The sequence below is a fragment of the Microcebus murinus genome, chromosome 23 (assembly GCF_040939455.1).
Source record: "Microcebus murinus isolate Inina chromosome 23, M.murinus_Inina_mat1.0, whole genome shotgun sequence".
In the NCBI taxonomy this organism is placed as follows: Eukaryota; Metazoa; Chordata; class Mammalia; order Primates; family Cheirogaleidae; genus Microcebus; species Microcebus murinus.
The window spans coordinates 32010734-32078998 of record NC_134126.1 but is presented as its reverse complement, the minus strand read 5'-3'; the positions used below and the strand labels follow the sequence as shown (position 1 = coordinate 32078998).

General features: G+C 62.1%; 1 protein-coding gene and 1 long non-coding RNA gene across 5 annotated transcripts in view; one reads left to right on the top strand and one right to left on the bottom strand.

Moving 5' to 3' along the window:
* Window positions 1–11255: 11255 nt before the first annotated feature.
* On the bottom strand, window positions 11256–61161 carry KIF21B (kinesin family member 21B). 4 transcript variants are annotated; one of them, XM_075996974.1, is made up of 35 exons: window positions 60842–61161; window positions 45719–45941; window positions 45298–45480; window positions 42997–43146; window positions 42734–42868; window positions 41547–41711; window positions 41129–41244; window positions 40362–40557; window positions 39282–39471; window positions 38487–38550; window positions 38166–38384; window positions 37724–37805; window positions 37225–37342; window positions 36308–36499; window positions 34227–34426; window positions 30790–30897; window positions 30196–30264; window positions 29153–29385; window positions 28824–28971; window positions 28437–28631; window positions 28244–28345; window positions 27104–27269; window positions 26867–26918; window positions 26607–26664; window positions 25240–25445; window positions 25088–25162; window positions 22571–22684; window positions 20875–20913; window positions 18836–18972; window positions 17781–17961; window positions 15884–16048; window positions 15282–15399; window positions 14335–14505; window positions 13617–13816; window positions 11256–12645 (listed from the first exon to the last, which is right to left on the bottom strand). In XM_075996974.1, the coding sequence occupies exons 1-35, from the start codon at window positions 60880–60882 to the stop codon at window positions 12588–12590; spliced, it is 4869 nt and encodes a 1622-aa protein (XP_075853089.1). In that variant the 5' UTR covers window positions 60883–61161; the 3' UTR covers window positions 11256–12587. The 4 variants fall into 4 exon arrangements, with proteins under 4 accessions (XP_075853089.1, XP_075853090.1, XP_075853087.1 ...); XM_075996972.1 differs by lacking the exon at window positions 11256–12645 and adding an exon at window positions 12658–13196; XM_075996975.1 differs by lacking the exon at window positions 20875–20913.
* A 4241-nt stretch (window positions 61162–65402) lies between these two features.
* LOC142863886 (uncharacterized) overlaps window positions 65403–68265 on the top strand; it is a 5093-nt gene continuing 2230 nt past the window's right edge. The window contains exons 1-2 of the long non-coding RNA XR_012914536.1: window positions 65403–65571; window positions 65988–66079. This is a non-coding gene — a long non-coding RNA (uncharacterized LOC142863886). The remainder of the gene's footprint in view (window positions 65572–65987; window positions 66080–68265) is intronic.

The window sequence follows — 68265 nt, the reverse complement described above, 5'->3', positions numbered from 1 at the left end:
CCGTCTCTGATCTTGGAGGGTGCTGGTTAAGACGGGCGCCAGTCCCTCCCCACTGTGGCCCTGGCCTCCCCTCCATGCCGCTTTCTGCACACTCCCGCCCGGGCGAGACAGGCTCCTGGGCAGGGAAGCCCCGGCCGGGCGTGTGGGCGGCCTGTGTTCCGGAACGATCGCGCTCCGCTCTGAGCCCCGGCGGAGAATCGGGGGGACTCGAACGCTGAACACTGGCTGCCTGGGTTTGCAGCGGGACACCCCGTCCCCAGGCCAGGCTGCTTTGCCGCCACTGCGGTCTCAGGCACGGCTGGGGGTGCAGCTAGTGGAGATGTCCTTGGTGGGGGGGCGTCCTGCCCGGCGGAGTCCACGGTGACATTCCTGGCACAGCCAGCCCTGCCTCGGCGTGGTGACTGCGACTCCAAATCGGTCGGTGGATTAAGACTTGGAGGAGGCCGGGCGCGGTGACTCACACCTGTCATCCCAGCACTCTGGGAGACCGAGGCAGGAGGATCACTCGAGGTCAGGAGTTTGAAACCTGCCTGAGCAAGAGCGAGACCCCGTCTCTACTAAAAATAGAAAGAAATTAATTGGCCAACTAGAAATATATAGAAAAAATTAGGCATGGCGGGCGTGGTGGCGCATACCTGTAGTCCCAGCTACTCGGGAGGCTGAGGCAGGAGGATTGCTTGAGCCCAGGAGTTTGAGGTTGCTGTGAGCTAGGCTGACACCACGGCACTCACTCTAGCCCCGGCAACAGAGTGAGACACTATCTCAAAAAAAAAAAAAAAAGACTTGGGGGAAATTTATTTTCAGAGGGACTGTTTTCGGGGGGATGGGGAGCTCTGGGGCGGTGAAGGAGGCCAGGAGGTGGGTAGTCTCGCTGCTCTGGGGCTCAGGGCAGGCCCCAGCAACTGGAAAAATCCTTAGAGCAGTCATCTTTAACCTTCTCGTTCACGGGACACAGGGGTTGTACGTGGAGCCACGCTGCCCCTCAAGCCCTGCCTTCCTCCTGACCCCGGCTCCCCGTCCGCCCCGGGGGTCCAGGCCCACCGAGGCCGAGCGCACCCGCCTCTTGACTCCCATCCTCGGGGCCCCCAACGTCCCTGCAGGCCCCCGCCCGCCCGAGCCCCTCACACGCAGCCTCCTTGCCCCCCAGATCTGCCGGAGGGCCCTGCTGCAGATAGCCGCCCTGCTGGGCTGGTCCAAGCTCAGAGCCGTGTTCGCGGAGAAAGACGTGTGGAGCATCCTCGGAGCCCTGGTGAGCCCCAGCTCGCCCGCCCCTCGCCCCGGGCAGGGGAGGCAGCGCCCCAGCAGCCCGGCCCTTTCCCGCAGCTCTGGGCTTGCAGCGACAGCTCAACAGCGGGACACTCGCTGAGCATCCCGCCCTCCGCTGGCCGCCTGTCTGCACCAGGGAGCCGGGCTCAGCCGCGCCATCTCAGGGCGCTCTGGCGGCCCCGAAGGGAGGGATGTGCTTCGCGGTTCCCTCCCCAGTCGGGATCCAGCCCACTGGTTCTGCGAGGGAAAGAGGGCTAGGGGCGGCTCACTCTGCCAAGTTGTTAGGAGAAGCAGGAAATCCTGACTCTAGGTGACAGTTCCCACGTGTGTGCTGGCAGATAATTTATAACGTAAGACATCTCTCGGATCAAACAAAACGCGCTCTGCAGGCTGTGTGGGCTCCTGGGCGGCCAGCCCGCCGTCTTGGCAGGAGAGCAGAGCAGGGGGCGGGGGCCGGGCCACACGGAGCCCTGGGGGCCGCGGCACAGGGAGGCGCTGTGGGCAGCCGGAGCCTCTGCCGGGCTTCAAAGCGGTGCGTAGCTGTGCATCTTAGGAGTCTGCAACTCAGAGGGGAGTTCATGACGGCAGAGCAACTGGAGCCTTGCTGGAGGGGTCAGGGGGAGGCGACAAAGTCGCGGGGACAGAGGCAGGGAGGGCAAAGGCCGGCTCCTGGGTGTCTGACGCGGGTGAACGGTGGTGGCTGCACCGGGGTCAGGAGGGAGCCATGGGTGAGGACGCAGGATGGTGGCAGCTCGATTTTGTGCACGTGGAGTTCGTGGAGCCGGTGGGGCTCTGAGCACATCCCGCCCGCTGGAAGTGAGCCGTGCAGTGCGGCGGTCTGGGGGACGGGCCGTGCTGGAGAGGGGGGCCTGCTAACGCGGAGCGTGCCACTGGGCGTGCGTGGGAGCCGCAGCCCGGCCCAGATGCGCTCCCTGAGCAAAGTGGACGGCAGGACTCGCTTAGGGGGCGACTCCGGCTCCAAGGAGCCCGCACGGGGGACTAGGAAGGGACATCAGGAGAAAAGGCAATGAGGAGAATGAGAAGGAAGGAGGGTCACGGTCGCTGAGGAAGGACGGACGGCTTCGGGACGCACGCAGGGCTCAGCGCGTGGCTGCGGCACAGGTCTAGGCAGCGCCCGGGAGACTGGGGCGCAGGACCCCATGGGCCTCCCGGGACCCTCGTAACTGGGGGCGAGCAGGTGGGCTGGGCTCAGCCTCGCCACCCCCTGCGGCCGGAACAGCCTCCTCTTCCATTGCTCTGGGATATGGGGTTCCAGTTACGATTTTTATTTATTTTTTTGAGACAGAGTCTCGCTCTGTTGCCCAGGCTAGAGTGAGTGCCACGGTGTCAGCCTGGCTCACAGCAACCTCACACTCCTGGGCTCAAGAGATCCTCCTGCCTCCGCCTCCCGAGTAGCTGGGACTACAGGCATGCGCCACCATGCCCGGCTCATTTTTTCTATATATAATTTTAGTTGGTCAATTTGTTTCTTTCTATTTATAGTAGAGACGGGGTCTCGCTCTTGCTCAGGCTGGTCTTGAACTCCTGAGCTCAAGCGATCCTCCCGCCTCTGCCTCCCAGAGTGCTAGGATTACAGGCGTGAGCCACCGCGCCCGGCCTGAGCAATTTTTATTTGAAGAAAAGATCCTGCTGCCGAAGGAAGCTGGAGAAAGGCGTGGATGCAGCCTGCAGAACTGAGACTGCAGAGTGGGAGAGGGGAGAGAGAATCCGGCAGGAAACGCAGGAGGCGGGGCAGGGTTGGTGGTGGTGGCACAGGAAGAACACGGTACCCCCTGAGCCTTCAAGGAAAGAGGTGTGGATGGGAGCAGGGGAGGACACATCCCTAGGCCGGGGAAGGACGGCGTGAGGACAGCTCGTTACACGCAGCACCGCTGGGCCCTGTTCGGGCAGAATGGTGTAGACATGACTGCATCTTTTGCAGCGTAAAGCACACGACCGTGAGGTTGAAGAGTCCAAGCCACGGTGCAAATAAACAATACGTAAACAATGGAGTCCATTCCCCTACTGTTGGGAGTAGGAGAGAGAAATGTGTGGGCCAGACATTGGGGTCGATCTCTCTCTGCGAGTGTCACGGTCCGACTGGGTCAAGGCCAGGGAAAGTGATCCCTGTGGCTTGGTCAGTCCAGGAAGGCTTCATGGAAGAAGTACGATTCCAGGCGCTGGGCCAGGAGGATGCAGACGTAGAATGTTTTGGCGGGTTTTTGCACTCCGGGGAGGACTGCAATTTAGCCTGAAGACTGTCTGCAAGGGAGGGCGGGGGCACTGGCCGTGGGCCCCGTGCGGGATCTGCCACCCCCCTCTCCCCACAGCTGGAGCAGGAGGCGAGCAAAGCCCTCTGGTTCCTGAGGCAGACTGTGGCTCTCTTCAAGAACCCGCAGACCCCCATCCGCCAGGCCGCCGTGTGGTTTGCAGGTACGGCCCTGTCTTCTCGGCGCCACCGTGTCCTTACTGTAGGGTCCTCCAAACAGACGGGGGCTGGGCGTGAGGACGTTCCATCCCAGAGGGATGCGGGGAGCTCCTGGCTGGGCCGGGGTGACCTTCCTCCAGCAGGACGGGCCGAGGCCCGGGAGGCCAGGCCGGCAGGGCTCCGGAAGTGGGGGCAGGGGGGTCAGGGGCATGAGAGCTGCTCTGTAGGGGAAGCTCAGAGACAGCTGGGGCCTGGCTCGTGTCACCCCAGGGAAGAGTGTCCCCTCCTCCACCCAGCCCAATTGGCTTAGAGCCCTTTAGAGAAGGAGTGGACGCAGTTTTAGCTTTCTGGGAAAAGTCCAGACCTGAGGCTGGTGGCCGCGGGAGGGAAAGACAACAGAAAAAGGGAGGGAACGGTGAGTGTTTGGGGACGGGCACGAGAGCTCACAGCCGGGGCCCCACTGCCGCCTCTGTGTGCCCGCGCAGGCCAGATCATCCAAACCCTAAACATGGAAGAGATGGAGGAAATCGAGGATGCGTATGCAGGTGAGCGGCAACCGGCCGCGACTCCGGCATCTTTCGGGGGTGCTGGCGTCGCTGCGGAAGGCTCGGAATGAGGAAAGGTGGGTGGGTGGGCTCTCGGAAGTTACCCAGAAGGAGTGGAGAGGTGGGCTCGTGCCGGAGCACTTAGGCTTGGTGCTGGTCAGAGCCCTCCTGCCCACGTCCACTGTCACCCACACCGCCGTCCACCAGCCAGGACGGGCCCGAGACCTCCCGCTAGGACAGGTGCGGCCGGGCCCCGCGTGTGGCTGAACCTCCGGCCGAAGCTCTCCGGGAACTCGGCCCACACTCGGCTGTTCCACGGCGCAGAGGGGGGCAGAGCTAGGGAGGTGCGAGTGTTGGTACCGGGCGGGGGGAGGCGCAGCCTGGCAGGTCGTGTGCTTGCTTGAAGCTGAGCAGCGTGGACTGCGGGAAGAAACCGCTGTCGGATTTCTCAGACCTGCCCGTCCATGTCCCGCTGCCCTGCGCCTTCCCCGCGGCAGGGCCCTTGCCCGCCCCGCCCGGTGGCCGTCTCTGTCCCGGGCACTGCAGCAGCGTGTTTCCAGCCCTCAGGTACATGCAGAGAGACCCCGACCCCATGGTCAGCTGCCTCACCACCCAGACCTTCTACGTCCTGGAAGCCAAGAAGAAGGTGCTGCGGGCCACCCCTCCCACCTCCTGCCTCTGCAGCAGGAAGTCCTCAAGGAGCCGCTTCTGAGCCTGCATCCTTGGGTCCCAGGTGTGGGCCTGGCCTGAGACTGGGGCGGCAGGGCCTGAGCCCTGCGCTAGAAGCGGAGGAATGCAGGCGTGCTCCTGCAGAGCCTTTACAATAAAAGGAGAAAGCGTGCACTTTTTTTTTTTTTTAGAGTCTCTTTGTTGCCCTAGCTAGAGTGCAGTGGTGTCATCATAGCTCACAGCAACCTCCAACTCCTGGGCTCAAGTGATTCTGCAGCCTCAGCCTCCCGAGTAGCTGGCACTACAGGTGTGCACCACCATGCCCGGCTACTTTTTTAATTTTTTGTAGAAGCGGGGTCTCACTTTGTTGCTCAGGCTGGTCTCGAACTCCTGGCCTCAAGTGATCCTCCCACCTTGGCCCCACAAAGTCCTAGGATGATAGGCGTGAGCCACCGCGCCCGGCCAACGTGCACGTTTGGGGAAGTAGCTGCTACGTCACCTTTCCAGGAGAGCCACTTCTTGGCTGCACGGGGTAGCTCATTTGCTGTGAGCCGCCTTCCCTGCAACAAACCTCTGGGCCAGGCTGGCCTCTCCCAGCCCTGCTCCTCTGTGCCCTTGTCATTCGACCAAGTGACCTGAGGCCAGGGCAAGCAGTTTCTTTTGAACCAATTTGAATTCTAGGTATTCTAGAATCCAGTTGCACTGGGCAGTATTTTTTTTTTGAGACAGAGTCTCACTCTGTTGCCTGGGCTAGAGTGCTGTGGTGTCAGCCTAGCTCACAGCAACCTCAAACTCCTGGGCTCAAGCAATCCTCCTGCCTCAGCCTCCCGAGTAGTTGGGACTGCAGGCACCCGCTACCATGCCCGGCTAATTTTTTCTATGTATTTTTTTAGTTGACTAATTAATTTCTTTCTATTTTTAGTAGAGACGGGGTCTCGCTCTTGCTCAGGCTGGTTTTGAACTCCTGACCTCGAGCCATCCTCCCGCCTCGGCCTCCCAGAGTGCTGGGATTACAGGCGTGAGCCACCGTGCCCGGCCTGGGCAGTGTTCTTGCTGGTGAGCAACAGCGCCTGCCCCAGCTGGTGTGGGCAGGAAAGCGATTGACGAAAGGGTTGTTGCTGGGCTCACACGCTATCCCGGAAGCTTAACCGGTGGGTCCCGCATGTTCACGAGCACGGCTGCTCTCGGTGCAGCCCAAACCACAGCCCAGGTGACCACGCTCAGGCCTCAATACTGGGAGTTTGGCCTCTGTTCCTCTGAAGAGCCAGAGGTTTCCTCCTGGATGCTGAGAGTGAGCTGGGTCAGTACCGACCGCCTGCAGCTGCTCCTGCGGGAAGGGGTCTCGCCAGGCCCGCCTGCCAGAGAGCTCCTGGGGCCATGGGGCGGGTCTCTGCAGGGTCATTTGCTGCTCCCACAACCCCCGACTCCCTGAGCCCCCAGCCAGGGTGTCACCACCCAGCCCCGGCCTCCCGTCAGCCAGGCCCTAGGCAAAGCTTGTAGGACAATAACCCGATACCCTAAAAAGTAGGCTTCCCCACGGGCGGGCAAACATGCAGTGACTTGGATGGAGCTTGGCCACAGAGAGGCAGACGCGTGTCTCGCACGGGCTCTTGCCCGGCAGTGCCGGCCTCTGCCACCTGCACCCAATCCCTTGGGGGCACGCGCACAGAGCTCCCTGCTTGTGCTCTGCACCCCATGTGCCTCCTGCTCACAGGGTTATGGCAGCCTGGGCCCGGCAGCTGGAGTCCCCTGGTCACGCTCGCAAGCAACTTCAAAAGTGGCATGAAAGGCTGCACTAATCTCTGTGTCGGCCGGAAAGCTCTCCTCACCCGCTCTCCCCTCGGCCTGTTCTCTGGCTCCCACATCAGCTGCCACCAGCTGTCACTAGGGGCCTGATCGGCTGACCCTTTTATAGATGGGGTGCCTGGGAAATGTCACGAGACTCAGCGGCACGCTCACATCTCCTTCCTGGCACCCCAAAGGGCGATCTCGCTTTGCTACGAGCGATGATAAAAGGTGGATCTTATTAAAAACCCAGGAACAGGTCAGGTGCGTTGGGATAGCACACTTCAAAGACTACTCTGACACCCCTTCAAATCGCCCCGTCACCTTGGTCCAGCCATGGAGACAAGCACATGGGAAGTGATGGCTTCCAGGGCCATCTTTGTCCCAGTGTGATCTTGGCCAACTCTATAGGCCTCCCTGGGCCTCAATCCCCTTCATTTGTAAATCGAGAGGGTTGGGGGAAAATGACCTTTTAAGATGCCACCCAGCTCTGACGAGGAATGGCTCCTATCAAGTTCTGAGAAGTGCCATTTCCTCCAATCTTGGAAGTCGGCCCAAAAGCTTGTATCCCAAATGGGATTTTTCTTGACGGCTCTTGTTTTCTAAATTTTCTAAAGCAAGCAGCTGTTCTGCTCAGAATGTGGGAAAGGACAACACCCCACATTAAAAGAGTAAAAAACAAGAGTCTCTTACCCCAGTGTACGCGCCCACCCCCCAGTGCCTTGGTGCCAAGCCGCAGGTGACCTGCCCTTTGCTGCACCCTCTGCAGGGCGGGGGAGGGGCGCGACCACGAGGAAGGGGGGAGGGGCTGGAGTCCCCTCCAGGGTCAGCGCTGACAAGGTCCCCAGCACCTGTCCTGCAGCTGGCCATGCCCGATTGTCACCTCCTGCAGCTCACCTCGGTGGGGGCCCTAACTAAAATGCAGGCCTGTGGGAGTGAGGGTGGGTGGGGAGAGTGGCCCGGGGCGGGGCCGGGTCAGCCAGCCAGAAACCACCATCCTGGGGAGCCGCCCCGCTTCCCAAGGCAGGAGGCTCTGTGCCCGCCACGGTGGCTGGCAGGTGGGCAGCTCTGCCCACTGTCTCTCTCGTGGCTCAGGGTCCCCCTCTGGCTCCCCAAGGCCCTTCTGTTTGAGGACCTGAAGCCTCCCGGGAGGAAACCCCCCTCGGGGAGCCGTCCCCCTCCCTCCCGAGGTGCCCTGCACCCCACCCAGACTCGGGGAACTCCCGGGACTGCAGGTCTGCACAGCAGCAGGGACCTGGGCAAGCTGAGGAATCAACTTAGTTTTGTATTTGGGGAACAAAGCAAAGAGAGACCCTATTGTCTTCCTGATGCAAAAACCAGAAAGTAAACTTCCAAAAGCATCTTGCGGATTCTCCCCCGGGGGCTGACCGGGTTTCTGGTTGTCAGAAGGGAATCTGGGTTTCCAGAGACTGAACAGCACTGATGTAGACAAAAGTCACAACCACCGTAGCCGTGGCTGTTGCTGTTTTCTTGTGTGAACTCTACATGTCTCCTCTCCGTGAGTGGCAAGGGATGGAAAGGCGTCTGGCAGGTGGCATATTCCGGGCCCTAGGCAGGTGCGTAATACGTTAGTGAAAAGCAATGGATGGGAGCTTCGGCCGGGCAGGTCTGGGTCCAAATCCCGGCTCCGTCCTTACTAGCTGTGATCCTGGATGAGTCTCTCCCATCCCGAGACTGCTCTCATTTCATACAATGAGACTATCACCTGTCACGCAGGTAGTGGAGATCCAGTGAAAAAAACGCCCCCAACGGAGCCTGGAATATACAGCAGGTGCTCAGACAATGCCAGTGCCCACTCTTCAACCACTCCGCCCACCCCGGGAGGCAAAGCACGGAGTCTGGAGGAGAATGCGCCATGCCCAGGGCTCTGCTTCCTAACCGGCTGAGCCCCAGACTCACGAGCTCTCATGGGGCCGGGCCCAGCCCCAGGGGCCTCCCCCACAGACCCACCTCCGCCAAACTGCCCCCCAAAGAAGGGTCCCCAGCGGCCACAGCTCCACAGACAATGGTCATTCGGGTTTTATTTATGACAACTTTTTAGAACACACACACCCGACCTAGGAACAGAAATGTACAGCGTGAGGCTTAAATAACTTTCATACATATGTACAGCTGCCACAGAGGTACAAAACATATTTACACCTGGTGCTACCACGGCGCCGAGGACAGCACGAGCCAATGGAACCCTGTGGTCGCAGGGTTCCAGGATCGCAGGGGCAGGGGATCGCTAGAAAAGAGCTGGTGGGCGGGGCGGCCCCGTGCACAGCAGGGTCTTCTCTGACCCTCAGCTGTTTGTGGCGCAGTCTCTACTTCCTACTTCCCTGCAAGGCCCTCAGGACAGGGGCTCAAAGGACTAACCGAGGGTGTGGTGGAGGCGGTGGGGCCATGGGGTGCTGGGGACCGGCAGGGGGTGGGGGTCGGAACAAAGATGCCAAAGAAGAAACAGAACTTTCCTTTTAGATTCTGCCCTTGCACACAGGGGGCAGGGAGGGATCTGGGGGCCAGGGGAGGAGGGCCAGGCCCAGGGAGGCCTGTCGGGGGCAGTGGCCATCGGCCAGGAAGCCGTGCCAGGCAAACAGAGCAGCAGCAGTCCCTGTTTGGGATGGCAAAGGGACAGACACCACAGGTGCGGGCCACACAGCAGGAAGGAGCTTGCCGCTCCTGCCGGGCAGGCTCTGCCCACACAAACGCAGCCGGGCACAGGCAGGGCTGGGCGGGCTAAGCCTCCAAGGGAGTGTGCCTGCTCCCAGCCCAGATGGCTTCAGGGATGTCCCCCAAGAGCTGGGAGAGAGCAGAGCAAAAAGCATCATGTTCTCTGACATCACAGTAGCCACCTGCCCACCTGCGTCTTCGCCATATCCCAGTGACCTGGCGTCCGCCCCACGGTGGTTTTGTGCTTTAAACTTCTGTCTGCCCGAGCCACACGGCCCTAGGCAGGCAGAAGGGCTGGGCGGCCGAGGGTGGGGGGTTTCCTAGGCTGGAGTTGGGTGGGGCCCCTTCCCGGGCGGGGGGGGGGCTGAAGGTGGCACCCTGACCACCTCGAAGGCTTGGGTGCGCCCGCCTCCACCCCACAGCCTGTCCTCCTTCCTTGGCAACCTGCACGGCAACGCCAGGTGCCGCCTTCCACAATGCCGGCCGCCGCGGAGGAGTCAGTCACACACAAGCAAACACGGAACCGGTTAATACTGACAGCGGGGTCCCGTGCTGAGAAGGTGCAAGCGCAGTGGAGAGGGGAGATGCCTTCCATTGGGGACTCGTCGATCCGTTTCCAAAGCACCAGTGGGGCTCAGCCCGGGAGACAGGGGAGCTGAGTCCAGGCGCTGCAGGCTCAACAGGGCTGGGGTGCAGCCTGAGCTCAGGCGTTTATAGATTCGGGGTGCGGGGTCTAGAGAGGGCTCTGCCCCTGGGCTCATGACACTCAGACGTGGCTTTGCTGCCACTTCTCAGCCTCCAGTCTCAGGGCGCGCACAGAGGGGTCAGAAGTAACAAGTCCCAGATTGAGGACAAGCCCCGAGCCAAGCCCCGGTCTGAGCAAGGGCAGCCCCTCCCCCAACACGGGTGACCCTAACCTAACTTTGGACACAGGGTCTCTTGGGAGGACCTTCCTGGGCCCAGGTCTGCCAAGACGGCCTGCAGGAGCCCGGCCATTGTGCTCGAATCACAACCACTTTGTGCTTCCCACACCGAGGATGCTTGTGCAGCGGGAGGAGCTGGGGGCCTGCCCCTAACTGCGTACCCTGGACGTCCCTGAAACAGTCAGTGGGCAGAGACTCCAACGTCCGTCCGTGGAGCACTACCGGGGTGGCTCAGGGGTGACGGGCTCAGGGTTCCCGAAGGACTTCAAGTTTAGAGTCGATGGCACTCGCCGGACAGCAGAGCCGGCCCGCCGTGAGGTAGCTGACCCACTGGAAACAGCAGAGAATGGGCAACGCCGGTGAGCACCTTGCGGGGGTCGCAGCTCCCACCTCCTGCAAGACCAGGCCTTGCAGCCAAGGTACAGTCGCCCGGCGGGCGTCCCGGGCCCTGGGGGGAGCAGGGCCCAGGCCGACGTGTGGACAGATCCTTTCTTGCAGGCTGCAAGGTCGAAAGTTTCCGTTCAGGTAGGAAGGGACGGAAGAGGAGTGAGTAGACTGTGGTCACTCCTGAGTGCTACTCGGGTGGCCCAGCACCCCGGGGTGGCCAAGGAAGAAGGGCTTCCAGTCACCGAGAGACTGTCAGGTTCCAGGAGACCAGCGCCGAGGGCGTGTCCTGACCTAGGCCTCGGGGCGGCTCCGGCTCCGAGGAGGGTGTGTGGGGGGGAAGGAGGACAGGCCCCGCCCACTGGGGCCTGACCCCGCCCACTGGGGCCTGGCCCCGCCCACACCAGGGGCCCCAGGGAGCAGGCTCCAGCTGCCCTGCACTAAGGGCAGAAACAGAGCCACCTCCAGAAAGTCCAAAAGTCACTGCGTCCTCTGAGCGGAGCTGGGGTTCCCGGCCGGGACACAGGAGACCAGGGGTGCAACAGAGAAGCCTGTGGCCAGGCCCCCCCACGCCCACTCCTGCAGATGCGGAGTCGCCCCAACAGGGGGCGCCCCAACACCGACTTAGCCACCTGCCCAGAGCTGAGTCTCAGCCCCGGAGGAGAGAAACTTGATGAAGAGCCTCCTTCCTACCAGGGAGCGCCCGGGGCCCCGCGCCGGTTTTAAGGCTGAAAATGCATCTCCTGAATAACCGGAGGGTTCTGTCCCCAGTAAAGAAGCGGAGGACGCTTCCTGTCCTGGTGGGGGTGGAAACACAGGTGGACTGCGGGGGTACAGGGTGCTGGGCGGTCCCCCCGCCCAAGCCACTTCCCGGTGGACACAGTCCGCCAAGCTGCCTCCTGCGTGGCCCACGCAGGGCTCTGGGGAGCGAGAAGACACGAGCGGTGCCGCGGGCGAGGCTGGCGCCAGGCCCAGGATGGAGGAAGGCACTGAAGCGCCAGGCGGCCTGGAGGCCAGGGGTGCGCTAGCAGGGTCCCCGGGCGGTGTCGGGGACAGGCGCGAGCTGCAGGGAGCCGAGGGGCCTGGCCCTCCTCTGCAGAGCAAGCAGAGGCGGCGGCACTGGAGGCCGGGGCAGCGGACTCCCTTTGGGGTCCCTGGTCCCCAAGAGCTGAGGGAGAGAACATGTGGGAAGAAACTTCAAGTCAGTTTCCAGGAGGCAACAGCAAAAAAACCCAAAATAAAACAAAATAAAAAGCCAATAAATAACTGAAGTATTTCTGAGCATCTCCCCAAAGGAATCTTTCTGGCAGCTCCCCCTGGGCCCATCAGAAAGGGACCCCAGGAAATCGCTGGGGCCACCTGGGACTCACTGTGGCCACAGGGCCGGGGGGCAGCTGCGAGGCCCAGCTGCCTACACCTGATCTCCATGGTTACCTGAGGACTGGCTTTTTGGGCTCATAGGCAGGTGCAGTGGCTCCAGAGGGTGGCTGGGGGCGTGGGGGGAGGCCAGCTCCGGAGGGCACGATGGGGGCTGGGCTGCCTCACCTCCCCCAGGGCCTCCCGCTGGGCCAAAGGCCAGGACGGAGGGCAGGGCCGGCTCAGCAGGGGACATGTGACTGGTGCTGGGTGACGGGCGGGAGTCTGGGACGCAGGGAGAGGCACAGAGGGGATAATGCCCTTTGGCTTCACAGCTTAATTTCCTCCCCAGCCCCTCTCCCCCAGAGGCTTCCAGAAGCAGGGGAGGGACTGGGGAAACAGCACCCCCGGGGAGGTGGGGGAACAGAAGAGGGGGCCGCAGCCACGGCCCGCGCCCCTGTCCCCAAGGCAGCGCCCCGCCAGGCCGGGCCCCAGCTGCCCTTCCGTGCGGTCCAGGCTGCCGGGGTCGAGGGTCCGGGCGTCCCTGCGACCTCGCTCCTAGGGTGGGCCGCCGTGGGGAGGGCGCCGCACGCTCCAGAACTTCACCGTCAGGTCGCTGGGGTGGGGACAGAGAGGGCTCGTCAGCTCCCAGAGCGCCCGCTGGCTGCCCCCGGGAGTGAAGGGCGGGTCACATGTGGGGCAGATGTGGGGGGCGCCAAGAGGCGGGCATGGCTCAGCGGGCTGCAGGTTGGGGCACTGCCAGGGGGACGGGGCTGCGGTCTCCCAGGCCCCGCGGGTCCTCGTCCCAGGCTGTGCCTTGTGCTCTGCTCGGCCCAGGCCTGCAGGCGGCCCCCTGCCCCCCGGCACCCTCGCCCGGCCGCCCCGCTGCCATGCTCGGTGGGGAGGGGAGCAGGAGGGCAGGCGGGGCGCGCTCTGGGCCAGGCGTGTGCAGGGACGGTAGGGAGGAGGAGTAAAATAATCTCATACCGTCGAGAAGCAGCTCAGATCGAAGTGAGGAAAGAGAGGAGACAGGAAAGAGGGGAGAGCGAGGGGGGCGGGGAGGGGCGTCAGGGCAGGGTGGTGGCACGGCCCTTTATGGCCAGGACGCGGCGAGGAAGGCAGGGGGTGAGTCCAGGGACGTAACTCCACAGCTTTACGCGGCAGTCACTGTGGGGGGAGAGAGCGGGGGGCAGGGGGGAGAGGCAGGAGGAGACGGGACGGGGACAGGGACGGGGGACAAGGTCGGAACAAGAAGGGAAAAGAAGAAAGCCGTCTGAGTCGCACCGGATGGGACGGGGGGCCTGGGTGCTCCCTGCGTGGGGGACGGGAGCTGGGGCTGGAGGGAGGTGTGCTGCGGGGCTGGCAGGGCCGCCCTGCGGTCTGGGAGGTCCCTGGGCGGGAAGGACAGCCGGGGGGGCTGCCGTGGCAGGGGAGGAGAGGCCCGGAGACAAGTGGCAAGTCCTGGCCCGGGCGGGGCACGGAAAAGAGGCCACCGCAGGGTCTGCGCTGTGACCCGGAGCCGCCCGGCACCCCTGCCCGTGCCGGGAGAGGGGCGGGGGCAGAGGCAGGCTCCCGCCCGGCACCCACCTGGAGGCTGTGAAGATGTGCTTGGCGTTGGTGCAGATGGCATTGATGGGGCTGTCGTGGCCCTTGATCTCGCCGATGGGCGTGAAGTTGTCCACGTTCCAGACCTTGATGACGCCCGCACGGCAGGCACTCAGCAGCATGGGGCGGCCGGGGACGAAGGCCAGGGCGCACACCCAGTCCTTGTGCGCGTTGGGGATTTGCTGTGGGGCGACCGGGCGGTGAGGGCCGGGGCAGGCGGCAAGGAGGGAGAGGACCCGCCCCGGGGGCCCCTCTTGCTGGTGGCAGACGGCTGCTGCCACTCGGGCTGGCATCACTGGCCCCAGGAGCCCGGCTGGGGTGGCCTGTGCTGGGGGTTTCGGGGGACCAGGGATGGGTCCCTTCTGCCCCCAAACCCCCACGAGGGTCAAGCCTAAGACCCTGCACTGGTGGAGAGCCCTTCCGCCCTCAAACAGTCAGGCCAAAATGTCATCGCTGCCGGGAGAGGGAATTTGGCGGCTGAGCTTCACGTGGGAAGCCAGGGGCCGAGAGCAAAGCCATCGCTGAGAGCAGGTGGCACCAGGGGGAGACGGTGGCCTCAGGAGAGGCTGCAGGGAGGGAGGGCAGTGGTGGAGGCAGAGGGTTAGAGGCTGGAGAACAGCCTCAGGAGCTCCGGAGCCAGCTCCCCTGGGGCCGGCGAGCCCGAGCCCTCGGGCCCACCCCTCCCTTCCCCCGTGCGCACCTGGATGAGCTCCTGCCGGTCCAGGTCCCACTTCTTGATGCCGTTATCCCGGGAGCCACTGAACAGGATGTCCCCCTGGATGGAGAGACACTCGATGCCGTCGTAGTGCGGCGGCTCGAAGTTGTGCGTGGGGCCGATGGTGCCCGTCACGTAGTCGCCCAGCTCGAACATCTGCAGAGGAGCGGCAGGGAGAGCTCAGCGCATGGGCAGGGCAGGCCGGGCCCGCGGCACTGCTGTCCCCAGGGGCCCCAAGACCCAGGGTCTGGCCCTGCAGGTGAGGGCGCCTGGAGGAGGGGCTGCTTTTTCCAGGGCACTGGGGACTCCGGGGCTCAGGGCCTCACGGCTCCCATGGCAACTGAGGCTGGGGGGCAGGAGCCTGACTTAAGCTAATGCAGGGGCGATTCGGCCGATCACTCGAGACCCCGCAGCTAAACAGGCAGCTGCTAAGGAGAAAGGTTTATAGTCCTTTTGTATTTTAATAAATTAAATGTGACGTTACTTGTCTTTAAATAAGAACATCCACCGTAATCCCACCCCACCCCAACTTCCCTGCTTCCCTCCAGTGTCTGGCCAGAAACATACAGTTTCCGATGGCATCATCGGGGAGCACACAGTTAGTGCTGTCTGTATACTTTCTGTTTCTCTACTTGTCATTTTAACAGTTGGGATGTGAACTGTTTAGTGCATTTTCCATAATTCGCTTGACTGCTCTTCTACCCTTAAACACTCAGTTTATTTCTGACTTTTCACCGTTTACACAGTGAGCCCGCAATCTGCAACTTTCTTTCTGCACATGGTTTCTTGCTGTCTCTGGGGGGATGTCTTCCGCGCACGCCCCCAGATCCCCAGAAATCTCATCGTTAGCCTTTCTGAGCAACCTCAGTGCGACAGAGGCCAGAGACGGGGAGGGCGGAAGAAACACTAGGAGCGTGCCCGGCCTCGGGTACCTTGACGTAGTGGTCCTTGGAGCCGGTCACCACGAGGTCGTGCTGGCTGGCAGTCTGGGTGACCGTCAGGCACATCACGGGGCCGATGTGGCCGGTCAGTTTGCCGATGGGCTGGAACCTGCAGGGGGGGGGAGAGGCCCAGCCAGGGTGGGGGGCAGGTTAGACAGGACCTAGGCCGGGGTTGGGGCGGGGGTCTGCCTGGAACTACCTGGCCTGGCCAAGGCACCCTCCACCTCCAGGCAGGATCAAGAACCTGCACGCACGCTCCCCATATCCCGGGACTCTCAGAGGACGGGACACAAGCCCAGCAGTGTGGGGAAGGAGGAGCAGCCGGGGCCCCGCCCACCCTGAGTGGTCACCCCAATCTGAGACCTGGAAACCGGTGCTGGGCAACCTGTTGCTGGGCCCTCCCACCTCGGAAACTGTCGCTAGGCAACACGTTGCTGGGCCCTCCCCCTCGGAAACTGTTGCTAGGCAACGCATTGCCAGGCCCTCCCCCTCGGAAACTGTCGCTAGGCAACGCATTGCTGGGCCCTCCCCCTCAGAAATTGTCGCTAGGCAACGAGTTGCCGGCCCTCCCCCCTCCCAGGCGTCTCACTGACCGGCTCAGCTCCCAGACGCGCACGGCGTTGCCCGAGGCTGCGTACAGCATGGTGCCCGAGGGGCTGAGCGCGATCTGGTTGATCTGGTGCTCCCCCTGCGCGCTGGTGATGGCGCGGGTGGACGCGGCGGCGCAGGCGTCACCTGAGATCACCTGGCCCGAGGACCTGCGCGAGGAGGAGAGGCAAGGCCAGGGGTCAAAACAGTCCATCACACGGGCCAGGAAGCCGGTAGCACCTCACTCAGACCAGCCCCGGCCACGGCCCGCTTCTCCCAGGGAGCCTTCCAGACAAGGGAGGGACTGACCAGACAGCAAGGTCTCTCCTACAGGTGGGCCAGGGCTGCCCCACCCCACCCGGGAGACTAGTCCCGGGCCGTGGTGTGCCTGGGCACTGGCTGGAGAGGCCGCCAGGCTGCCGCGAGACGGGTGTGCACCTCACCTCACGGAGGGCACTTGATCTCTCCAGTCTCAGTCTCCTCGTTTGTAAAGAGAGCTGGTCACGCCCACCCTCCTGGCTTTTTATTTTTTTTGAGACAGCGTCTCGCTTTGTTGCCCAGGCTAGAGTGAGTGCCGTGGCACCAGCCTAGCTCACAGCAACCTCAAACTCCTGGGCTCAAGCCATCCTCTTGCCTCAGCCTCCCGAGTAGCTGGGACTGCAGGCATGCACCGCCACGCCCGGCTAATTCTTTCTATATATATATTCGTTGGCCAATGAATTTCTTTCTATTTTTAGTAGAGGCGGGGTCTCGCTCTTGCTCAGGCTTGAACTCCTGACCTTGAGCGATCCTCCCGCCTCAGCCTCCCAGAGTTCTAGGATTACAGGTGTGACCCGTGCCTGGCCTGATTCTATACTCTTAACCCCTGATTGATCAGACTCCTCCTCCAGGCTGTGAGACGCGTTTGCTGAAATCTTCACGCCAGGTTTTCGGGACGCTGGTGTTAAGAGGCTGCCGCTGCAGCACCTAGGGGACTATCCCGGCACCCGAACAGACTCCACACCCGAGAGAACACGGAGCCTCGCTCCTCTGCACACGCCAGCGTCTTATCAGGAGATAACACTCGCTGGGCTGATGAGCACCCTAGAGCATTTAACCTTAAAAATTATTTTTAATATAATCTTTTATTATTTGTAAGGGAAATACCAAAAAGATTCCAAAGGAGCTTAATATAAAAAGCACCAGGAGAGTCTGGCTTTAAATGCTGAAATCTCAGTGTTTCTATAGTTGCTGAGCTAAATCATGTGATTACTGAGTTTACAGATTTAAAACTGTCACCGAAAGGTTAAAGTCCCTACTGTTTAGAGTAGGGACTGTAGAGTGGCTAGAGTGAGTGCCGCGGCGCCAGCCTCGCTCACAGCAACCTCCAACTCCTGGGCTCAAGCGATCCTCCTGCCTCGGCCTCCCGAGTAGCTGGGACTACAGGCAGGTGCCACCATGCCCAGCTAAATTTTTTTTAATATATTTTTTAGTGGGCCAAATAATTTCTTTCTGTTTTTAGTAGAGACGGGGTCTTGCTCTTGCTCAGGCTGGTCTCGAACTCCTGACCTTGAACGATCCACCCACCTCGGCCTATCCCAGAGTGCTAGGACTACAGGCACGAGCCACCACCATGCCCGGCCCTTCCCTACTGTTTTTATGAAGGCAGACCCATGCTGTCTCAGAGACCCCTGGTACAGAAGTGAAGAGGTCAGTTTGAAATATTGGTGAGTCGCAATTTAAAAAAAAGGTTAGCTTGCAGAGAGTCATAAAAAGAGAAGGTTATTGAAGTAAGTAGTCGACAGCAGGTGTACTCTCTAGAAGGTCATCTCAGGGGCTGAATTTTTACGATCAGGCATCTGCACCCCACCCAGCCCGCCGCCGCCCGGGGGAAGCAGGCAGGGAGGGGGGAGCGGCACTCACGTGAGGGTCCGGACGCACTTGGCCGAGTCCCGGATGTCCCAGACTTTGATGTAGGAGGTGGACACGGAGAACACGAGCCCCGAGTGGCTGCAGTGCTTGATGGAGACCACGTTGTTGGGGTGGCCCTTGAGGGCCGCGATCTCCTGCCCGGTCACCAAGTTCCACATCTTGCAGCTGCGGTCTGCTCGGGGGGCGGGGGGAATGCAGGGAGGGGAGCGGAGTCAGCCCCTGGGCAGGGGGCCGGGCAGTCCCCCGACACGGGCTACCTGGCGTGGTCGGGGGGAGCGACGGAGAAAGACTTACAGGAAGGAGCTACCGGCGGGAGGGACAGAAACACACACGCGTGTGCTCACAGGCGTGTGCCTGCGCTCGTAAAAGCACTCAGGGCAGAGAGACGTGGATCAGAAAGGCTGAGATCAGAGTTTCTCAAGCAAACCTCCTACAAACGCCGGAGCTCTGTGAGCACCGCCAAGGTGTCTTGCTAAAATAAAATTCTCAAGCCTTCGGTGCCCGCTCCTAAAAACGCCGTCACGACCACAGACAGGACGAGGGACCCAGCGGTGGCGAGCACGTCTCCGGGGAAAGGCCGGCGACTCGGTCAATCCCACCCAGACTGACAGCTCTCCTCCCGCCCGCCTGCTCCTGTCTCTGTTGCGTGTCCACCCGGCTCGTTCTCTCTGCTGGTAACATGTGTGGCTTTGCCGCTGCCATCGAGCCGGTGTGGCTCTGGGGGCCCTGCTGCCCAGATCACGGGAAGGGCCGGGCGAGGCCAGGAGAACAGGGACCTCTGGGAGGGGGAGCGGTGAGCCCAGGAGGGGCCCCTTGGAGCCTCCCGAAGCTTTCAGGAGGTCTGGGAGGAAGCGCTGGGCGGGCCCGCGGGGCCGGGGTGCGGGGCGGGGGAGCGCCTGGGGCCGAGGGGAGAGGCGAGGTGCAGAGCAGGCTGACCCCATCCGCACCTCCTGGGGCTCTGTGTTCGCGTCTGCTGCACAGCCCACTCTGAGGAGGACACGGGGCGGGAGGCCTTAACTCAGCTCGGCGCTCGCGGCCCCACGCACCTTTGGAGCCTGTGAACAGTAACTCGTCCGTGGCGTCCAGGCAGAGGATGGGCTTGGTGTGGCCCTCGGCCATGGAGACGCACTGCAGCGGGGCCGTCCGCGCACCCTTGGCTCCTCCGACCGGGGAGATGACGCCCCTTCCCGGGAGAGAGGGAGAGAGGGGAGGGCGTGCCGTCAGCCAGGGGGACCGTGGCCGGCCATCAAGGAACGTGGGCGGAAGGGGCGGGGGGATGGGGGAGGGGGAGGGCTTGTCCAGTACGGCCATCTGTCAGTCGCCGTCCTGAGCGCTTCGGGGGAGCGAGCCCCGCGCTAAGCGCAGCCGGAAGGAGCAGGAGGCCTGGGCGCCGACACCGCCCAGCCAGACCCTGAGACATAAATGCACCCGGCCTTGTCGGGCAGGGCAGAGGCCCAGAGCTGGAAGAGCCCTGCAGCTCCCCTCGGGTGCCCAAGCACGAGGGAGTGGGGTGCTCAGGCCGTCCCCTCTAGGCACCCTGGTCCCAGCATATCCGCCTGCTAGTGACAGCCTCTGGGGCTGGTACCCCCACGCAGAGACCTGCACACGCGTGCACACACCCCTACCCACGGCCCCTTTGGACCGGCGCGGTCAGACTGCTGTGTGTCATTCACAGAGGGCTGAAGGGCCCCAGCCTAGCCCGGGTTAGGGTGCTTGGGGCCTCCCTGGAACGAGGCCGTGTGCACCTGGAGCAGCCCCTGCCGCCCCCATGGCGCACGGAGATGGGGAGAGAGGCGGGTCCCAACACGGCTGAGGGCTTGCTGCGCCAGCCAGCTGCGGGTCTGGGAACACAGACTTTTTCCCTCAGTGAGGGTCTTTTGGGATGAGCCAGGGCTGAATTACGGCTGAAAACATATCCTAGTTCTTTTTCAAAGAGAAGCTGCTCCTGACAGTGACGCGGCGGAGAAGGGCGCACGGAAACGGCCGAGGCCTCACCCACGCGGCGTCTCGCTCGGCCTCCACGGACCACGCCAGGCACACCCCAGGGACAGTGGCCGACACACCCAGCTGCCAGCCAGGTGTCTCCCTCTGTCTCTCACACACACACACACACACACACACACACGCACACACACACGCACACACATGTGCGCACACACACACATATGCACACACGCACACACACATGTGCGTACACACACATACACATATGCACACACATACACACACATGCACACACACGCAAAAAGCTCCCCAAGCCGCCCCAGCGCCCCACGTGTGACGCTGGCGTGGCCTAGCCACGTGGCTGGGGAAGAAGCCCCAGACTGCAGTGGGACAGTGTCAAAGGGACACCCTCCCTTTGACGAGGGCCTGGCAGGCCGGCCAACGCCTCATGGTGGCAAAACCAGAACGGCAACCCCCCGGCCAGACGCGAGGAGCTGAGAGCCTGCCGGGGCAGCTGGAGACGCTCTCGGGTCACCAAGGCCCCTGCTCGTCGGGGCTCAGGCCCACCTGGTCCTGGGACCTGCCCTGGCTGCGGGGCGCCATGCTGGGCCGGCCGGGGGGAACCAGCTCTGGCCACCGCCCAGATGGGGGCAGGGAGGTACCCGCACATGCGTGTGCCAGGACGTGTGGGCAGAGGGCACTGTCCCCTCCATGCCCCTCTCCCGGAGCCAAGGTCGGAAGAGCACAAGCCGAGTGGGTCACGGAGCCCCGAGCACGGCCCCCAGCCTCGCACCTGCCCTGCGCTCAGCCCCAGCCCGCTCAGGCACCCATGCTGCGTCCACGCCCTGCACAGGTGTGGGGGGAGGAGGACGGGGCTCGCGACAAGCAGCAACCGCACACACGCCCTCCCGAGCACCAGCGCCAGCCGTCGGCCATGCGGCCACCCTGAGAGGAGGAGCCCTGGGGCAGGAACAGGTAGGGGAGGGAGGGGAGGGGCCGGGGCTGCATGCGAGGATGAGGATGAGGATGAGGATGAGGACAGGGTGTGCAGGCGGGAGGGGCCGGTGCAGCGAGAGGCAGAGAGGAGAGAGTGCAGAGAGTGACAGCTGGGGACCAAACATGAGAGACATTCCGTGTGTACCTCAGGACCTCCGACAAAGAGGAGTCGCTGTCATCAGACCTGGGGAGGGCAGAAAATTAGCTGGATTAGGGGGCGAGAGGGAGACACACAGCAGGGGACGGCAGAGGCAGCAGCAGCACGGGGACGTCAGCGGGCAGGTTATTCTCTTCGGGGGCAGGGAGAGAGGCGGAGGAACGAGGGCCTTCCAGGGAGAGCAGGGGAGGGTGGGGCGGGCTGGCCTGGGAGCTGGGGGGCTCCCCCGGGAGCGGGCCACTGGGGTCCGTCAGCTGGCGGGGGGGGATGGGATCGCGGGTGGGGGCTGTGAGCACCTGCCCCACGCTCGGGGACACCTGGTTCCAAGCTCTCTGGCTGCCCCGCTGCACGAGAGGGGCACCTGCCCACCCAGCAAGGCGCACACCTGGCCGGGGCCGAAGAAGCCCTCCCTGGTCCTCCCCTGGGAGGCGACTTCTGCCAACGACGTCTCAGGTGCTCACTTAGCTGCAAAGCCCACCTGTCCCCAGGGAGTCCACAGCACCATGCCTGCAGCCGGCTCTGTGCCAGGCGTGGGCCCGGGACGTGGACCACCGGACAGGACCGAGGACTGTAGGGCACCACCAGGCTGGGTTGGGCAGAGTCCCACCCCACTCCTTCCAGAAAGGGAACTTGTGGATTGCAACAGCACGGGACAGGCCTGGCTTGGGCCACAGGCCCCCAGTGTGAACCTGAGCTGAGGCAGGTTTGGGGAAGGAGGGTGCTGGGGGCCGCGTCCGCTAGGCTCCGAGCCCTGGGAGCTGCATTTTGGTGCAGGGAGGGGCGTTTCTGCCGGGAAGGGGGGAGGGGACGTCAGGCGCCAGACACACGGACAAGCACTTTCCATCTCGGGGCTCCCCCTCGGGATGCAGCACCACTGCCCTTTGGGGTAGGGGAACTTCTAGGGAGCCAAGAGAGGAGCCACCTGGAGGGCTGCAGAAAGCTAGAGAGGGCTGGGGCGGGCCGAGCACAGGGGAGCACCCGGAGGACGGGGTTCCCCCCTTTCCCAGGCGGAGCGGGCAGACGTGAAAACCCCAGGCTCTGGGCCCCGCTTGGCACTCTCTAGGCCCACGTCCTCGGCTTCTCTCTGAGCCTTGTTCCCTCTCATGTCACACGGGGAAGGCCATGTCATGGCTGGTCGACAGGCCAAGAGGAGTCACAGGCACGAAAGCGGGGTGCCGGGCAAGGTGGGAGCAGCAACTGAACGAGCGCAGGGGCTGCTGCTAACAGACACCGCACCGTCAGTGACGAGAGCACCGCAACGGGGCGGGCTGCTCGGGACCTGCCAGGCGAATGTCACCTGGGGGTCTCCTTCTGCAGGGACGGCTCACAGGGACCGCTGGGGCCCGGGCGGAGCGTGTGGGCAGACGCCAGAGAGGCGAAAGCTGCAGGGTGGGACTTCAGAGAAGCACCGCAGAGGCAGACGGGGGGGACGGAGCTGCAGAGCCCCCTGCCATGGCCACCCCCAGCCCGGTGTCCCGGTCCCCGGGGCTTCCATCCTGCCCTCTGCTAAGGGCCCGGCAGGCTCAGGGGACAGCAGGACCCGCGGCCGGTATGAAAAGGACGGAGATGCCAGGAGAGGGGTCAGAGCCTCGGCTGTTGGAACAGAGCAACAGGCTGGGGTCTGCCGCCGCCCCAGCCAGCACGCCCGCAGCCTCCCTGCCCGCCACGCCGCGGCCCTGCTTACTTGTCCAGCGCCGAGCCCTGGCTCTGGTTGCTGGTGAGACGGGAGAAGACATTGCGGTCGTTGCGGGGCCGAGTGGGGGGGGATGACGGGGGTGTGAACCCCACGTCCGTGGACCTGCGGTGGTGGGTGGAGGACAGCGTGTTGGTGACCGCCCCCCGCCCACAGGCCCACACCTGCGCCGGCTCCCGCCTTCTGCCTCGGGGGGAGGGAGGGAAGGAGGGCCGCCCCATCGTCGCCTTGGAGCTCCACACGGCCCTCAGTCCCCAGCTGGGCTCCTGGATGCTGTTTTTAAAAATCAATCCTCGGCCGGGCGCAGTGGCTCACGCCTGTAATCCCGGCACTCTGGGAGGCCGAGGCGGGAGGATCGTTTAAGGTCAGGAGTTTGAAACCAGCCTGAGCAAGAGTGAGACCCTGTCTCTACTAAAAATGGAAAGAAATAAATTGACTAACTAAAAATATATATACAAAAAATTAGCTGGGCACGGTGGCACATGGCTGTAGTCCCAGCTACAGGAGGCTGAGGCAGGAGGATCGCTTGAGCCCAGGAGTTTGAGGTTGCTGTGAGTGAGGCTGACGCCACGGCACTCTAGCCCAGGCAACAGAGTGAGACTCTGTCTCAAAAACAAACAGGCCGGGCACAGTGGCTCACGCCTGTAATCCTAGCTCTCTGGGAGGCCGAGGCAGGTGGATTGCTTGAGGTCAGGAGTTCGAAACCAGCCTGAGCAAGAGCGAGACCCCGTCTCTGCTATAAATAGAAAGAAATTAATTGGTCAACTAATATATATAGAAAAAATTAGCCGGGCATGGTGGCGCATGCCTGTAGTCCCAGCTACTCGGGAGGCTGAGGCAGGAGGATCCCTTGAGCCCAGGAGGTTGAGGTTGCTGTGAGCTAGGCTGATGCCACGGCACTCACTCTAGCCTGGGCAACACAGTGGGACTCTGTCTCAAAAAGTAAGTAAGTAAATAAATAAATAAATAAACCAATGCTCATCATTCACGGATTTCGTATCTGGGAATTCACCTGCTTGTTGAAATGCATTTGTGATCCCCAGCTCAGTACTCGTGCTTCTGCGCTCATTCTTGGGACGCACGCAGAGCAGCAAAAAGCGTGAGTCGCTGAATGTGCATGTCCCCAGCAAGGGTGGGCGAGGAGACGCCCTGCCTCGCTCTGGCTCTCACACTGTGAACAGCGGCCTCGCCATGGTCTATCGGGGGCCAGGCCACTGTGCACGTTTGTGCTTTTTCTTGGCGATTTCACTGCTTAAAAGGGCGCCGGGCCTAGCGGTGCAGTGCGGCCCGGTGCTGCTAAGCGCAGGAAGGCTGGGACGCGCCTTACGGGGAAGAGGAATGGGCACGAGCGAGTAGCGGTGCCCCTGACTGACCATGAGTCCAATGTCAGTGAATCAAGGATACCTATTAAGGTGTCTCTAAACAGAAACTCAGGACTCGAGGTTACATACTGGTGAGCTGATAAAAATGTGGTGGCCAGAGGCTCAAAGGAACTGAACCCTGTATTCTTCCCGGGAGCAGTGGTTCGGGACTCAGCGATCCAGCGTTTGTGCCGACTCTGCAGAACGTGACTACTGCAAATGACGAGAACCGGCTCCAGGAAGGAAGGGTGCACCGCCCGTTCCAACACCCCCAGAGCCCTCTCTTTGGAAAGACGCCCCTAGGTGCAGCCTAAGTCCTCCCTCCCTCTGCAGAGTCCGTCCCGAGTTCGGCCTGAATCCGTCACACTGCAGCTCAGGTGTGTTCTCCCAGGGCACAGGTGACGTGACAGTCTGTGCGGCTCCAAGAGCCCAGATGTTCCGGCAATCCCTCCCCACCAACCGCCGCCCTGCAAACCACTGGCCAGGGGCGTCTTCCCGGCTTTGGGGAGGAGGGGGGGTGGCCGGCGGCTTGAGCAAGTCCCCCCCTGCCTCCCACCGAGGCAGGTAGCAAGCGGTCACCCCGAGCCCCTGCTTCCCGCAACTTGGCTGTGTGCACTGGGGAAGGCCACCGAGCCTCTGCAAGTTACATGCTCGCACCAGAGCACACCGAGAGTCACCCTGCGGCGTGCAGAAGCTCTGAGGGGCCTGGCCCACGTGCAGCCGGCCAGCTGGAGACGTCCCTCCATTGGTGTCTCTGGTTTTTCTTTGAATTTCTACACTCCCCTGCATGACAAGGCCTTAAAAAGACCTGACGCTCCCCCAAGCACCTGTGGCCACAAAAAGGGGCTGAAGCACATCAGTGCAATGACTGACAAAGCCACTACAAACCCACCTGCGTGGAAAGCAGGCAAGCGAGCGGATTTTTACGATGGCATCTGGCTGGACGGCCTCGTTCAAGGAGCCTCACGGAGATCACATTTCCTGAGCCCAGGGACCAGAGGGAGAAGCCGAATGGCTCTGTCACCCTGGCCCGGATTAGAAAGTGTCCGAGATGACCCACGCAGCGGAACATCACAGCTATCTGTGCCCCCAAGGACGACGGCCCCAGCAGGGACTTACTGGAGCAGATTCTAGAACACGCTCTCACCTGATGGGCTGCCCTCGGTCATACGACTTCCGTCTCGTCAGGGGGGACGTCTCCGAGCCTCGAGACTGCCGGGGGCTGGAAGAGAGGGTGCCGTGAGGCCTGGGCCCACCCCCAGGCCCACCCCGACCCACGTGCCCGGCTCCCGTCCTTACAACGTGTTGCCCCGAGTGGGCAGGCTGACAGTGCGCGAGACCTTGTCCCGGTAGTAGGGGTCCCGGACGGAGAAGCCCACTCCGTCCTCCTTGATCTCCACCAGGGAGGCCAGGGACTTGGTGATGTTCTTGGTGGAGATGTCCAGCGGGGGGCCCAGGCACTCGGCCGACACGGCCTTCATCTGGGCCGACAGCCTGGGCTCGCCCTGGGAAGGGAAGGACGGGCGGGCCGCTGCTCAACCGGGGCGGCACATACGGGGACCAGGGAAAGTCTGACGAGGGGACGGTGCCGCCTCGGCCTGGGGGAGAGGCGCTGGCGGGAGGACCCGGGCAGTCGCCTCCCAGAGACTCCTGTGTGCCACGCTCACCGCTCAAGGCTTCCGGAGCACCCGGAGCGGCTGGAATTGACTGGCTCAGCGGGAGTTTGCATACACACACACACACACACACACACACACACACACACACACACACACACACACGACGCCCAGGTCACCAGCTAACCAGCACACCCCAAAACTACGCATCATTTACCGTTCCCAGTCTGCAGCTTTCCCCCCATTCCCTCTTTAATAAATCCTGCATCTTGGTTCAGTCTAACAACTAACCCGCCGCCGTTAACCACTTCGGGACCAGCGTCGACTGTAGCCGACGGCCACAGACGAAAGCGCACAGCGACTTTAGCCGACAGCCGTGACACGACTTTTCTAATTTTTCATTTATCGAAATAAAATTGTGAACATTTAAAAATAACGTAATGAAAACATGTATGTCTATGTTGCCTATTCTGATTCACATGACGAGTAAAGCTGCCTGCAAAGTAGAACAAGCTGTCAGTGCTTTCGAGCTCTCCTCACCACACGAGAGCGGAACGGACTCGTGGTCCACGCACAGCCCGGCCCGCCGTGCGGACCGTGAGCGCCGCCGTGGTCGAGGTGTCGCGGCCGGTGAGCACCGTCCCGAAGTGGTTAAGCAAACTCCCTGGCTGTTGACTCCCGTGCTGTTGAGCCCCCTGCCTGCGTGCAAGGTGGCTGGACAGAGCAGGAGGCAGAGCCACAGGCAGGGAAGCAGATTTTGGGGAGCAGGGATGCCGCCAGGCAGGGCGGACACAGAGAGGCCGGCAGCGGCTCCGGCCACTTCTCTGACCTTCCACCCACCTCAAAAAGAATGGGCTGTAACAGGCTACCTAGCTGGACGCCCCCCAGTTCCAGGCTAGGTCTTCTTGGCCCCTCGATCCCAGCTGGATCAATATGGGTTCAAGGCCAGGGGTAGGGCAGAGCCACAGCCCGGGGCTGGGGGGTGGTGGGGACCAGGCGGTGGGGAGGCCGGCCCTGCTGCAGCCACTGCCTGACGTCCAGCAGGCTCACCTTGAACTTGAAGTCGTCGTGGCTGGTGGAGCCTTTCATGGTGAAGGACTGGGAGAAGCTGGGGAAGAAGCGAGGAGAGATCAGGGTCCCCACAGCCGGCGCACTCGCTCTCTGGGACTTAAAGACTTGTGGGTCCCCAGATGCCCCCCCAAAGCCAGGCTCAGCCCCGGCCCCCGTGGCAGCGCCCCCCGTGGCAGCGCCCCCCGCCAGCCCTGGGCACCGGCTGCGGGCCAGCCTCTCCCGCCGGCCCGCAGACTCACCTGCCCTCGGAGAACTCCGAGACCTCCTCGTCCGTGCTGGCGTAGCCGTTCTCTGTGGGGGGCGGGGGGGCACTGAGGCCGTGTGGGGGGTGCAGGGACAGGGGACAGCCTCCCCCCAGCCCCTCACCCACTGGGCTCCCCCCGGGGCCTCTGGGGAGTCCTGGGGAGGCGAGGTCCTCCCCGGGGCCAGAGCCGGAGAGCGCTGGGAGTGCCCGGGCGCCCGCCCGCCCGCCCTACCCTGCTGCACGTTGTGGATGAGTGCCTGCAGCTCGGGGTGCGCCTCCGCCTTCTCCCGCAGCGCGTCCAGCAGCGGGTGGTTCTGGGAGGGGCCCGCCATGTCCGTCTGCCGCAGCCGGCCCTCCAGCAGCCGGATCTGGGCCTCCTTCTGTGCCACCTGCAGCCCCTGGGGGCGGGGGCCGGGCCTCGGTCACCCCTCGGGGCCGGCGAGCCCCGTCCCACACACACCTGGGACCCCTCCCAGCTCCTGGGCATCACCGTGTGACCTGTCACGGACCTGGGGGGCACCCCAGCCCCCCTAGTTCCCACACTGCACAAGTTAGCGGAGGCCACCCTAGGACACACCCTCTCATGGGCTGGAGGGCGTCCCCCCAGGCTCCTGGGTTGGAGCTCTAATGCTCAGCACCTCGGAAGGTGCCTGTATGTGGAGATGGGCCCTTTAAAGAGGTGACGAGTCATATGGCGGCCCTGACACAATACAGCTAATGTGCTCATGAAAGGAGAGGAGACCAGTTAGTTACCTGATCAAATCAGAAAAAAATAATAAATTATATAAAAAATTAAAAAAAAAAAAAAAAGATTAGGCCAGACCCAGTGGCTCACGCCTGTAATCCTAGCACTCTAAGAGGCCAAGGCAGGAGAATCACTTAAGCTTAGGAGTTTGAGACCAGCCTGAGCAAGAGGGAGACCCTGTCTCTACCAAAGAAATTATTGTGTTCAGGACAGATAGCAAAAAGACAAAAAGAAAAGAAATTAGCCAAACAACTAAAAACATAGGGAAAAAATTAGCCGGGCACGGTGGCTGGTGCCTGTAGTCCTAGCTACCAGGGAGGCTGAGGCAAGAGGATGGCTTCAGCCCAGAAGTTTGAGGTTGCTGTGAGCTAGGCTGACGCCAGGGCACTCACTCTAGCCCGGGCAACAGAGTGAGACTGTGTCTCAAAAAAAAAAAAAAAAGCAAGCCCAGGGCCGCCGTGGACAGGCCTAGGCCAGACACGCAGGGTCCAGTTCACGGCCCCACTAAGCGCCGGCATCCCAGCTGCAGAACCTGCCGCAGCCCGTGAGCCGCAGCTGGGGAGGAGGAGCCCGGCGGGGGCTCCACTGCCAGGTGTGCCCTGGAGGCCCCGTGCCCAGGGAGCTCACCTTGTCGATGGACGCCTTGAGGAAGTTGTCCAGCAGCAGGCGGGCTTCGGCCAGGGAGCAGGAGCTGATGACCACCGAGGTGTCTGTGGAGTCCAGCTCCTCCTGGGACCGGGAGGCAGAGACCCCCGTCACCGGGGCTGCCCCTGCCACCGCTCCCCCAGCTCCGCCCCGCCCGGCCCAGCCTCCCAGGGACCTTGGTCTCCTCCAGCTGCACGATGGTGGCCTGGCAGTCGGCGATGCTGTCGTTGATGTAGTCGATGTTGGCCGCCAGCGCCTCGATCTCCTCCGCCAGCTCCTGCAGCCCCTTCTCCTCCTCAGGGCTCTCAGCCTGCAGCCGCTCCCGCTTCCTGCGCAGCCCCTCCTGCAGGACGAACAGCTCCTCCCTTTTCTGGGGGGCGCGTGCAGGGGGAGAGGCCTCAGGCAGCTGCCCGGCCTTCTCCCGCCCCAGGCTGGAGCACGGGGGGGCCCCAGCACCCCGGGACTCCAGAGCGGGGGAAGGAGGTGGGGAGAGACCCGAGGAGCCGGAGGAGTCACAGGTGACAGAGCAGGACAGGTGGCGGGGCGGGCGGGGCAGGCCCACCTTGATGAGGCGCTCCATGTCGGCCTCCAGGTTGACGATGGTCATCCTCTGCATGACGATGTCGATGATGCGCCGCTCCAGGGACTGCCACTTGAGCCTGGCGGCCTTGCTGAAGCTCTGGCCGGCCCCCTTCTTCTGGAACTTCTTTCTGGGAGCCAGAGGCAAAGCGGGTCGGACGGGCCCCCCGTAACCGCCGCAGCTCCCTGGAGCCCCTGCCCGGAGCCGGCAGCCACGGCCGCCCGGAACCCTCCCCGGAGCTTCCCCCTCCCAGCCCTGTGCCCGCACCCCGATCCCCTGCCCACACAGGACACCGCCAGGCCAACCCTCACCGGGCAGGGCGGGAGCCGCTGGCGGCGGGCGCCGGGTGGTCGCCCAGGAAGTGGTTGATCTTGCGGTTCCACTGGCGCACGATGCTGGACACGGAGCGGGCGCCGGACTCGGCCTCGGAGGAGGTGGTGCTGGCCGACACCTCGGCCCCCGAGTCCTGCAGGGCAGGCTTCGGCCCCGCACGCCCCGCCGCCCGCTCCGACAGGGGCTTGGCCAGGCGCCGCAGCGCGGACACCTGCGGAGGGCGGGCGTGGGAGGAACAGAGGCGGCCAGTGAGGAGGGCGGCCGGGACGCCCACGCGGAGCCGGGACGGGGAGCGGGCAGGGGCACGGAGCTCAGGGCCTCTGTCTGGTGTGAGACAAACACAGAAGAGACTCCCACCCTTTTTCTTTCTTTTTTTGAGACAGAGTCTCACTTTGTTACCCAGGCTAGAGTGAGTGCCGTGGCGTCAGCCTAGCTCACAGCAACCTCAATCTCCTGGGCTCAAGCCATCCTGCTGCCTCAGCCTCCCGAGTAGCTGGGACTACAGGCATGCGCCACCATGCCCGGCTAATTTTTTTTTTAATATATATATATATGTATATATATATATATTTTTTTTTTAGTTGTCCAGCTAATTTCTTTCTATCTTTGCTAGCAGAGACGGGGGCTCACTCTTGCTCAGGCTGGTCTGGAACTCCTGAGCTCAAGCAATCCGCCTGCCTTGGCCCCCTAGAGTGCTAGGATTGCAGGCGTGAGCCACCGCGCCGGCCCACCCTTTTTTCCTCTTAATGCACAGCCGAGGTGACTGGGCAGGGAGCCGCAGCCTGGCTCTGGCCTGGCTCTCTCCTGAGCAAGGCCCTTCCGGGAGCCCAGACACAACCCGGCGGCGACTGTGCTCACTTAAGGAAGGAAAGGGGGAGCCAGGGCCCCGGCAGGGCTTGCTCCCCTCCCTGCCGGGCTTGTGGGACTGGGACACACTGCCTTTATCCCCCCCAGGGAGTCGGAGGTGGGGAAGCAGGGGTGCAGCGGGGGGCGTGCACAGGGGGCCTGGGCGGGGGCTCACCTCCTGCGTCTTCCTCCTCAGGACCATCTCCTGCTGCCGCTTCTGGGACTCCAGAGCGCGGATCTGAAACTGTGGGGAGAGGGGAGGCGTGGGGTCCTCATGCAGGCCCCTGAGCACCCCCGCCCGCGCCAGCCAGCTCTGTAGCCGAAAGCCTGGGTTTTGGGGTGAGTCTCCAACAGCCACGTGGCTGGTTGGACGGGCCCCAGTGTCCGGCTGCCCTCCCAAGAGGACAGGGTGACGTCCCTTTCTCTGCAGCGGCAATTCCTTTGCCCGCTTCTCCCGGCCATGGGGGAGAGGAATCCCTGACCGCAAAGCTCAGCCCTCCTGGGGCCTCCTGCAGGGACTGGAGCCTGCTGGTGACCCTGGGCAAATTTCTGCCCTTCCCTGGGACTCCAGTCCCCACTCTGAGCATGCGGGGGCTGAGATGGAAGCCACAGGGGCTTCTCTGCCCCTCTTGGGCAGGCTGCGTGTGCTTCTCCGCGCACGACTGCCACGGCTTAGGACGGCCGGGCCCACGTGGTCAGGAGGTGCAGCCAGGTGCACGGGCCAGGGTGCTGGGGCTGAGGCTCCGGGAGCCTCGAGGGCTGCCCTCACCTCCTGTCGCCGCTGCTCCTTCTTGAGCTGCGCGATCTCCCGGTTCCTCTTGGTCTCCACCAGCCGCCGCCGCTGCTGCTCCTCGCGCATCTGCTTCATCAGGGCCACCTGCGGCGGGCAGAGGCGGCAGTGGTGAGGCAGGGCTGGGCAGTGGGCGGCCACACCCTCCAGGGAGCGGCCAGCCGGGCAACTCTGGCTCAGGACTCGGGGGTCTGGAGCGAAGGGCCCACCCCCTGCTCCTTCATGGGTGACCTGCAGAGAGGTGTGGACCTACGCCAGCCTAGGGGTGCGGGTGCTCCCACCCCGGAAGGGCCCACTCTGGCCCCCACCACTCTGAATGTCACGGCCCCTGGTGGCCTTCACCCAAGGCCACTGTGCTGGGCTCTGGCCATTCTAGGACCAGCCTGGGAGCACTGACAGCCTGGGCCGTGGACACGGCTGCGTGAGGCTCAGCGCTGGATCCCAGGCCAGGCGCACGGTGAGCATTATTTGAGGAGCAGCTGCATGCCACACCTGCCACCGTGCTCGTGACAACCAGGTGACAGAGGCATCATCACTCTGTCTTATAAACAAGGAAATGCGCCTCAGAGAGACAAAGGGACTTAGAGTCATAAAACCGGTGTCAGAGGCCAGACGTGGTGCCCAGGTCACTCTGCCTCCCTGATCCAGCCCCTCCTGGGGCTCCAGCCACGGCGCCGCAGCGGCTCAGAGCGAGGGTGGGGACCCAGGGTGGAGAGCTCGGCGCCCAGAGGCACCATCAGTGTGGCCAGAGACAGCCAGCATGCCCGGAAGCCACTGACCTGGGGCCCTGCCGGCCCTGCCTCCCCTTTCCTGGTGCCCAAAACATTGGGTTGCAATGCACACGGGGCTTTCGACACCTCCAAGTGACCGGGGCACAAGAATCATATGAGAAACATAAAGCTGGTCCTTCCTCTGTCCCTGAAGCCTCAGATATCGCCAGGAATGTCTCCAGCCTGCCCTGCCCTGAGGACAGGCAGGAGAGGAAATGGCACGGGAGGGAGGGAGGTGGGCTTTAAGGGGGGCCGGGGGCTGGCAGGGCCGGCTTCTCCCTGGGAGGACAGGCAGGCTCTGCAGGGTGACTGCAGAGAAGAGGAGGGCTCGCTACTGCCGGGTCTCTGGCATCGAGAACGAGTGTTCTCCCCCCAGGACTGGGGCTCGGGAGACCGAGTCAGCTCCCTGGCTAGAGCCAGACCTGAAGACTCCAGCACACCTGGAGCTGTGTGTAGACCTCAAGTGCCAGGTATCTTCTGGGCCTGAGGCTTCCTGGTCCAAGGCCCATCCACGCACGTGTGCATGTGTCATGCATGGCTGAGCTCTGAGGAGGCCACACGGAGGTGGAGATCTCAGAACACGTGAGCACACTGCAGGCCCCCGACAAGGCTAAATCGGGTCACAGTGCCTGGGAGCAGCACTGCTCCTCAGGCCTAAAGCAGAAGGCAGGGTGCCCTCTCCCTAGGACGCCCCGAGGCTGCGGGTCCCCGCCAGCGTCCGTCCCGGGACTCTCCGGGCCCTGCGGCTGAACAGCGGCGGGAAGGCTCTGGGGCGCCGGCTCTCACGGCGTCTGGTTGGAGCCCTTGGCCGCTGAGCCCTCTGTCCCTGCGACAGGAGCCCTGGGATGACCCGAGGGCGTTCCTTCCAGCTCTGGCCCTGGGCTCCCGAGAGCACAGCCGTGTGGACGGAGCGGGGCGCCCGGCTGAAGGGCCCGAGCAATCGGAGACTGGAGCACAGCTACACACGTGGCTCCTCCGTCCCCCAGCTACAGCCGGGCATCACACTGATTTTCCAGGCTTCAGAGCCAGACGAGGACGTGCCTCTCTGAGGTTCTCCAGGGCCACCCCCAGCTGGGCTGCGAGCTGGCCGGGACAGGCTGGGTGCCCTGCAGAGGCGTCATGCGGCTAGGCATTTCCATGGAGACAGAGAGTGGGGACACAGACGCACACCCCGAAAGTGCTCCAGGAGCTGCTGCAGAACGTGGGGGCCCACGGTGGGGGCGCTGCTCCACCTGGGGGGTAGCAAAGGCCCGCTGGTCCCTCCCTATAAACCCCCAGCAGGTGCCTGGGGCCCCAACTGTTCTGTGGGTTGTGGTGCCCGAGTCCCTTCAGCGTCACCCTGGCAGCCCTGTCTCAACACCCCAAAAGGTGGCCGCACTGATGTAGAAGGTGAAAACGGGGCTCCATGGGGCTGGGCCACGGGCGCTGGTCTGACTCCAGCAAGGCCGGGCCTTGTGCACTCTGGTCGGACTGATGGAGACCCTGGACCTGCGGCCCCAGGCTTGGGGACGGAGCCTGCCCAGGTGAGGCGGCTGGGCCTCGGTGACAGCTGCGGGTCCACCTTCTCCCAGAATCTACGTCAGCCACTGCTGCGTTGCCTCTTTCCTCTGCACGCCCAGACTCAGTGGTGAGGATGCAGTTACTGGCGGCTCCAGCAGACCCTGTTCCACTGGCCCCAAGCACGGGGGAGCTCCTCTTCCCTGTGTCTCTGTCCCCAAGGCCAGCCTTCCACAGCTGGCTGGAGCTGCCACCAGGGCCAGGCTTTGCTGGGCGGTCCGGCCCCAGGGCCTAGCACAGGGCTATGGAGAGCTGGGGCACACCAGGGGCTGGGGGTCACAGCAGGCAGGAGTGCAGGACCAGGAAGGCCCGGGGTGGGGGAGAGGGAGGACAGGAAGGGAATGCAGGTCTGTTGAACCCGGGCAGGAGCCAGAACACACAAGACCCAGGAGGCACAAGACCTGAGCCCCAAAGCCAGAACCTCAGGGCCACCGGACCCCAGGCCCCAGAGACTGGAGCACTCTGAGGGCCGGCAAAGTAGAAAAGGGAGGCTTTGTGCCACCTAGAACACACACCTGCTTAGGAGGCAGAGAACCGAGTTCAAATCCCAGTGCTACCTCTTAGAAGCTGGAATTAACTTCTCTGAGCTTCCCTTTCCCATGCATAAACTGGAAATAACAACAGGACTTCTTTCATGAGGTTCTTCTAAGGACTGAAAGACCAGCCTGGAGCCTGGCCAGAGTGAGCATTCAGACAACAGTAATTATTATCTAAGGCAAGGGCTGCACCCAATGAAAGGCCTCACATGAGCTTCGTGTAGACCGAGGGCAAATGTGGTGCAGACTCCCACCACAGGGGGCAGCACTGAGCAGCGCCTCCGGAGCTCCGCACCTGCCCTGCACCTGCCCCACACAACCCACCACCTGCACCCCGCCCGGCTACTGGGGCCGGGTTGTTTCAACCTGGACGATGCACTTGGGCCCGGAGGACAGTGTCCAGGGTCAGGGCAGGGTTGATCTAGGCAACGCTGCGTGTCAAGAAGAGAATCCACTCTTGACAGCAAGGATCCTCTTTAATGCGGGTAAGTGGATTCTACGAAGATGCCGCATGGACGCCCCCGGCCCTGCTCCTCGCGTCCTCAGCCCCTACCTTGGCCTTCTTCATCTCCGCCACCTCGGCCTGCAGCTTCTTCAGCTCCCGCTCGTAGCGCGACTGGTTCTTGAGCAGCCGGGCATGCTCCCTCTGCGCCGCCTGCAGCTTCTGCAGGTCGCGGTTCATCTCCCGCAGCCGCTTCTCGTAGTCCGCCTTGATCTTGTTGGCCTTCTCCTCCGTGTAGCACTCCATGGTGCCTGGGGGCGGCAAGGGGCGCGGTGGGCGCCGGGTCCCGCCACACGCGGGCTCCTCGACAGGGGAGGCAGGAGGCCCGGGCTCTAGTCTTGCTGTGTGACCCTGGGCGAGTCACACCCCCTCTGAGCCTGCTGCTTTATTCGAACAACAAGGGGGTCAGACTAGCAGGTGCCCCGGCCCTTTCCCGCTCTGACATTCTACTGCAACCTGAGGGGTGTAGTTTTTCGTCTTGAGATCTCCGAGCCCCGGGTCTCCGGCTCCCCAGGAGGGCTCGTGCTGGCTCACGGTCCAGCGTTGGAGGGAAGGGCTGGGGCAGTGGGGAGGGGAAGAGCTAGCAAGAGCAGACACAGTGGTGCGGGCCGGAGCAGAAGGAAGAAGCTGATTCTCCACCCTAGACCTCTCCACCTGAACTGTGAATGCACGTCTCCACCCTAACAGGCACAGAAGCGAACTCCTCATCCCCCCCGCTCCCCCACCCCAGTGACCACCATCGCCGCCTGGCTGAGACGTCCTTGGCTCTCCTCTCCCCGACACCCACCTTCCCCCAACCAGCACAGCCTTTGGGCTCAGCCTGCAAAGACGCATCCGGAATCCGACCCTTCTCACCACTCCTGCCCAGCCCACCTCCCTGGCACCCTTACGAGTGCCCTAAGTGGTCTCCAGCTTCCACGTTCGTTCTCCTTCACAGCAGAGCGGTTTTTTAAAAAATATATATATATGCTTTTAAACTTCACATCACGGAGCTTTCTCAAAACTCCGCGCCTTCCCATCTCCCTCGGAGCATGAGGCGCTATCCCGACGACGACTGGCATGACCCGGCCCCACATCCCTTCCCCAGCCTGTGCCTTTCGCTGTGCTCCGACCGTTCCGGCCCCTTCAACACCCCGCCAACACGCCAGGCACACGCCGGCCGCAGGGTCTCCGAACCTTCTGTTCCCTCTGCCTGGAATGCCCCCCCCCCCCCCGTCGGCTCATTCCGCTCTGACGCTGTCTCATCTCCCTCAAGTCCTTGCTCAGATGTCACCTTCTCAGAGCAGTCTTCCACGACCATCTTTAAACAACTCTAACCCACTCCCCCCAGCACTCCCTGTCTCTCTTCCCTGCCATGGTTTCTTTCCCCCATCGTCCTATCAGCATCTGACATGCCCCGTACCACGTACTCGGCATGTGTGTGCTGAATAACGGAATGAATGAATGCATGAATGAATGAAGAAAAGAGGGAACAAATGGGCTGAAAAGCAGCGCAAGGAAGACAGGGTGTGAGGAGGTTTGCAAACAGCCCCAAAGCAAAATATCCAAGGAACTGAGGGCAGGAGAAAAGGCCTGGGTGCCACGTTCACACGCCCAGGCCGACGAGGATTCTAATTTTCAAGAAAGATTGATTTAGAGTGTGGCACAGGGACTTGGGCTACACGAAAGAACTTTCAACCATGGGTCAAAGGTCAGAAGTCCCTTGCCCCAGAAGGCCAGGTAAGCTTCCAAGATGCCAGCTGCTGGGTGGCACTTTTTTTTTTTTTTTTTTTTTTTTTGAGACAGAGTCTCTGTTGCCCTGGCTAGAGTGCCCTGGCATCAGCCTAGCTCACAGCAACCTCAAACTCCTGGGCTCAAGCGATCCTCCTGCCTCTGCCTGGCTAATTTTTTCTATATAGATTTTTAAGTGTCCAGCTAATTTCTTTCTATTTATAGTAGAGACGAGGTCTCACTCTTGCTCAGGCTGGTCTCGAACGCCTGACCTCAAGCAATCCTCCCACCTCGGCCTCCCAGAGTGCCAGGACTACAGGCGTGAGCCCCCGCGCCCGGCCTGGGTGGCACCTTTGACAGGCGAGGGGCTCGGGGGAGAGCGAGGGTCTGCGGGGTCCGCGCGGGCTGGGGGTGGGCCTCACTGAGGTTCTGCAGCACGCGGTCGCGCTCCAGCTGCGTGTCACGGATCTTGTTCTGCAGCAGGACCAGCTTCTCCTCGTACTGGTGCTTGAGCGTCTGCAGCCGCCGCTGGCTGTTCTCCAGCTCGTCGATCAGCTTCTGCTTGATCTCGATCTCGCACGTCAGGTCGGCCAGGTCCGCCTGGAAGTTCACCTCTGCGGGGGCACGGCCAGGCTCAGTGCGGCCAGCGCCGGGACCAGGGGGCAGGCGGGGAGCAGACTGGGGGGACTAGGGGGTGGGGCCCTCCTTTGGGGGGGCCAAGACCCCTCGGTGACCAGAGGCAGGCGGCGTGCCACCAGACAGGGGGACGACACGTTTAAGGAGCAGCCCAGAAGCGCGAGGCTGGGCTCAGGAGCCGGCGGGGGCGTCTGGACATCCTTCCCAGCCCTGCGAGGACACCCGAGGGCACCGTCCACCTGTTGCAGGTGACGTGGGACCCAGCTTGGGTGGAGGAGGGTGAGACAACAGAGAGCACCCTGCAGGGCTGCGGGGCCAGGGACAGCGGCAGGGACAGCTGAAGGGGCACAGGGCGTCCCCACGTGGGGAAGCGGCTTTGGCACCAGCCAGGCCAACACACCCTGCCTGCGTGGCCAACTGGGACCCAGGTCACTGAAGCTCTCCTCAGTGGTCACGGGGAAACCTGTCACACCCACGCACGGGGCCGTCGTGAGGACTGAAAGAACCAAGCCAGGGGAAGGGTTCCGCTAAGCACCACGCAGGGCACGTGGGAAAGCGCTTGCCGCCACTGCCACCATCGTGGCTGTCACTGCCACGGGTTTCCTGCCTGGGAGTTCTGGGCCCTGGACAGCCACCGTCTTGAAGACTCAGGCAGGGCCTGAGCCCGCCCGGCGTCCCGTGTGCCCCAGCCCAGCCCACGCACCCTTCTCCTCGGGGTCCGAGTCCGAGTCCACCAGGCTCTCCTCGCTGCCCGTGTCCTCGTCTTCGTCCTCGCGCCCTTCCTCCTCCTCACAGCCACTCTCGTCCCTCTCTTCCTCCTCCTGAGCACCAAGCACCACGGGGGCGGCCCGGCCTCAGGAGAGCCCAGGAGCAGGGCCCGTTGGGACGTGCCGCCCCAGGTGTGCGGGGGCGGGAGCGGGGAGCGGGGGATGGGGCAGGCTGAGTCGAGGCCCCTCCCTCTGCCCACCTGGAAGAGCAGCACCTGCCCCAACACCTGGGCAGAGCCCTGAAAGGGCTCCCTCCCCGCAGCATCCATTTGGGATGGGATGGGGGGGAGATCACCATGGCAACCAGTCAGCAACATTGGGAAGTGCATGGATCGACTGGAGGCAGACCCAGTGCCCCCCCTGCAAGGAAGCGGACAGGCCCCAGCCGCGGGACAGGGGTGTGGGCAGGTGGGGAGACGGGTGGGTGGGCCTCACCTCCTCTGCCTCATTCTCATCCGTCTCCTCGCTGTTCTCCTGTTGGAGCTTCGCCCTCTTTTTGAAGGCTTCCTTCTCCGGGCTGCTCACGGAGTAGAGGGGAGGCCAGGTTAGGGGGGCTAACCCTGCCTCGAGCCTGCGGCAGCGGGTGGCAGGGTGGGGAGGGAATGCTCTGGCCCCCAGGGCATGGGGACGGGGCTGGCACCCGCTGTGCAGCCAACCCCCTGCTATTCCCGGCGCCCCACCCAGAGCCAGCCTCCATTAGCTGCTGTCCCCGTTCTGGGGGGGGGGCGGGAAGCAGGGCACTGGAGAAGAAGGGGTCCTGCCCGGGCCGAGCACTTTTCTGCATGGGCTCCAGAGCGGAACTGGGGGCGCCCCTGGGGCTGGGATGTGGGGAGGGGCGGGGAGCACCCAAGGGTAGGGAGGGGCAGTACTGGCTCACCTCTTCCTCCGCTGCCTGACCTCCTTCTTCTTCAGCCGCTCCAGGTCCTGCTTGGCCCTGCGGATCACCTCGGTGGCATCCTCCATGGAGCTGGCCGGGCTGCCCCCAAAGGCCGGGGCGGCCGAGGCAGCACCCAGGGAGTAGGTGCCCCTGGCCGAGGCCCGCGAGAGGCTGCGGCGGAGGGACTCGTTCATGGCCTCGCTCTCCAGCAGCTTCGTCCTGCGGGGGCAGGAGGGGCGGGCGTGCGGCCAGTGAGCGGGCCCTGCCCTCGCGGGCCCGGCGTGGCCGCCCGGCCTGCCCACGCCGGCGGGGCCCACTCACCGCAGCTCCTCGATCTCCCGGATGTAGTTCTGGATCAGCGCGCCAATGGCCTCGTTGCCGTCACCTGGAGGGGGGGCCACGAGGGTGAGTGACAGCAAGCGCCTTTAGCTCTGAGACTGGGGCTCTTAGGTCCGTGCCCCCCGCTGGGGTGGCTCACACAGGCCTCTTGCAAAAAGAAGTCTACACCAAAGAAATGCTTGTACGTGTGTACAGCTGTAGACAAGCACTGCCGGGACCAGTGAGAAACTGAAGACCGCCCAAATGCCCGCCAACAGAGGGCTGTTGCAAATCCATCATCACCATCACATACGGAACACCGCGCAACAGTTCAAAAGAATTAAGTGGGTTTTAATGTGGAAAGACGTCTAAAACATGAAACTAAAAGGGAAGTCACAGAACGACACGTGTGGCCTCATCTGCAGAAGTGGCATACATCGCACACGGGTTAGGAACGTACATGGACACGTGTTCACAGGCGAAACACTGGGCTGAGAAAGGCGTGAGAAAATATGCACCAAGCTGCTCGTGAAGGTTCCTTCTGAGAAGCAGAGAGGGCTTGGGCGGGGCGTGTAGAGAGAGAGGAATTTCAATCTTTCGCTTTAACGAACCTTTGCAGGTTTAACAAGAAGGATGTGTCCACGAGTTACTTGTGTCATAAAAAAATGCTTTAAAACCAACTGGGAAAAAAAACGTGTGTGCATGAATTGCTCTGTGCATCGACCGGCTGGCTCAGCCCGGCCGATGCCCTGGGCGGGCGCGGGGAGGGGTCCCGGCCCGCCGGCTCACCCGACTCACCGGCTTTGGCCAGGAGCAGGTTGGCCTCCTGGCTCATGAGCTGGGTGACGCGGCTGTTGATGGCGTCGATGGCCTCCTGCATGGCCTTCACCCGCAGCCGCAGCGCGCCGTTCTCCTTCTGCAGCATGGCGTTCTCCCGGAACAGGTCGCTGTAGCCCTCGGCGCCGTCCTCCCCGATCACCCGCTTGCCCTGGGGGCCGGGGCGCGAGGGACCGTCAGGCTCCTCCCTGCGCCAGGGCCCTGGCCTTTGCCCCCGGACGTGGCGGCACCGGCGGCCTGTCCTGCCCCAGGTCTCCTGAGACCCAGCCCCTGCCTCCAGCGCCCCGAACCCACACGCGGCTCCCCTTGGCGACAGGGAGGCCCACATTCTGGAGCCAGCCACTCGAGGCCTCCCGTGATCCTGCTCAACCTGCCTCTCCGCGGCTCTCACTTTCACTCCTCCATAAACGCTAGTCCGGGGGTCAAAGCCAGCCCGGCCCAGGCAGCTGCACGAAGGAGTCAGGCCGGTGTGAAACAGCGGGCAGTGGTAGGGGCTGGAGCTAACAGAGGCCGGGTCTACAAGGGGCGGCCACTGTGCCGCTCCAGCCAACTGAGTGCCAAACGGGGGCTCTTCAGACTTCTCCTGAGAAACCGAAGCTCCCTGACTTTCGGAAAGGTTGACGGCTAACGTGCGTTCTTTTAAAAGGAGTGCAAACCAAACCAAAATCCATCTGTGCACAAGATGTAGGCTGTGGGCCGCCAGTTGGAGACTCCGGCCTCAGTCACGTAGAATGAGACACTTCTCCCAAAATATCCATTTTTTTTCCCACTTCTGCTCCTTTGTGTGTGGCCCGTTCTCTACCTAGAATGCCTGCCCTGCCTCCTTTTTGCTAACACCTCATGCATTCTTCAAAATCCACATAAAAGGCCCCTTCCTCCAGGAGGCCCTCCCTGACCACCAGAGAGAGCGAGGCCAGCTTTGCCTTCCGCTCCCCTGCAGCAGGTGGGGAGGTGACGGGGAGGCGGGAGGGGTGCCGAGGGACTCGGGGTGCGGCCGCAGGGCGGGGCGGGGCCGCAGGGCGGGGCGGGGTGCACACTCACCGCCTTGTACTCCATGAGCTCCATCTGCAGCCGGGCGATCTCAGCACGCAGCGCGCTGATCTGCTGGCTGGTCTTGTCCTGGTTCACCACCACCTTGTTCTTGATGTTGCGGGCCCGGTTGGCGTATTTGAGCGTGTTCAGGGTCTCCATGAAGTCTCGGTCCGAGGGGCTCACACAGGCAATCATGATGGTCTGGCTGGGGGTGCGGCGAGGCTGGCGTGAGGGGGAGGGGCACGCCGGGCCCCAGGGGCGCTGCCTCCGGGCAGAGGTGCTGCTCCCCCCAGTAACCCTCAGTTCTGCCTCCGTGCCTGAAGGACCCAGACATCCAGGGAGGCAGACCCTGGGACACGGGGGTCTGGACCACCTGGCCTAGAGTTTCCATGGCGACCGTGGGTAACACCATGGAGGCGGCTCACAGGTTGCGGGCAGGTTGTGAGGTGTCATTGCTTGGTCCAAGCAGAGAGTCCTCTGCTTGGCAAGAGGGGCAAGCCGCAGAGCCTGATTTTCCTAGCATTCCCCATCTGGTATCTCATTTGGACTGCATGACCTCCTTGGGGGATATCTCTCCCCGTCATACAGACAAGGAAACTGAGTCTGGCTATAATCGTCCAGTTACGGTCACAAAGCACCTCAAGTTCCCACCCCTGCAGCCTGCAGTCTGGGACGGGAGGGCCCCTCCTCCGGGCGCCATGCACCACACCCACAAGTCAGAATTCTCCCGAGACACCCCCTCCCCTGCCCTCCCGGGGGTGCTGGTCATCAGATACCTGTTGCCCCCGAGCGAGTCCTGGAGGAGCCGCGTGAGTTTGGAGTCCCTGTAGGGCACGTGCACCACCTTCTTGCTCTGGTCCCCCAGGGCGCTGATCACGTTGCCCAAGGCCAACTGCGGAGACACACCCGGCACTCAGGAGCACCCGGGAGGGAGGGGCAGGGACAAGGCGGCCCCCCAACCAGTGGGTCCCTGCCTCGCTGGCCCCGGCAGCCCCCAGGCTCCCTGGGTGGGTTTATCTGCAGGTGTGTTAAGCTGGGGGAGTCAGGACACTGGGGGCCAGGGGTGAACCTGAGGGGGAGGCCCAGCCGGCAGGAGGCCCAGGGAGGACGGGGCAGCCGCAGGGTCGCAGGTGCTTGCGGGGTCTGAGACGGGGCCGTGCCGCTGCTGGGGCTGGGGCCCCGCCAGGTGCCTACCAGGCCGCAGTTGATGGAGATGCCCTCCTTGGCCCGCTCGCCGGTCGCCCCCGTCCGCTTCAGCCGCTCTGAGCCGGCCAGGTCCACAAAGTGAAACTTGGCGGTGAGGGTCTCGTACTCGCTCGCAGGGGCCGTGCCCTCGGGAAGGCCGCTCAGCTCACTCACCTGCACGAGTCGGCGGTGTCTCGCCCCGCCCCGCCCCGCCCCGCCCCGCCTCGCTGCTCCTCTGCTCACAGCCCCCCCCCAGGACCACCAGGGCCACAGACCCCCCCCAGGACCTCCAAGGCAGGGTTGCCCTTTGCACACGCAGGGCATCTGACAGCGTGCACAGCATCTGCACACGCCTGGTTCTCATGTAACCCTCTCAACACAAGGATAGGGACATCATCAGCCCATTGTACGATGGGGTAACTGAGGCTTTAAGGACATCATCAGCCCAGTGTACGATGGGGTAACTGAGACTTTAGGGACATCATCAGCCCATTGTATGATGGGGTAACTGAGGCTTTAGGGACATCATCAGCCCAGTGTACGATGGGGTAACTGAGGCTTTAGAGACATCATCAGCCCAGTGTACGATGGGGTAACTGAGGCTTTAGGGACATCATCAGCCCATTGTACAGATGGGGTAACTGAGGCTTTAGAGACATCATCAGCCCCTTGTACAGATGGGGTAACTGAGGCTTTAGGGACATCATCAGCCCATTGTACGGATGGGGTAACTGAGGCTTTAGAGACATCATCAGCCCCTTGTACAGATGGGGTAACTGAGGCTTTAGGGACATCATCAGCCCATTGTACAGATGGGGTAACTGAGGCTTTAGGGACATCATCAGCCCATTGTACAGATGGGGTAACTGAGGCTTTAGAGACATCATCAGCCCCTTGTACAGATGGGGTAACTGAGGCTTTAGGGACATCATCAGCCCATTGTACAGATGGGGTAACTGAGGCTTTAGAGACATCATCAGCCCCTTGTACAGATGGGGTAACTGAGGCTTTAGGGACATCATCAGCCCATTGTACGGATGGGGTAACTGAGGCTCAAGAAAGAAGCAAAATGAAACGCAGCAAGCAGCAGAGGCAAGCCCCGTCTGGTTTGCCATCTCTGGACCCACGGCCCCTCGCCTCGCACTCCCTGGGATTGCCCACAGCACGGCGCCCCCCGCCCCCCGCGGGCTCCTCACCAGGTCGGGCTGGGCACACAGGCGCATCTGGCACAGGTGGATGGTGAAGATGGCGTGGGAGCGCGAGCTCTGCACGTTCATCTGGGTGCTGGCCGTGGTGCGGGACAGGGCGCCCTGCTTCAGGCACTGGATCAGCTGGGGAGGGGCGGCAGTGAGGGCTGAGACCGCCCTGGGCCCGCCCCTGCCCCTTCCCTGCCCCTTCCCTGCCCCTTCGGGATGCCCTGGGCCCGCCCCTGCCCCTTCCCTGCCCTCCGCGGACTCACCTCCTCCTGGGAGTGGATGAGGCGAGAAGTGACGCCTGTGGTGTAGATGCCGCCATTGGCGTCCTCATGGATCTTGATGTTGGACCTGCGGTGGCGGGCGTCGGGGTCGCGGGTGCAATCGAACAGGTCCAGGATCTCCTCGTTGTAGAGCTGCGCGGGGAAGACACGGCAGCAGGGTTCGCCTGGCGCCAGCGAGACACCCGAGGGGCTGTCTGGTGCCTATAGACCGCCTCTGTTTGCCGGCGTGGAAACTGAGGCCCCGAGGTCAACCTGCCCAACTCCGATGCTCTCTGGGTTCCGAATTCCACGGCGTTTCTCCTGGGCAGGGTGGGGGGAAGCTGGGCCTGGGCAGAACTGTCCTGAGGCTGCACTCGGCTCCCCCACGCCCCGGGAACCGGCAGCCAACAGCTCTCAGTCCCAGCGGGGTCCCAGGGGACGAAGGGACACGGGTCCTAAATGCAGATGAGGAAGATACGACCACGGCTTGGGCAGATCCCACTGCATCACTGGGCTGGGGACGCGGGGACAGGGATGTGGCTCCGCTGAGGGAGGACAGAGATAGACCCCGCAGAGACCAGGGGAGCCCCGTCCTGACCCGACAGGCCCTGGGGGGTTGGGGTGAGGACAAGCTGCCCGTGGGGGGAGCACGCGTCCCTGTGCCCTGCCCTGCGCTCAGGCGGGGAGGAGGGCAGGGGGAGTTGCCCCGAGGCCCAGCCTGCTGGAAAGAGCCTGGGGAGGTGACCACCAGGGGAGGTGACCTGGCCAGGAGCAGTCACCCCACTGCAGACAGTCCCAGCCATGGAGACCGCCGCGCTTGGAACCGCTGGCCTGCGGAAGGTCAAAAGGCGGGAGCTGGGCTGGGGGCGGGAAAAGGGACGGGGCAGCTGGAACCGCAGCCAGGAGAATGCTCGGGGGCGAGGGGAAGGCACCGTGGCCCGGACATCCCAGGCTTTGATGGCCTTAAAGGGACGGAAATATCCCACAGGAAGGGGAAACGGAAGGGATGGTGCAGATGGGAGCCACAGTGTGTCTGTCTGTCTGTCTGTGTCTGGACAGACCCACGCATCGTTTAACCTCTGTGGTTCACCCTTCGGTGTTGATTTTCTAGGAACTAGCCGGCTCTTTGAGGATCTCCATGGCAACAGGAGGAAGAAGGGAAGAAAACGAAGCAATGGGAGAGAAACGCTTACGTAGCTGCGCGGACAGCAGCGAACGCGCACACGCACACGCACGCGTTCGCACGCAAGCCGTCTGTTTACCAGAAGCAAAAGTCCAGAAGGACAGAGAAACACTCCCAAGTCCAGAATGCGGGGTACCTGGGCACCCTAAGGGGACAGCAGCTGCCCTGGGTGCCGGGGGCGCGACTGCAGTGCGGGAGGCAGGGGGTGTGGCTCGACAAAGCGGAGAGGGCTGCGGCCACACCCTCCCCCAGAGGACTACCAGGGTGCCAGCGAGCAGGGGATCGTGGTTTTGGGGCCCTGGATGGCTCCAAACCCGGCCAATGCCCCAGAGCTGCAGTCCCGGGTTGGAGGTGTAGACGCCAAGCATTGGAGCTACCCCTCCTAGTGTCCCAGAGTGGGAGCCAGGTGAACCGCCGTGAGAAGTGCCCGGGGCTGCCCGCCTTCCTAGAGCCCCTCCGAGACAGGCGGGGCTCCCGCCTCTGAGCCACTGAGCTGGGCTCACCACAGGCCCCAAGGTCACGAGCCCAGAGGCCCCCCCAACCCTACAGCCCCCGGCTGCCTCCGTTGTAGACCCCTGGCAGTCTCCCAGAGAAAGGCCACTTCTGGAGGAACCTTCTGCCCACAGGTCGGAGAAGAAGCAGCCCCCCGGGGCCCAGCCTCCCGGAGAGAAGCGTCTCAGCCAGAAAGGCCAGGACAGGCCACGCTGAGGCTGGGGGGACCCAGAGGAGGCCAGAAGAGAGAGCACCAGAGTTCTCACTCCGCCCCAGGCCCTTGCTTCCAGGTCACCCTCACGGAATCCCTACGGGACCAGACGTCACCCCCACTTCGCAGACGAGGCTCAGAGCAGGTCCCGTGGCTAAGAAGCGTCAGAGCCGGAATCAGGCAGGGTCCGAAGACGTCCGATCCGAGCCCCGCCTGATGCAGGAAACCCCTTTCGAGCGGCCCACGGCTGCTCCTCCAGCCCTGGCCCGGACACTCCCGGCAGCGGGGACCCCGTCCCCTGCAGACGGACGCCCCCACGGCTGCCCAGGGCCACGGCACCGAGCTGGGGGAGGGCCCAGCTCCCACGGCCTTGCGGTCCCCCCACCTCCCCTCCCGCCGCCCCGCGAGGCCACGGTACCTCCAGGAACTGGGCGCTGACTTTGAACTCGGGCCCCGCCAGGCCCTGCGCCTGCGCCCGGCGCTTGCGCTCGGCGATGCCCGAGAAGAGGTGCGAGATGGCCCTGGGGATGATGCCCTGCTCCTCCTCCGCCGCGGCCACGTCGAAGCCGGTGCCCATGGTGTAGGTCTTGCCGGCGCCCGTCTGCATGGCGAGCACAGGCAGAGGGTGTATGTGGCCAGCCCCCTCCCTGGTCCCAAAGCCACAAAGCCACGCCCTGGTGCCGCCCCTGAGAGGCCACCCCCGGCTAAGCGGCGGCGTGGCACACCACGGACAGGCCGTGCAGCAGGGTCTCCACGGCCCGAAGGAAGAGCGGTCGCCCTCCCCAGCAGGTGGGGCGCCCAAGGCGGGGGTGGCCACTGGCGGCGTGGAGGGGGCTTACCTGCCCGTAGGCCAGCACGGTGGCATTGTAGCCCTCGAAGCAGCCCTCGATGAGCTTGTTCACACAGGTCGAGTACACCTGCTCTTGCCAGGTGTCCAGGTCGAAGACAAAGTCATAGGTGAAGGCCTTGTCCTTCCCCAGGAGGACCTGGGGCTCCCCCGGGGTAACAGAGGTGCAGATGTGGCAGCCCTCGATCTTCTCCTTTGATAGCTGGGGCCGGATCCTGCCCGAGACGGGACAGCCCCGGGTCAGGCCCAGCTGGAGGGGGTGGGGCGGTTTGCCAAGCTTCCCCTCCCCCACAGCCCAGAGGGGAAGGAGGGAAGATTCAGAGCCCCCCCCACCCCCAGGACACGGGCAACTTTAACACACAGTAACAACAACAACCTCAACATCACCAAAACTGCAGTTGCCAACAAGTATTGAGCCCTCTGCATGTGAGATCCGTGTTCAAAGCATGTCACAAATTCACGCATTCTTCACCATAAGCCTACGAGGTACCTATTGTTTGCCTAACTTTACAGACGAGAAAACTGAAAGCCGAGAGAGTTTAAACGACTCGCCCAAGGTTGCATGACGGGAAGTGACGGGGCTAAATCCAGGTCCGTGTGCCATAAATGTCCACACTCCCGATGGGACTGCAGCCCCAGAAGCCAGCTTCTCCTCTGCGGGGGGGAAGACGCTTGCCCAGGTCTGCGGGGACAGAGCTCAGGGCCAGGGTGGGGACGAGAGGGACAGGCCTGGGTGCTCCCAGAGCTCTGGGCCACGTTCCCCAGGGCCAGGACTAAGCTCTAGAGGGGGGCAGAGCCTCTGCCAAGGCCTGTGGGGGCTACAGGGGTCATCCAGCCCAGAAGCCCCTGGCCAGATGCCAGGGCCTGCTGGACATTCCGGGTTCCAGCTCTAGTTCCTTTCCAGGAGCTGAGGGGCCAGGCCAAGTCCAACCCCGGCTGGCCAGGTCAAGTCGAATGTCTCCTGCACAGAGCAGGGACCTCCAGGAAGGGACACCGGGCCAGCCGCAGGGCGGGCCCACCTGCCACACCCTGGCGGGTTCTCCTGTAACGAGGAGACGTGGCGTCAGGACTGCGTGGGGACCCGGCCGTGGACAGGACCGTCTCCATCCAGCCACCCCTTCCTGCCTCTTCCAAGCAGCCGTCACCATGACGAGGTCCCCATGGCAACCAAGCACAAGTCCGCGAGCATGCGTGCGTGGGGACTGGCAGAAGGCACCCCCGGCACCCCACAGTAAAGGGGAGGTGGGTCAGGCCGTCGTGCCCGCGAGCTCACGCGAGCCAGCCGCCAGCGGCGCTCACAATGGCTGCTTGTCAGGCCCCGCTCCCCCGAGCCAACATTCGCCAAGAGAAGAAAGAGCGCCAGGGCCAGGCCAGCGCCCACCCAGGGCCTAGAGGCGCCTAGCCGCAGAGCCCAGAGCCTCCAAGTCGCCATCCTGTCTCTGTCCCCGGCTGCCCCGGCCCCCACGGCCCGTTCAGAGCTGCAGGCCGGCGTGGGGGGGTGCTCACCTGCACCTGTTCCCTGCACTGGGCTGGGAGGGGGTTCCAGGGGGTAAAGCAGGGGGGGCGCGCAGGGGCGGGTGAGCAGCCCCAGGCCTAGCTCCTGCTCATAGACGGAGCCTGGGCTTGCTTCAGAAGTGTTTTCCCTGGGGTGTGCACACGACCTCAGAGGTCAGTGGCTCTCCCTCGAAAGGAATGGAAGCCTACAGAGGTCACCGCCCTCATCGGCTGTTCTGGGCCCACCTGAAAGGAACTGGCTCCTGGCTGGGAGGGAATGGCTGATGCCTGCTCACCCTTCTGCGCCTGCAGACCTGACACCGAGCCTCCAGCAAGCGCTCAGGGCCAGCAAGACCCCCACCCCCACTCCCACCTCCACCGCCGAGGATGGGAGCCACGCACGCTGAGCGCTCGCCACACGCCAGGCAGCGTCCACGCGTGCCGGCGCCGTGAGCGAGCACGACCACCCTCGCTTCCAGACGAGGGAGCAGAGCTGGTGTTCAGCCAGCCTCGCAGACAGTAGGGGCTGGAACCCGGCAGCCTGCGTGTGCCGCCTCTGCCACGGTCCTGCACTACACTGTCTCTGCGACCGGGGCCCAGAGGGCCAAGGGCCAAGAGCATCTCACGGATGCAGGGAGGGAGGGCAGGCAGCAGCCGCAGACGAAGGGGTGTGGCGCTGCTCACAGGTATCCGGACGGGAATCCGGAGCTCCGGTTCTCAGACCCGGCTCCATCCCCGTGGACCCAAGACCAAGCCATTCTTCCCGGGGCACCCAGGTGCTTCCAGGTGAACCACGGGTCTGGCCTGGGCAGCCTCTGAGGACCTTCTCTGCTGGCCAGCACCAGCTCCCGAAGATGCGCTCCCTCCCTTCCACGTGGCCGCCTGCCGTGGGATTTCTGGATGTGATTCAAATACCATTTAATTACTGCAGGCAGATGGCAATGCCGGCGATTGGAGGAAAATCGAATCAGCATCCCTGGAGACAGGGGGAGCCCGGGAGGGGGAGCAGCAGCTCTGCTCGTCAGAGCCCTTCCATGAGGGGACAGCTTCTCCTTCAGCAGCGGGGGCCCAGACCACCCGGGGAGCCCGCCTGCCAGGGAGGAGAGCGGGCAGAGGGCAGTCTGGGGAAGAGGACGCAGAGGAGGGGACTCTGGGGTTTTAGGGTCCAGGAGTTGTACTGTCAGTCATTTGCCCTGGGACCGTTCTTGGTCCAGAGAGAGCCCCACACTTCCCATTCTAAGCACCAGCGTGCGTTGCCAGGGTACAGGTGGGTGAGCAGTGCTGCCCAGAGGCAGGGATAGCAGCTGGGAGGAAGAGGACACAAACCCTGGATGAGTCACTAATTCCCAAGGCAATGACCTAGAAGAGGGAGACAGTGCTAGCCCCAGGAACGGGGACTGAACGAGTAACTGGAGGTAGAAAGAAGCAAAGAACTAAGAGTCCACGGACACGCTCCATGTGCTGGTGCCCGGTCCCACACCCTCCGCAGAGCGCCTGATTACGGGCTGTGGATTTCAGTCCCCATCCTCCAGAAAGGAAAGCTGAGGCTTGAAGTGGCTCAGTCACACACGCAGTAGATACGGTGACGCCTGGCACCAATTCTAGCTCTGCCCTTCCCCATCTCCAGCTGCCTCCTACTGGAAAACTCTCAAACCCCCAAATCGCTGAATACACGTCATCCCACAGCACCACCAGCAGAGCCAGGGAGGCTCTCTGGAGGGAGTCCCGCATGCCCGCTCAGGCATGCAAGAGGCTGCCACGCTGCCTGCCTCAGCCGTCCTGGGGCTCATTCTTCACCGAGCCTTGGCTGGTGGAGAGTTCGAACCCACGCCCGACAGGCAGGCCACCAGGGGCTGGGAGAGGAGACCCGGGCCCCTGTCCAGGCCCTCTCTGCTTTCTCCTGGGCTACCCAGGTGATCTCTTCCCAGTGTTGGCTTTCTAAGAACTCCACCCCCCCCCCCAGCCTCTTCTCCGGCCCCACCCTGAGCGAGGCTGTGGGCTGTCCTAGAAGTGGCAGTGGCCCACTTGGCCACTGATACAGGGAAGGAAGAAACTTCCCCTGGTAGCAGGGTGGCAAGGACAGGAACCACTCACAGCCCTCGTCCTCCCTGGGGGCATGGAGAGGGGTCAGGGGGCAGTTTCTAGGGTCCCAGAAGGAAACCATGGGCCCCAGGGGCTGTGAACCAGAGTCAGGACTAGTGCGAGGCAAGTGAGGCACTGGTTAAGTACAAAATTTAAGGAGGCAGGAAAAAAAACTCAGCAGTCAAGATAAATGATAACTTAATACTCAAAACATCCAATTGTCAAACTAGGGCCCGCAGGCCAGCTGCCGGTTTGTATCAAGAAACACCCGGTGTCATTTCTAACCAGGGACATTCCAAATCTCACCCTGGGGCGCCCCACCCCTCCCGGCCTCCCCCAGCCCTCCTCTCTGGGCTCTGCAGGGAGGGAGTGCGCCCGGCCGGACAGCCCCGCGCACAGAGGCCCGGAACCTCCGGAACAGAGCGCGGCCTGTGCGCCACTTGGCAGCCCGCAGGCTGGGCGCGGGCGAGCGCGCACCAGGGCGCAGAGAAAGGGCCCGGGCCTTTCAGAGGCAGAGTGTGGTACTGGCAGCGAGGAGCTTCCTCTGTTCCCAACTGAGCAGGGGCGGGAGTGAAGTGGGAGGCCGCCCCCCACCCCGGAGAGCCCTCCCCTCCCCGGCCGGCCCCGCCCGCTCAGCGCCCGGCGGCGGCGGGACAAAGGCGGCGAGTCGGGACGGAGCTGCGGGAAGAGCTGAGCTCAGCGGTTCCGCGGCTCTTGGGGGAGCCAGGAGGGCGGAAGGGGAGGACGGAGGCGGCGGGGAGGGGCAGGCCAGGGGATGCTGAGACTGCCAAGGAGACAAAACGCTGCAGAGGGGACCGGCCGGCACATCCGGGCACGTGCCCGGAGCCCCGCACCCCACCGCCGGGCTTAGGAGGGGAGGGTGGCGCGGGCCCCGCCCGCCCTGTCCTCAGTGACGTCACACAAAGCTGGCCAATCACCCCTCCCAGGAGCCCCGCCCAGTGACCTTGGGCTCCTAGAGGTTGTCCCAGCTTCTTAGGTGAAACTGGTTCCACCCAAGCAGCTGGCTAGGGCCGCTCCCAGAGTTCCTGACCTGCGCCCCCAAATCTTTATCCTTAGGCCCCTAGGGGCGCAGCCCCACGCTTTCCGATTGTAGGGTTTTACTTCTCACTGATAAGAGGTAACACAGGCGGTGATATTAAAATAACTAACCCAAGAACTGTTCCAGAATCCAAGAAAACCCTTACAACCCTGTGGGCGGTCTGTGAACCCTGGTGCCCTTTCTGGGCCATTCCCGGAACCCCGAGTCACCTTGGCTCACTGACCTCCTTCAGTTAGTGGCAACCACCACACTTGCAGGGCAAGAGTGCCTCTAGCTAGACGGGATCTAGGATGCTCCGAATATGTCAGGTCATTCACTAGCTGTTTAGTGCTAAGGTGGGGGTTTTTTGCCCCTAATTTACAAATAAAGGATCAGAGAGAAATGAAGCAACTTGGCTCAAGGCCACAAAGCTGGTATGTAACGAGGTCTTGCCGCCACCAGCCCTCAGCCCTGAAGAGTCCATCCAGAGTGGAGCTGGGGAGAACTAGCGAGCTCGCAGCGCACACCTGTGTGTAATTCGCACGCCCTCGCTCACAGCCCTACCCCAAAGGCTTTGAAAAGAACCGGAGATCTAGACCAGAATCTCCCCTCGGAGATCTAGACCAGAATCTCCCCTCGGAGATCTAGACCAGAATCACCCCTCGGAGATCTAGACCAGAATCACCCCTCGGAGATCTAGACCAGAATCACCCCTCGGAGATCTAGACCAGAATCACCCCTCGGAGATCTAGACCAGAATCTCTCCTCGGAGATCTGGACCAGAATCACCCCTCGGAGATCTGGACCAGAATCACTCCTTGGAGATCTAGACCAGAATCTCTCCTCGGAGATCTGGACCAGAATCACCCCTCGGAGATCTAGACCAGAATCTCTCCTCGGAGATCTGGACCAGAATCTCTCCTCGGAGATCTGGACCAGAATCTCTCCTCGGAGATCTAGACCAGAATCACTCCTCGGAGATCTAGACCAGAATCTCTCCTCGGAGATCTGGACCAGAATCACCCCTCGGAGATCTGGACCAGAATCACCCCTCGGAGATCTAGACCAGAATCACTCCTCGGAGATCTAGACCAGAATCTCTCCTCGGAGATCTGGACCAGAATCACCCCTCGGAGATCTAGACCAGAATCACCCCTCGGAGATCTAGACCAGAATCACCCCTCGGAGATCTGGACCAGAATCACTGCTCAGAAATCTAGACCAGAATCACTCCTTGGAGATCTAGACCAGAATCACTCCTCGGAGATCTGGACCAGAATCACCCCTCGGAGATCTGGACCAGAATCACTGCTCAGAAATCTAGACCAGAATCACTCCTTGGAGATCTAGACCAGAATCTCTCCTCGGAGATCTGGACCAGAATCACCCCTCGGAGATCTGGACCAGAATCACCCCTCGGAGATCTAGACCAGAATCACCCCTCGGAGATCTGGACCAGAATCACTGCTCAGAAATCTAGACCAGAATCACTCCTTGGAGATCTAGACCAGAATCACTCCTTGGAGATCTAGACCAGAATCACTCCTTGGAGATCTGGACCAGAATCACCCCTTGGAGATCTGGACCAGAATCACCCCTCGGAGATCTAGACCAGAATCTCTCCTCGGAGATCTGGACCAGAATCTCTCCTCGGAGATCTGGACCAGAATCTCTCCTCGGAGATCTGGACCAGAATCACTCCTCGGAGATCTAGACCAGAATCTCTCCTCGGAGATCTGGACCAGAATCACCCCTCGGAGATCTGGACCAGAATCACCCCTCGGAGATCTAGACCAGAATCACTCCTCGGAGATCTAGACCAGAATCTCTCCTCGGAGATCTGGACCAGAATCACCCCTCGGAGATCTAGACCAGAATCACCCCTCGGAGATCTAGACCAGAATCACCCCTCGGAGATCTGGACCAGAATCACTGCTCAGAAATCTAGACCAGAATCACTCCTTGGAGATCTAGACCAGAATCACTCCTCGGAGATCTGGACCAGAATCACCCCTCGGAGATCTGGACCAGAATCACTGCTCAGAAATCTAGACCAGAATCACTCCTTGGAGATCTAGACCAGAATCTCTCCTCGGAGATCTGGACCAGAATCACCCCTCGGAGATCTAGACCAGAATCACCCCTCGGAGATCTAGACCAGAATCACCCCTCGGAGATCTGGACCAGAATCACTGCTCAGAAATCTAGACCAGAATCACTCCTTGGAGATCTAGACCAGAATCACTCCTTGGAGATCTAGACCAGAATCACTCCTTGGAGATCTGGACCAGAATCACCCCTTGGAGATCTGGACCAGAATCACCCCTCGGAGATCTGGACCAGAATCACTCCTTGGAGATCTAGACCAGAATCACTCCTCCAATGGCCAAAATAACCAACACGACCAGTCTGTTCGGAAAAGGCCCGGAGGGCTAAAAACACACCTGCCCTTTTCTCCCGCAGGCCCCCTGCCTTCCTGGAATCCTGAAAAGGAGCCCCCAGAGGCTAGCGGGACAGCACAGGGAGGGACCCCAAGGTCAGGAAGCTCGGCATCCTCTCTCTGGGTGCCCTGCTCCCAAGCCTAAGGGGGAAAGCGGCGTCTGCCCAGACTCCATGCCCAGCCCCACGTGGGCATGCCTGGCTCCAACCTTGGGCAGCGGGCAGAGCAGGAGCCAAGCTGTTACATCGTCCCTGGTGGAAGTGTGTGTGTGTGTGTGTGTGTGTGTGTGTGTGCGCGCGCGTGCGTGCAGGGGGACATGGGAGGAGCCCCATGATCTCTAGTCTGCCTGACATACGGGGTCACTTAGCCACGCCGTGACCTGCCAGGGACCAGCTCTTCCTCATCAGCGACAGGGCAGGATCAGAGGGGAGCCCAGCTACAGCAGGAGGGATTTAGGTTCGCCAGCAAAAAGGACTTCCTCCTCCTGTGCATTCTCTGCGTTCTCCGTTCTCCGCCACCCAGGCCTCACCTGATAAGGACACTGCCCGATCCTTTTGGGAGCCTACCTGCCAAGCTCTTTGATGTGCTGTATTTATTATGACAACCCTGTGAAGCTGGGGACAGGCGCCCCATTTTACCAGGTGAACTTTCACAAGCCCAAAGTCACACGATTTGCAACGGTGGGGAGGAAATTCAAACCAAGCCTGCTGCACCCACCAAGCAACTCTGCACCAGGGCGGGAAAGAGGTCGGCCCAGAGAAAAACAATCCCCTCCCAGAATCTCCCGGACTGATCCTACTGACAGCTGCGAGCACTGCCGGGAGCTGCTGGGAAGGCGTCTTCCCCATTTCGTAGCTAAGAAAGCCGGAGTCTGGAGCACGGGCAAGCATGGAGCCGGGAGCCCAGGAGGCGGCTTCCCTGCCAGAGGAAGGAGGCTGTCCTCTGCAGCAGAAAGAGGACGTCTACACCCTCAGTTTAATGAGCATCCCCCCCCTCCTCCCCGTGGCAGCCTGCCAGCTCTGGGGAAGGCGCTGGAAGCAAAATCCCTGCTCTCTCCGGGGAGTCTGGCTCCCACATACCCAGGGGCTTTGAGCAGACTTAGCCCAGACAAGGCATCTTCCCACGGAGGCCAGTCTTCTCTCTAACAGGGTGGCAAGATCCAGTGTGGGGTGCTGGCCCTTTTAGCTGCAGGGGCACAGTGTAGCAGGAGCCCAGGCTATTGGGGGGGGGGCAGAGCCACCTGAGCCCTGGGACAACCAGAGGGTCTCCCACTGCACCCTCTGCTGGCCCCAAGAAGCTCCCCAGCCCAGCCCTCTGCAGGCTGCCCTCAGGGAAAAGACTGGGACTGGCTCTGAACCCCCAAACAAGAAGGCTTTGTACTGTGGGGCCAAAGGGCATGGGTTTAGGAGGCCCTGGCAGGCCTGGTACAAGGGGTCTGTCATCCCTCTCTGCCTGACTTCTGTCCCCAAACACGTTCCTGAGAGCACAAGGAGAGGGTGTGACACCCTAAGAAAACCTACAGGAGGCCTTGGGGTGTCAACTTGGGATGCAGGACTCTGCCCCCGCCCCTCCGCTGGGGATGTCCTCAGTCCTACAATGAATGGATGAGTGTCAGTTCATCCAGAATCCTGGTCGCTGACTGCTCAGTAATGCCGGGGTCAGGCAGGCAAACGGGGGAGGAGTGTCTGCCATAAGGCACCTTGAGGACAGTCTGGCTGCCCACGGCCCTGCAGGGCATCAGGATGGCAGCAGTGCCCAGAGGCACCCCGAGGAAAGGCTGAAACCAGGCATGGGGAGGAATCGGGCGAGCAAGGAGACTGGGTGAGACGTCAGAAGCCAGGGAGTGGGTTTGCAGGGAGCTGGGAGCAGGGGCCATCCCTTGTGCTGAGCTGGACGTACCCCCCAGCCTGCCACTGCCGCACGGGCCTGGCTGTGAGCCGGAGCCATGGCCGGGGCTGACTCCTCCTTCTCGGGGGCCTGGGAAGAGGGCCCGGCCCGGCCCAGCGAAGTGCTGCTCAGCTGTGCTCCTGCATCACTCTCCCTGTCTCGCCCCCACCGCGGGGCATCTGGCAGGGGTTTCCCATGACCTCCCGGGAGACAGGAGACTCTGCAGAGTCGGGCTTAGCCCAGAGCCCAGAGCTGTGACGGCACTGGCATCGGCATCTGGTGGGGGACAGCTCAGTGGGGACTGGGCCCTGGGGACGGTCCTCTGCTGAGGAATGCAGAGCAACAGGCGGCTGGCTGGCTGTGGAGGGCACTGAGCCTCTCCCGCCCACCCTGGGCCTGTCCCCAGCCCCCACTGCCAGCCCCCATGCAGGCCGGCTCTCCACTGTGCACCTGCACTTGGCCTCGGGTAGGACCAGCCCAGCCTGGAGAAAGGACAGGGGCTTCCACTGCCGCTCTGATGGTGAGCTTCCCGAGGAAGGCAGAGGGACGGTGATGCCAACATCTGGGCACACGACAGCTTTTCCACAGCCCGGAGCAGGTGGAGGTGAAAGAGAGCATCCTCCAAGGAACAGGACATTACTGCCACCTGCCCTGGGGCTGCACAGCCCTCCCACCCAGCTCCGCCCCGCCCCGTCTCCACCTCCGCGGGGATGGAGGGAGCTCGCACCAGGTCCAGCCCAGCCCCTCTCAGCGCCCCCCCAGCTGTCCTAAGGGGGGGGGCACACAAGACACTGCTTTCCTCCCTGGTGCCCTCAGTATGCCGCTGTCTAGAGGGCAAAATGAGAGGCTGGGGAGCCAGACACCTGGGCTTCTGCCCTTTGACTGGTGGGAGTGGGGAGGGGTGTCCAGAGGAGACTTGGGTGGCCCCAGAACTTCCCTCCCTAGAGAGTGGCAAGGAGCAACTCAGGCAGGAAGGCAAATGCCCGGGAAGGCTGCAGGGATCTAAGAAGGGAGAATGGGGGTGGGGTGGAGAGAGAAGTGCCTCAGACACAAAAGGGACCAGCATGGATCTAGGGGCGAGAGGACCAGGGCCAGGAGCAGGACCGCAGTGGTGAGGCGGCGCCGTGCCGCTAAGCAGTCCCACAGAGGGAAACGCGCAGCCTCAGCCCCGCCGCACCTCTGCACGCACTGGCCTTCCCGCTTCCACTTTCCCACGCTCACACTCGAGCACTCCAAGAAACTGAGGCACAGAGACTGCAGGCACAGAGCTGATTAGCAGGTGAATTAGGAGGCAGCTTAGAGCAGGGGGAGGAGCACAGGTGCTCGGAAGTGACAGTGCCCTGGGTTCACATCCGGACTCCTCCACTCCCTGCCCGTGTCGGGGCATCTGCACCACGGGATAACGTTGGTCACCCGGCAGGTTTAACGGGCTAATGCGCGCACGGTGCCCGCACTGGGTCCGACAATCACAGTTCAGACGCCTTCCTACCACAGGCTTCTTTCTGATCTTAATCAAGTCATTAGTTAAAGGGTTGGAGGTGCATTCAATTCACCCAACAGTTCACGATAGCTTTGAGAGACACCTCTCAGGTCCAGTTAGGTTGGGGCTTATTTTTAAAACATTTTATTTATAGTCAATTCCTCAGGAGTCTACCCTGCATTTTGTTCCCTCCAAGGATTGCATGTCTTTTACTTCATTCAAAACTGGCTGTTCCCGTTCTCCAGTGGGTAAAACTGAGGCCCTGCAGGACAAACTGGGAAGGGACGTGGTGACGAAGCCAGTGGATGAACTGCCTTGCCTCAGCTGGCTGCGGCTGCCGCCCTGCCCTTTGCTCCCAGAGCTGTCAGAGTGAGGGTGCCTGCCACTTCCTGTGGGGGGGCACCCCACCCCACCTCCACTGGGAGGTTTCCAGGAGCTGAGACCCAATCAGACCGGGTCGGGGCGGGGGAGGGGAGGCTTCTGGGGCTTGTGGTTACTACACTCCACTTCCTTGTGATGACATAAGCCCTATTTCTGCAGCAGGAGGCCACCACCGAGACTCTCAGGGCTCCACGCAGCCCGCATGAGGGCCTGTTTAGGCCTCAGTTTCCCATATCTGTAAACCGGACAGCATGGGACATGGGTGGCATTGATTGGCACTGACTGGCTTTGGGATTCACAAGGCAGCCCACATCCCCGCCCCCACACGGTCTCTTCTGTCTTGTCATTCTCTCTCTCCCAACCCACTGATGCTCTCCATTCGAAATTCACACATTGACCAAGATTTCAGAGCAGTCTAGGACTAGGGAAATAACTGCAGCTGGGGAACCCAAATAGGAAAGGGCAGGGGGGCCCTCTCACACTGTCCCCTGGGTCCCCCTATCCCCTCCCCACCCCCTGCTCAACCCTGTAGTCTCAACGCAGGGACGTGGGACTGGTGGGCCTGGCCGAGGCCCCTCCCCCCCCCAGCAGACTAAAGGAAGGAAGCTGGGGAGGCCGGGCAGAGATAAGGGGGAGGGGGTTAGGCAACACCAAGGGCTCCCCTCACGGTGGGGGCTCAGAGTTGGGGGCTTGAAAGGGTCTTAAATAAACTCACCATGTGACTTGGCTTCCTTCCCCAATTTTAACTTTGCCAACTTGCATTTGTTAATAGCTACACTCCTTCTGCCCCCATTTGTCAGGCCTGTATTTCCACAGCCTGGGGCAGGTCACAGCTCAGCCTCAGGTCCCTCTAGCTTTGCGGCACACCTCCCCCCCTCCCCAGGTAAAGGCCAGCTCTAGTCCAGCCCAGGAAGCTGAGAATCTTCATAGTACAAGGGGATTAATGGATAAAGGGATCACAGGGCAGGCTGGAGGGGCCGGCCTGGGAATCCCTTGGTGCAAGGCAGACTAGTCTAGGTAGGGGGCAGATGGGCCAGACTCCACCCAGCTGGGGAGGCCACGGGGTGGGGCTCCTGGGGTCTACACCCATCTGGGCCTTCTCTTCTTATCTGGAAGCCCCAGGGCCTGAAAGTTTCCTTCTTTGCCTCCCCTGGAGCCTAGAGCCCTGGGCCTGGCACTTCTCACCTAGTCTAACAGCCCCGGGCCTCTCTCCCTACACACACACACACACACACACACGCACGCACGCACGCACGCACGCACGCACGCACACATGCACACACGCACACACACACGCACACAGCAGACCAAGTCTTCTCACCTAGTCTAGCAGCCCTGGGCCTCTCTCCCTACACACACACACACACACACACACACACACACACGCACATGCACACACGCACATGCACACACGCACACATGCACATGCACACAGCAGACCAAGTCTTCTCACCTAGTCTAACAGCCCTGGGCCTCTCTCCCTACACACACACACACACACACACACACGCACACGCACACGCACACACACATATGCACACAGCAGACCAAGTCTTCTCATCTAGTCTAACAGCCAGGCCTCTCTCCCTACACACACACACACACACACACGCACGCACGCACGCACGCACGCACACACGCACACGCACACACACATATGCACACAGCAGACCAAGTCTTCTCATCTAGTCTAACAGCCGGGCCTCTCTCCCTACACACACACACACACACACACACACACATGCACACATGCACACGCACACACACACATGCACACAGCAGACCAAGTCTGTCTCACTCCTGGCCTCCCAGTCTGAAGAGCAGGACTCCAGGGCTCACCACAAGTTATTCTCATGGGAATCCAGAAAGCGCTCGGTCAGATACAAGAAAGGACTTCCAGGAAGTCAGAAAGACAGCTGAACCTGGCAGGAGGCAGTGAGTGGGGCTGGGCTCGGCTCTAGGCCGTCCTCAATCCTTGTCCTTCCCATAAGTGTTCTGCACCATCCAGGCTTTCAGGTGGGACCAGTGATTTTGGGGGGGGAGGGATTGCAGGGTAGAAGAGCATCCAAAAGTGAGGAGAACTCCCCGCTACAACCTGCCACTAGCCCCAGCTGCTCCCCCGCCCAGCCCAGCCCAGCCCTGTCCTCAGCTCTCTGATTGGAAACTGGGCTCTGTCCAGGCATTGTCTGCCTTCCACGGCCGGCTGCCCATTGAGGTCTGGCGTGTGCTGGGGCGGGAGGGGAGGAGTTGGTGGGGACCCCACCTTCCCCGAGCCCCTGAAAGCCCGGCTCTTCTGATGCTCAAGCCCCAGACCCCTGCATCCAGATCGGCAAGGCACGGAGGCACCCAGACCCCACTCAGGGCAATGGGACTGGGAAGCAGCGGTGGCACACATCACACTAGGAGCTGGATGCAGAGGGCAGGCACAAGCCCTTCTCTGTGGAAAGGGTCCCGGGAACCTTCCCGTGGTGGCAGTCGGAAGGAAACACCAGCTTTTCCTCACTCTTCTACACAAGGTGCCAATCCCTTAAGGCTCCCCAGGTGGAAGCCTCATACATACTTCACCATGCCCCCCAGTCCAGCCCAGGAACCCTGGACAGAGGCGGGGGGCGGGGGGTTGCTGAGCTCTATTCTGCAAGATGGAGTCTAAAGGAAAGCCCCCTGTGGAAGGGGCACCCCGAGCTCCTTCCCTCCCAGGCCTGGTTCACAATGGGTGGGGGCCGGACCCTCACATTTCCCTTTTATGGTGTTCTTGGACTCTCCCAATCTGCAACCGATGCCATATTTACATTTCTCACTCCCACCCCTCACCCGTGGGCCCCCTCCCTCGACCCACACCGGATCCTGCTGCAGTGCCAGCCCCAGCGGCAGCCTGGCCCCGCCCCAGCCAGCCCACCAGGCACCTGCGGGGCTCCTCTTTGTCTCTCTGGCTGTTCAGGGCCAGGAAGGCTGTGCTCCAGTGATGCTCCCAGTGCTGCCTGGGGTGCAAGGGTGGGGGTGCCTCAGTCTCCCTCCCTCAACACCAGCACTGAGCAGCGGCCAGCTCCTCTTCTCTGGACTGCAGAGGGCTGGCCGGGTGGCAGGAGGCATCTGCCCTGGGACAGGCAGGGGGAAGCTCTCCCATTGCCATCTCTGACCCTGTCTAGAAGCCACTTCCTAGAACCCTTGTAATTTGGGTCACATGTGACCCAGGAGACCTGCAGACCTGTCTCAGAGACCTGCCCTAGACCTGAATGGCCTCCCCCCTCCCCCGGCCACTCTCTCCAATCACACAGGGCTGGGCAGAGGTAGACGGTCCTGTCCGCATCCCTACCTTGGTGAAAAGTCCCAGATTGGCACTCTGCCACCAATACACCCCTCTCAAAGGGAAAAACCCAAAACAAGAGCGGTGATGTGATGCAAAGCGTCCCCGCCCAGCACAAAGAACACAGATGGCTCAACTTTGCAGCATTTCCTGCCCCCGCACCCCTGAGTACCCCTCCCAATGGCACCTACCGGGCCATGTCCTCTCCCCACCTCATTTCTGCCAGGGTATCACTTCAAGTCCCAGAGCTGTTGAGAATGGAACCCCACATAAGTCTACGCAGCCCTCCCCCACTCAATTTTATCTGAGTGCCTGCGGATGGGGCACTAGTCACGCGCTCCTGCCCTCTCGGAGGGCAGCACCTCAGATACCCCTCTTCCTCCCTGCCCTGGCCCTGTCTCCTCTCGGGCCGGGACCGCAGGATCCTCTCCAAAGCCACTGGCTCCCCGCAGAAGGCCAAGGCACCGTCCCGGCCCTGCCCTGGTCCCCCCGGCCCTGCCCTGGTCCCCGCACCCGAGCTTTGTCTGCGGGACCGGCTGCGGAGAGGGCGCGCTGCCCTCGCTCGCCGGACCCAGAGCACAGAACCGGCTGACCGGGCGGGCGAGGGGAAATTCCTCCCCCGCGGAGTCCCCGCAGGAGACAGCAGCCTCGTGGGGAGGCGAAGAGGAAACACACAGACGCCCCGGCCTGGGCCCGCGCTGGGTGTGAAATACCGGATTTCCTTGTTTATTCGATTTTCTGATCATTAAGGGCTCCCAAGGGGGCCCCGAGATCACCCCCCAAACAAAGCCACCTTCCAGCGAGCGGTCCGCGGGGCCGCCACTGCCCTGCGGCAGCCGGGCGGGCGCGAGGCGCCCCCGGCCCGGCCCCTCCCCGGCCCCGGCTCCAGCGCGAGGCGCCCCCGGCCCGGCCCCTCCCCGGCCCCGGCTCCAGCGCGAGGCGCCCCCGGCCCGAGCCCACGCGAGACAAAGCCCGACCCTCCGCGCGGCCCTCGCCGCCGGTCCCTACCTGACGGCCACCTTGACGCAGCAGTCCCCCTGGCCGGCCATGGTCCCGGCGCGGGGGTCCGGGCGCGATCAGGCGCGGGCGTCCGGGGGCCGGTGCCCGAGGCGGCGGCTGCGGCGGCGGGGGGCGCGGGGGGCGCGGGCGCTGCCGGCGGGGGCTGCCGCGGCGGCCAGAGGTGACATGCTCGCGGGCGCAGGCACGGGGGTCACCCGCGGCCCGCCCCCCGGGGCCGGGGCCGCGCGCCTGCTCGCGCCATCGGGCGGCGGCGCCGAGTGAGCTGACAGCCGGCGGCGCGACCCGCCGCGCTCCACGGCGCCGCACGCGCGCACACACCTCCCGCCGCCGCCGCCGCGAACAAAGGGGCGGGGGCCCGGCCGCCCCGTCCCGCCCCCGGGCCCGCGCCGCGCTCCGCCCCGTCCCGGGGCCGCCAATCGAAGGCCCGGACGGGCGGCAGGGGCGGGACTGGCGCCTTTAAAGGGTCCTCTTGGCTCGCGTCCGCGGGGCGGCTGGCCTGGTGGGGGGCGGGGCGGGCCGCGGGTGGGGGCGGGGCGCGGGAGTGGGACGCGGGCTGCGGAGCGGACCACGCTGGCGTCGCACAGCCCCAGCCTGAATGGGACCCCCACTTCGTACGTGAGAAACTGAGTCGCAGAGAGGGGAGCTACTCAAGGTCACAGCCAGCCGGTGGCTGAGCGCGGCGAAGGACCCGGGTCCCCCGGGCGGCGCGCTGCGCCCCCAGAATCGCACAGCCACCGGCGGTTTGTGGCGTGAAAGAACCAGGCAGGCTTCCCGTCTGCGTTTATTCCGGCAAACTCGCCGGCCTTTATTGCAGGGGCTTCTCGCTAGGGCCTGGCTGAAATTCCCCCCACCTCTGCGCTGCGGCATCTCTCAGCTCCCCGGGCTGGTTCCTGGCCGCGCTCCCCGCCCAGACCGCCCCCCCCGCCGGACCGCGCCCCACTGACCTTTGTGACCCACCGATGAGCCCCTGAGCCTGACCCCCGCTCTGCCGCTTGTGGCAGGAGGGGCAGAGGGGCAGTGCCGAGGCCTGAGCCGCCCTGGGGGAGGGGAAGGAACAAAGGGGGCACTCAGTTCCAGGCACCTGGGTAGGGAGGCTGGGCCTCGAAGGGAGTGGGGTGGGGAGGGGAGAAGGAGGGCAGCTGCCTGCTGGAGGGAACAGAAAGGGCGAGGAGGAGCCCCAGCTGCAAAATCGCAGCTCCCTTTCCAGTCCGCCACCCCACCCACCCGGAGCCCAGACTCCACCTCCCTGCCCCCAACCCCCAACATTGGGGCCATTCACAGGGCCCCTCACCAGCTGCCCTCACTTCACCCCAGTCCCCCCCCCCCCCCCCCCCCCCCCCCCCCCCCCCCGGCCTGGGCCCAAGAGGAGGACCCAGCTGCAGCTCCAGATGTGGATGGAGATCTCTGGGGGAGGGGAGAAAGGGGAGTCTGACTACAATCCATTTGCATCACCCTCAGATGATGAAACCAAGTCAGAGATTTTGGCAAGGGTGTGGATTAGGGTCTGAGGATGCATCTGCTGGTGCCATCCTCCTCCCGTTCCCGCCCTCCCCCTCCCCCAGGGGGAACTGCTCCATCCAGTGGCTCAGATCTGGATGACAAAGATAATTCCAAGGGCAAATCAACACACCCTCCCCATCCTGGAGGCAAACAGGAAGAGTGCCACCAGCCCAGTGCCACCAGCCGTGCTCCTGGGAGGGGGGAGGGGGAGGAGGTCCTGGTGCTATCCTGCAGCTTTTATTGGCATTTGAGCCTAGAGGAAGTGCTCCCTGCGGTCAGGGGATCACCCCTCCCAGAGCAGGAGGCCGTGGTCAGAGGAGTCCGATCCTGGACATTCCCACCTGTCTTCCAAGCAGAATGGGAAGTGGGGGAGAGAATAACGTGCGTGGACCACCTATACAAAGTAGTTTATGTGCACATCCATTCTACGCCATCCCCATAGCCTTGTGAGCTAGGCTTTAGTGTTCTTTTCCAGTTTTGCAGGCACTGAGTCCCACCCAGCACAGAGGCAACAGATCAGGATTTGAACTCGTGCGTCTGGTTCCAGACTGCCCAGATCACCTTCGAGCAACCAACCAGAGGGAAGGAAGCTGAGCCGGCCCAGGGTTTTCCTGGAGGCACAGCCGGCTCCAGGTTTAGCCCTCCTGGATGACAATGCTGCATTTTGCAACGCTGCTCCCTGCCCACCCATCTCTGGACTTCTCTGGGGCCCAGCTCCGGTTTCCTGCCTGCAGGAGGTCCCCTCTGACTTCTGACTGTAGGTGACCCTTCTGACTCACTCTTCTACTGCTGGGAAATGCTGCCAGAGCCGATACCCACCCCCTCCGCAGCCCTCCAGGCCGCAGAGTGTTGAGCTGTGGGAAGTGGGGCAGCACATGGGTTGGAAACACAGGCCTCGTAGAGGTCAGGGCCTCAGGAGGACTTGGGCTCCCGCAGCCACCTCACAGCACCCTCCTGGGCCACCTCTGCTGCCCAGAAGCGAGGAGGAAACTGGGCAGAGGCCAGATGGGTGGGAGCCAAGGTGGGAAAGAGGCTTAAACTGCAGCTTGGGGAGGTCAGGTTAGATGGTCAGAGGGTCTGGGACAATCCCCGCCCTTTTCAGTAGTCTCCGTCCAGCTTCAGCACAGCCGCTGCTGCTTCCCTCTGGTGTATCCCCATGCCCCTCTCTCCCGCCCCTTCCACCTCCTCCCTGCTGCTCTTCTTTCCTTCCCTCCTTCTCAAACCCTGAAGTTTCTCAGAATCAGCTGCCTATATGTGAATCTCCCCAGCCCCGGTGCTTTCCTCTCTGCCCACGGGAACACAAGCGTGCACGCACACACAACTGGAGTTATCCCCGAGAGGCCTAATTGGATTGGGGTTTGAGCCCCGTTCCTGTCCTGAGCTGAGGCCCTTCCCCCAGGCATCTTGCGGTCGCCATCATTTCTCTTGAGGGAGCTGTGGGCGTCTGGGCAGATGGGAGCCTGGGGGAGGTGTGAGGGGCCCTCTCCCAGGCAGGAAGCTCCCACGCTAGCTGCTGCCGTTGAAATGCTCCAGCAGCAACTTGGGGCAGCCATCTGGCCCGGATCTCCAGGCACGGCCCAGCTCTCAACGACAATGCTAGAGCAACAAATCAAAACACCCAAGAGATACCTGTAGGCCCCAGAAATGTCTCCACAGGTGGTCTGAACTCCAGCCCTGTTCTCTTTTATCGCCTGCGGGGGTTAGCACTGGGCATTGGCATTTGCAAAAACTGTCTGAGATTTGATCTAAGGTCCTGAGGGTGGAAGACACAGAGTTCTAGACCTCTAGTCCCAACCCCGAGCCCACTCCCGCAGCTGCGCTTGGTTCCGGGGAGAACAGGCGTGGCCCATCCTGCTGGCAGGTGGCTCAGCCGCACCCTCTGATGCCCACCTGGAAGCAGAGCCCCGTTCTGCCCGCCGGCGGCAGCAGCAACACAGAACCCCAGAGAGGGTCTGCTGGGGTGCAGACTCAGGAGGTCTTAGGTCCGGCGCAGGTTCAGCCTGACTTCCTCTTCCGCAGGAGGAGACAGCCTCAGCCACAGAGGAAACCAGAGTTTGTCATAAATAGCAAGGAAGGGAGAGAACTGCTATGGATTAGAAACACCCCATCAGTCTTTAAAAAAAAAAAAACAAAAAAAAAACAAAAACATTTTTAGTGTCAAATAATAATGAGGGTTTAATCATTATTCTGTGTAACTTCACACATGGGATCTTTATGCACCCTTCTATTTTGTGATGCCTCCCAATGCAGTATCAGGGCCAAAGGCAAGAGCAAGTGTGGGTAATTCTCTGTGTCACCAAATCCGAGACTTAGAAAGAGCCATAAGATCATCTACTGCAGTCCTTTTATGTTCAGGTGGAGAAACTGAGGCTCAGAGAGGTAAAGGAACTCATCCAAACTTGCGCAGTGAGGTAGGGGCTGAGCAGTGACTAAACACACGGTCCCGACACTCCAGAGCAGGGCAGTTTCCACTGTAGCACAATCGGACCGAAAGGCTAAACATCTGAGATCGGGCTGTTGTTGGTGAGTTTGTAGTCTAGATAAAAGTTAGGTCGCGCCTGTAATCCTAGCACTCTGAGAGGCTGTAATCCTAGCACTCTGAGAGGCCGAAGTGGGAGGATCACTCAAGGTCAGGAGTTCAAGACCAGCCTGAGCAAGAGCGAGACCCCATCTCTACTAAAAATAGAAATTAATTGGCCAGCTAAAAATATATAGAGAAAAAATTAGCCGGGCATGGTGGCGCATGCCTGTAGTCCCAGCTACTGGGGAGGCTGAGGCAGGAGGATGGCTTGAGCCCAGGAGTTTGAGGTTGCTGTGAGCTAGGCTGACGCCACGGCACTCACTCTAGCCTGGGCAACAAATCGAGACTCTGTCTCAAAAAAAAAAAATTAGCTCTCAATGAAATAACATAAGACAGCCCCCAAATGGAAGTGGGGTCTTATGCGTCACAGAGAACTGGGTTCCAATCCCAGCTCTGCTGCCGACTAGCGGTGCCCCCTGGCTGTTACACAACTCCAGGCATCAGCCCCCCCATCCCAGAATGAGGATGATGGCGCTCACTGCATCACAGGGCTATTATGAGGTTGGAATGAGGTAGCCCGGGTCGGGCGGGCATCCAGCCCAGTGACCAGCACAGAATGGATACTAATTTCCTTCACGTTTCCCCGGATTCTCCATCCCTTCTTCAATGGGCTTCTATCCTCTAACTGAACAGAAGGGTGGGCTTGACATTAAGTGGTCACAGAGGGAGGAGGGAGGGAGGTAGGCGTCTCAGAGACGGGTGTGAACAGGCTGGGGGAGGTCGGAGGTTACGGCAGTGAGATTTGGCTGGCCCGAGTGGTCCGTGTGGGCTCCAAAGGCTGGGGGAAGACAGATTTCAGAAAATTATCCTCTGCTGCTGCCCAGGCCGTGGTGGGGCCTCGGGGGCCAGGCCGAGCGTTTGCAGGGCAGGGAGACTTGGCTGGCTGCACCCTCGTTGCTCGCAAACCCCCCGGTCGCGGTCTCACCAGGGGCTGCCTGGAAGGGGATCTAAGTTTCACTACCCGAGTGCCTCCTCATGCCAAGGGCGTTACATAAATCCTCAGTCCTCCCAACAGTCTGTGGGGCAAATACTATTGTCGGCCCCATTCTGCAGAAGAGGAAACAGGCTCAAAGTTCTCTTGGCCGGTGCAGTCGTCATGAGTGCTGTTTGCCGAATATTTCCGCCTCTCTGCCCCCTGGCACAAGGTAGGAGTGCACGTTCTCATCCCCCTTTGGTGGCAGCTGTGGCCATGCAGCCTTCTGTAACCAATGCAAGGTGGCGGAAGGGACGTGGGCACCTCTAAGGCGGAGGCTTTAAGGCTCACCCGCACCCTCACGCCTATCTATGCTGCTCGTGCAGCGTGAAAGAGAAATGAGCGTCTACTGTGTTCAGCCACCGAACTTCTGGGTTTGTGGGGCCGTGGGACCTCGTGGGGCCCTCTGGATCCCTGAGTGAGGCCTTTTGCCTGAATCCAAATTTTATGGAACAAATCCTTTCAATACACAGATCTGCTCCGTAAGTTTGGCTTCAGTCGAGGGGCCGCACGTGGGGATCTGGAGGGCCACGTGTGGCCTTGAGGCTGCAGGTGCCCCACCCATGCCTGGGGCAGAGCCAGAATTCGGAGCCCTGGTCTGCAAAGTGGCCAAAGCCCTGAAATGCTTCCCAGGGCTCTACCCGCCTACCTGAGCCCACGGAAGCCCCTCCTGGGTTCTGGGTTCTGATCTCTCCGGCTGTGTGGAGCCCCGTGGGCAGGTAGAGGAGCCTGGGCAGCCTGTCTGCCACCACCTCCTGCCATTCTTCGTGATTTCACTGAGATTTTGCTGGGTCCTGGGAACTGACTACATGGGATTGGTTTTTTGTTTGTTTGTTTTTTTGTTGGTTTTTTTTTGTTTTTTTTTGAGACAGAGTCTCACTCTGTCACCTGGGCTAGAGTGCCGTGGCGTCAGCCTAGCTCACAGCAACCTGAAACTCCTGGGCTCAAGCGATCCTCCTGCCTCAGCCTCCCAAGTAGCTGGGACTACAGGCACGCGCCACCATGCCCGGCTGATTTTTTCTATGTATTTTTAGTTGGCCAATTAATTTCTTTCTATTTTTAGTAGAGACGGGGTCTTGCACTTGCTCAGGCTGGTCTTGAACTCCTGAGCTCAAGCGATCTTCCCGCCTCGGCCTCCCAGAGTGCTGGGATTACAGGCGTGAGCCACCGTGCTGGGCCATGAGTGTGATTTTGCATTATTAACCCCTTGGGGGCTCAGAGTCTTCCGGTCAGCTGCGACATGATTGGAAAATTCCGACTTGCTCTGCCACTCTGCCCATCGCCTGACCAGGAAATAGTTGGCCATCCGGACGTACCTGTGGTTAACTCCCAGCTCAGAGACTGGCCCTACTCAAGTCGCTCTTTCGTTTGGGACTCAGTTACTCCTCTGTGAAATGGAGCCACTAGAAAGGGTTGGGGTCACTGCTCAGAGATCCCAGAGGGAGCCCCTGTCTGGGCTGTATAGAGCTCAGCGATGTGAAGTAATAGCAGCCGCCACGTCTGGACATCATGCCGGGCCCTGCACTAAACTCCTCCGATCCGTTCCGAACGCTGACAGCCACCCCAGGGAGTAGGTGCGATCGGCATCCCCGTAAAGCAAACCAGGACGCAGAGAGTGGCCCAAGGTCACGCTGCACGTGGCAGGGCAGGGTTCAGACTCAAGCAAGCTGCCCGCCGGTTTCCTCCTGTGTTGAGAGTCACAGAGAAGGAAAAGGACGAATCTGGCCTTGGCAGCAGCTGAACTGCCGAGAAGGTGGGGGGGGGGCCCTACGGAGTCATCTGCTCCGAGTGTCCACGCAAAGGCTTGTACGAGGACGGTTCTGCACGCAGCAGTTCTGTCACTGGCCCAAACTGGAGACGGCACAAACGTCCATCAACAGGGGGAAGGGCTAAAGAAACTGGAATGGTGGCATGTCACACATCGGAATGCTAGTCAGCAGTAAAAAGAAATAGTGAACGATTGATACGTGATACAGGGTGGATGACTCTCAAAATTAATTATGCTCAGCAAAAGAGGCCACCACCATAACCACCCGTGCCCCGGCCTGGGAGCTACTTATGTTCAATCTCCAAGGATGCAGCATTTTCTGCAATTTTAATAGATTTTTGCTTTGGCCAGAAACTGCAGTGCACACTGACAGCACATGAGCATTTAACACTTTGAAAATTAGGGGGGCTAGGGAATCATACAAGGTTAGCCTCTGGAGTGCCGGCTCTCGCTGGGTACAGTGGCTCACGCCTGTAATCCCAGCACTTTGGGAGGCCCAGGTGGGAGGATCAACTTGAGCCCAGGAGTTAGAGACCAGCCTGGGCAACATAGCAAGACCCCATCTCTAAAGAAAAAAGAAAGTAGGTTGG

What these genes read in the sequence shown, in the direction of transcription:
- KIF21B (XM_075996972.1), bottom strand. Translation starts at nt 60,882, where the DNA reads ATGGCCGGCCAGGGGGACTGCTGCGTCAAGGTGGCCGTCAG. An exon ending in TCAGCGCCCAGTTCCTGGAG is followed by an intron (nt 43,147 to 45,297) that starts GTACCGTGGCCT and finishes TTCCCCGCGCAG; the next exon opens with CTCTACAACGAGGAGATCCT. An exon ending in AGCGGCTCCCGCCCTGCCCG is followed by an intron (nt 28,972 to 29,152) that starts GTGAGGGTTGGC and finishes TCTGGCTCCCAG; the next exon opens with AAAGAAGTTCCAGAAGAAGG.